Below are 69,887 nucleotides of genomic sequence, written 5' to 3'. Positions count from 1 at the left end.
GATAAACCACACATGCTGTCATATTGTTATTTTTTTTTACATATTTGCACCAACGCACAGTCGGGTGTGGCGCCTCTAATCCGGCCTGTGCTGTCCAGTCCAATAGCCCAGCTTTGTCCGCGTCTAATGAGATTTTGAAGAGCCTGGAGCGCGGAAGACGTCTGTGAGAATCATTGCAACTGGGAACTAAACAGCGTCAGACATGGGCACCGCAGTAATGTAGACGGAGCAGATAACGCCGTAGGACAGAGAGGAAATATTACATCTCAAAGTGAAGGCGCTGCCGCCTCAGGTGACAGTTAATCTCACTTCTTCCAGAGATTAAGAGGTGAGGCGTTCAGCCTCGTTCGTCATGACTCGCCTCTTCTGCAATCTTTATATATAACGAACTGCATCTTGCTAAAATATGTCATTTTTTCGTTTAAGTAATTTCATATAAATCGGATAAAGTCTTTTCGTGCAGCAACAGCTGTTTCAGAACTAGACTTATTACCTTTCTGTATTCTCAACGTTCATTTTTCGTTATTCTTCAGCTGGACTACGTGAAGGACTTGCTGCAGGAACTGTCCTCTACCTCAGACAGCGACTCCTCCGGAGCGGAGTCAGCAGGCGAGGAGGAGGAGGAGAAGAAGAAAGAAGACACCAAAGATGAAGACGATCAGGCCGAGCGGGCGAAGCTAGCGCAGTATGTCAGCAGACTCGAGGTGGGTCTTTTGTTGTGAACAGTCAGCTGTGCTTTTTGTTTTGTAGCTCCTGAATTTACATTCGTTTTCCTGGTCAAGGCGAGCCGGTAAACATGGGATAAACAGTGTTTCCTGTCATGGCTTGTACGTGTATAAATAGCATACTAAGGTTGTTTTTATTTCATTTTTTTTTTATCCTTAATTTGAATGGAAAACCGTAGCTTAACATATAATCAACAGTCATAGTTAAATTACTGTGTGTAATGATAAAACAAAAGGATGATCAGTGGTGTTGACGATGTTCACAGTGCGTCATTGTTGCCTGTTCTTGACATGAGACTTTGCAGCCTAAAGCAATGTTCATACCAGCAACAGCTGGTTGGGCCACCTCCATGTTGTTGATAATAAAACAATGGTTTAGCAGGCAATGAGGTCACCATTTGGTGCTTCTTCAACCTCTTTCTTTCCCTGCCTCTTCAGGAACTGAGCAGCCAGCTGGAGTCTCAGGGCAAAGTGGACTCTGCCTCCTTCCGGGACTCAGTTGCCGCTCTGGCCCAGCAGAACCTGGCCGCTGCGGAGAAAACCGACTTGGAGCGGTACCTGAGCCGGGTGCAGGCCTGGGAGGCCGAGAACAGGCAGCTGATCGGGAGGGAGAAAGAGATGAGGGAGAAGGCCGAGCAGGAGAAGCGGGAGCGGCTGGCCGCCAGGGCTGCAGCCCAGCAGGCGTAGAGGCCAGACGTGGGCGGAGCCCAATCAAGATCTCCGAACTGTCCATCGCGAATGCACATTGAAATTGTTTAATAAGAGTTTTATGTGTATAAAATGGCAAAACATCTCTCTCGCGTCACTTTTGTATATAACTACTACTGTGTGCTCATGTGATAATTATTGCTCTGTTTTTATAGTATTAAATGGGGCAAATATAAATATATTGACAACATCAAATACATTTTCGTTTGAGTCGGTAATTGTGTCTCACGTTGACATCATTATTGGAACGTGTGTGTGTGTGTGTTTTTCTCACAGGGGATTGAAAGTATTGCACTGAAGAATTTGCTGATGGCCAATCTAGAGAGAACCGGATTCTTTGCATGGAAAGGAATGCATCAATGGCCAAAAAATCCTGCAGTCTAGATCCTTGATACCTGTCAGAATCGACACGAAGTGCACATCTGTGAAAATGACACGACGGTGCAGCATCAGCTAGAGCGTGACGATCTGTGCATATTACCCGGGAAAGTAAAGCCTGAGTTGTGTTCAGACTTTGCAGAGAGATAAGATAATAGATCTTTGTTGTGGTCGTGGCTCATAATGCATTCAATTCCACATTACGTTGCAGCTATTCAGTATTCAGGACATGGTCTTGGGAAACAGCCTGGTATGCAGTTGGGGATGAATGAGCAGCACAAAATGCTGAAACAAGAATGCTCCTCACTGACCGCGTTGTTGAGAGCAGCTCTCTCCACCCATTGCCAATGTGTCTTATATGTGATTATGTGAATTTAGCCATTTAATATCATTGCTCATATTTTGTCTCTTTTGGATAACATAATATGGAGGGGTCACTTGTGTCCACCTTTTTATTTTACTTGACCTAATCTCAACTCAGGGTTCACGTAGTTTACTCGCTTGGAGCCAGTTTTCTGTATTTCTGACTGTAAATTACTAAGTGGAGATTTAAACATGACTAGACTGAAGCATAATGTAAGACCTGTTTATATCATAGAGTTACGGAGGTTGTACGGAATACGGTTAAAGCATCTGACCTGTTTAATAACAACGAAACTGACAACTTTATAAATCACATCTCACAAAACAACACATACCTGAATCCCAAAACGCTAATAAATGACTGAATGATCAAATAACGTCAGCTTGCTCATTCTTAACTATATGGACAGCATTACCACTAGCTCTGAAACATATGTCTTGATGCATGTGAAGTCCATTCACATAGGGTCGACAAAAAGTTAAGTTAAATATGTAGTTTGACCTCCTAAAACTGTAATATTTTGGAAGTTATGTTACAGCTTTTGATTCTACAGTGACTTCCTGTTTACATTGTTTACTGCGTTTTGCTATAGATGTTTCTTAGCATCCAATTTACACATTACTAATGTCTTCACGTCTTTACTGCAACCTAAAGTGTAGTTATGAAAAATAAAAAGTGCCGCTATCTTCTCCCATCAGTCTCCTTACATGAAGTCTTTCATCTTTTACCAGCTTCACTCCACAGACCCTTCTTTTTATGTCATGCTTATCTCCCACTGTTAAAGCTTTGACTGTGTAAAATCTGTAGACAGTGAATTAGCTTTAATCCGCAGTGGATAATAAAAAATAAAAAAAGAGTCCTTCGTCATCCTCCTTTGTCCTCAAACTCAACTTAAAATCACTGGTGGGTGATTGCGGGTGTTTGAACAAGAGTCAAACAGGTGTGCTAACACCGCCGATGAAGTCAATCAGGTGGGAGGCCATGAGGGGAAGACAAGTCAGGAAGTTTGACATCCACATCAGTGGTTATCTGATGCCCCAGAGCCTTTTAAGGGTTTTTAAAGACCAGTGTGTGTGTGTGTGTGTGTGTGTGTGTGTGTGTGTGTGTGTGTGTGTGTGTGTGTGTGTGTGTGTGTTTTCATGGAGGGGAGGAGTGGTTCATAAGGGATATGTGTCATGGTTTATTTGACATATGTAAATATTAGAAAATGTGGAAGAGAAGAGGGGGATGCATTAGACATGATCAGTGTTGAGCTTGGATATTGAACATCTGCTACTGTAGATAAAAAAAAAAAAAAGAAAAAGGTGTATCTCTACCGGGGAACCGTATTTGTAGAATAAAGGCACTTCAGCTGGTAAGAGAATTCATAATAAAGCTAAGCACATCCTCTTATCTTTTAGGTTCAGTACGTACTAGCCGCTCTGAATAATACTTTATACTAAATGCCTGATTTTGCACATTTTCTGTCCTATCTTGTGTTTTTTGTTCCCTCTCATTTCCTCTCCCTTAAGTCCACATGATTGGGTTCCTATCTTTGATTCTGTAGGTGTGATTCGTGTCTGAGTTTGCTCTGCCGGTCCGGTTCTGTAAAGCAGATTACGGGACGAGATGCTGCTGCTGCTCGCGTTGCTCTCGGCTCCAGAGAAGCGTGTTTATTAATCTTTCATTATTCATCGACGTCATCTGCTTCATGGTTAACATTTTAAAAGAGATAAGTAAAAACAAATAATGTTTCATTTATCTGTCTGTTTGTTTTGAGGGTATCCGTGGCTTTTATGTGTCCTGACACTGGTGTGTTGCTCACATATTAAACAGTCATAAATTAGGCCGGTGAGCAGCGGTAATTAGAAATTTGATTTATTTGCTGTCTGATTCATTTGTTATTTTGTCATCATCAGCTGCTATATTAAAATACAATAATACACAGTTTTTCAATTGAAAACATTTGCGACAAAATGCCAACTTATTGCCAACAAAACTTAAATAGTATTTTGCACTTTATCTCTAGATTAATTACAGACTTTCTGTAACTTTATAGTTTGTACAACGTTGAAATCCCTTCTCAGTCAGCAATGGTTATGATAAGTTTGTCCGTTTTTTCAGTGTTTGATATACAGTATATATCAAGACTGTCAGAGCCATATTATAGAATTGGTTGGGTTTACTACATAAATACTTGCATTCGTGATTTATAGTATCAGCTGCATGAACTGCTAGTGCATCTGTTGCAAATAGTCAAACGTAGGGTGGCATGGCAAACGTTCTCCTAAATCCTGGCCCCATAAGCCAAAGCTGTTAGTATGCTCGACGTGAACTACTTTGTCAAACAAGTTGATGGCGAACGAGTTTAAATACGTGCTCCTTAATGGCCTCACTTAAGTCATCGGGAAGGGAAAAGATGTAAAGTTGCACTCGGCTACATGAAAAGCGACAGAAGCGATTGTGTGAACATTTTCAACAGCTTGAGAGAGAAGCTCAAACCCTCCACACGCCTAGACAGTCTTTTTGCACAAAATGGGCTTGGATGTCAGACAGAAAGATACTTAAATTGTTGGATGCAGCCATAGAGATAGAATAGGATGCAGCCCTCCATTCTTGGGAAACATATGGAGGGGGGGGGGGGGGGGGTTAGACTGAGCATACTGAGGCAAACAATGGTCTCAAGTAGACCATTAAATGCCAAGTGCAAAACATGTAATGGGATATTTGCTCAATAACTAACACTCATTTGTCATATGGGACATTTCTGACATGATGTAGGCCTACATCTGCACTTAGCAGTTACTGATAATGTAGCATTTGTAGTGTGTAACTGGAACTTTGGTTGTTTTTCCAAAGACATATGGCGCTGCTCCACATTTCCAGCGTCTCTCTCAACCTCTGCCCACTCAATGTCACGACGTGTGAAAGAGTGTTGACCCAACGCTGAGGTCAAAAACACACGTCTGGGTGTTTAGGGGATGTCGCAACCGTCGGGCAAGACACATCACAGCTGTCCCGCTGGAAGCAGCACTGCAGCTGTCTGCATGACACTGACACTGCCGCGATCAAAAAATGTTTTCAGAAAAAGTCAGTCTTGTGGGAAAATACACCCACACGAAAAAAAAAGTAGTCCTCATTTTCTCTGACTTTAAATGATGTGGAACATGTGGGGATTGCTGATGAGAAATTGCCAGCAGGAGTTTCACTGATAAAAGCCGGAGCAACCAAATAAAAGATAAGACGAGGCTGATCGCTTCAAGAGAACAATGTGTGTCCTCAAAGAGAAATGATCTTCTAAGATATTAGCTGCATATGCATGCGCCAGCAGTACTTATGATTACTCAGTTTAATCGGTTCTGCACATTTTATCTTGTGGTTTTAATCGTAGACATTAACAAGAAAACATTTTCATTAGGAGTTTTATATGCATGACTGGAATTAAAAACAAATTAACATTTCAAGACTATACAAATTCAAAAATGATAGACGTAAAATCGGGCATTAATACAATACTATTAAAAGAGATGCATTTTAATTAAGTATAATATTAGGAGAGAACAAATGGGATAAACTACGCCTGGGTTTTGAGAAAGAAAAATGACATTTCTGTCCTCATCATGCATGTAGGTGAGCTTTAAAAATGCCGATTGGGTAGATTGTGTTCCCTTTGGATAGAGCCAGTTCTAGCTGTTTACCTGTGACCAGTAACCAGTCCTCATCTGTTTCTTTCTTTTCTTTTTATTGGTTTATTTGGTAGGGACAGTTCACATTAATAAAACATTCCTGTAAATGTGCCAGAGTCAGCCAAGTGGCTATTTTCCATCTGTAGTCATGAAGATAAGTTTGTTTCCTATTCCTTTAAGTCTTCATAGGAATTACACCACAATAATGGATCTAGTATATACAGTGCAGAGAGGCGGCTCATTCGTTGTTAGACTGAAAGCTGATGGGTTCCGAGATTGCTCAGAATGTTTTATAAGCAACATAGTAGCTTCAAACAGCTAATTGAAGGGCTACACACAGAAAAACAATGGTTCTTAGATGGTTCTTTAAAAGGATTTGTGGTTCCACGAAGAACCATCACCTGAACCATTTTAACTATTGGATGGTTCTACACGTTTCTCATATGGTTCGTTGGGATAACAAAAGGGTTCTTAATGGAATGGTATACATTTGCAAAAAATAAACCTACATTGCCATGATCTGGGGGTGGGGTAGTTAGCTGGCAGCCAATATTGTTTTATAAATTCCAGAAATGGGTTCCTCAAAGAACTATTTATTCCTTGTAAGAACCATTTTTAGCTGAAGAACCATTTGAAAAGGGTTATGGACCCATTAAGTACTTTTTGGAAAAAAGTGCATCAAAGAACCATTTTTTGAAGGTTCTTTTATGCACCTTTGTGGGCTCTTAAAAGAGCAGTTTAAGGAAATGGTTCTTTAAAGAACCTTGGTCCGAAAGGTCCTTTGTGGAACCAGATACAGTTCTTCTATGGCATCCCTCACTTTCGGTTCCAGATGATGAGCAGTGATCTGGCAGAAAAAGTAAATTAGCAAGTTAACAATCACAATTAACAGCTAAACAAACGGTGCGCCTACGGATAATGCCACAACAAGGGTATTTGGGCAGCAGATAAAAGTCGTCTGTCAACATTTGCTTGCTCACAGATCCACCAAAGTCACAGTTAAACTGTAACTGATTTGGACCTTTGCCAGTAGCGGTTGCTACAGCAACAGAACGTTCCACTGAAACCGACTGCTGGCGGCAGAATAGATGTAAAAAGACGTCGTGAAATAAACAACTCACCTCTTTACTGACATGTAATCTATTATCAGTAATCTGGAGCTGGTGGGTTCCTTGCATGTTCAATGAGTTCACAAACAGAACCCAGTGTGTCCAAAACTAATTCACAAACTCAGTCGAATATAAATGAGCTGATTAAACGAGATGACGTCTCGGTCGGGTTCTGCTCGCGTGTTTTGGTTTTTACTCTTTGGACATAGGTTTGCGACATTTACCTCAATTTATTCATCATCAGCATAACATCCTTCCTGCTTTTTTTTTTTCCACTCCCTGTTAATGATTTCCACAATAACGTCTACAACCCAATGGTCCACTGGTACAGCGGTTCGGCCTCACAGCTTGTCCAAGGAACCTGAACAGTTTGGATGGATTAACACGTTCGAAGCAACTTTCCATTATGTTGCTGTTTGACTGTTGCTCTGATACGCATCATACCCTCTTTAGGGATAAACCGTCCTGGTGGAAGGTCGGGAAAATGATTGGGTAAAGTTTCATATTAAATGCAAAGTGCGTGATAGTGCTCTCTGGGTTTGATGACTTTCGATAGCTGTGTGAACAGAGATGTTGACATTAGAGGGATGTTTTATCCTCAGGTCATTCAAGGATGTATTTGCAGCGGTTGTATACGTTGAATCTATATCTTCAAGGAGTTAGAGATTTGAAGACTCAGACTCAGACTCAGCAGCCCAAACTAGTTAATGACAGTTTTAATGAGATGCTTGTCGTGAATAATTACAAAAAAGCAGACAAAGCGTTTCTGTTTTCATGTTGGCATCACATGTCAAACTCTGCGCCAGTTCAAACAGTTTACATCTGATTCTCTTTGTTATGCTGAGTGAGAACGCATACGGATGTTATCTACAAATCTACCAGAGCCCAGAATAAACACGTCCAAGCTCTCTCTAAACTTTCCATTTATAAAAAATAGGCTGCCGGCACAGTGTCAAGGACGACAACCCGTCCACCATGAGGGTTATTCTCAAAAATGTTGGGAATCCCAGACTCAAGACGAGAGGGATGATAGCAAGCTAAGTAACTGTCAACCGCTTCATTGGAAAGTACCAGTTTAACGCTTGAAATAGCAATGTGGACAAAGATGTCATCTGTATTGATGATCAAGGTTCAGGATAACAAGAGCTGTTGACATGCATTTGTACGTCACACACAACGCAACCACCTTAAATAACCGGCCCAATGCTTTTGTATGTTTTAGCCCACATCATTTAGTGCCAACCTGTTTCTGAAGCAAGGTTGCTTTTATTACATTTTAAACGTATATGAGTTTACACATTAGTCAATGAGGTAGCTACTTTGTTTGTTTTGACTACAACATGAAAAACAGATTGATTTCTATTATTTATGGCTTTGGAAGCAACTCAACTCAGCTGGCAAAGCTCAATATTGAAGCCGTACTCAAATATATATATATATATATATATATATATATATATATATATATATATATGTCGCTGGAGCCAGCAGCTTAGCTTAGCATAAACGCTGGACCAGCAACCTCCTGTCCCATGTCTACACCATGTTGCCTGGCAACAGCTCCCTGCCAAGATTTAGAATTTTTTTTAATAATTATTAAAGAAACAAGATGTAACGTGTTTGTTAGTGAGCTTTACAGGTGCTGGTATATGTGACTTATAGTTCCTTTAGAAAAGAGCCAGACTAGCTGTTTCCCCTCAACAATGTGGAAACATTATCAAAGTGAGACTGTTGAAACTAGACCGCTGTTATCATGTCTGCTTTTATTGTGAAAGTTGAAATCATCAGCACGTATACAAGTCAGTTGAAATGTAAATTGTGCTTGTGCAGAGTCAGTTTTGTCCGTTATTGAATATGTGGGTGTGTACAGTAAAGCTGGAATGAAGACAGTTTTCTTGTTTTCTTTTCGAATGTGTCCGTACCCGTCCGCAGACATCGTGTTCGACTCTACAGGTAGCTGCTGTTGTTTTAAACTAAAAGGTCTGTGGCACACCGTGATCTCAGGTGATGAACCACGGGCTCAACCCAGATGTTAAACCGAAAAACACAGACGCATTGTTGCTAAGGGAAATTGTCCAGAGGTGCACCTAAATGTTGTGGCGAATCCAGTACGCCATGCTCCTGTAATTGCATTTCTAGTGTCCCTCCCTTGGTTTTGATTGTCTCCTGGTTGTAAGAAACAAAGTCAAATCCACAACAGCTATCACGAGAGAAACTTGGCACTGCTTTGAGAATATATATGAATCAATAGAGCCGACAAAAAAGCCTTTCCAAGAATGTAGTAATGTTCCACAATGTAGTAATTGTTTGGCACAGGAATAACAGCCATGGAAGAAAAAGTGTGTTTTCTAAGTTGTTTTTTCTTTGCTTTCTTCAAAACTACAAAGTCTTACCAGAAAAGCAAAGGCCCAAACAGGCTGTGCGATTGTCTATCCACAAAACATGGACTTGAATTGTATTTACGATTCTTTCAGCGGTGCTGGGGGTCATTTGCAGTTTGACCACGCTGCAGGTTATCTGACTTCAACAAACAAATCCAGGAAAAGCACATTCATGTGAACCCTAATCTCTCAAATCTACTTACAGAGCATTCTGCGAGGATTGAACCCAAACACACGCGAACAGAAAAACTCAAGAGGAGGCTGAAGTCATGTTTTATTCGTACGCACAGGGTGGTACACACATTACATAACGGCTGTTTTTCAAAGGGTTGACACGTTAAGGCCAATCATGGTATATTCAGTCTACACTCATGGCATGCTTAAGAAAATATTGTTGTCATTATTTTTCCAAGGCTATATACTACGCCCGTAATCACAGGGAGTTTCCTCCTTTTCTATGTTTAAATAAATGCCAGAAAGTGGCAACAAAGAAAACAACAAGTGTGCTTTCCAAAGAGCACAGGGTCAGCCTGGTGGGCTGACGTCACGCAGCGGGGCTCAGGGTCTCGGCTCCTCAGAGTTCAACGGGAAAGCAGTCGCAAGTCTAGCTACGCTGAGGAAACGGTCTGAAGTGGTTTGAGTGTTCTTGCTGATGCAGATCTGAACTTATTGGAGTTATTCAAAGTGTTGGAAATCCTACTGCTTTGAAAACAAAACATGCTGGGGGTTTTTTCTCACAATTGATGCAACCGACAGTTGGCTCAGGGTTAAATACATCAGACTGCTGACATCACCAGCGCAGCTAAACCCCACCCACCTGAGTTTGGTGATGTTGGTGGTTTTGTTTTTTCAAAGCAAGTCTCCTGAAGCAAGAACTGTCATTCTAACAATGGTGGAAATCAATGATAAGGGAAATAAACAACAACAAAAAAACAAGTAGACGAGCTAACAAGCTAATCTGCTTGCACGTTTGCTGCTCGCTAACTACTATTGCGAGATATCTTTACAATGGTATTCAATGAAACGTGTTTGACGATGTTGTCGTAGGATTTATTTGGCACATTTCAGCTATTTTGAATAATCGTACAAAAACATGCTGAATCAAAGACAGCATAGGATTTCTTCCTCGCTCACCGACTGAGGTTCTGCACAGCAGCATTGTGCTGCCAATTGTGGTTCGAGGCTGTATAGCAGCTAATACTAAAGTTGGATCATTGACTATTTTAATACAATAATGCAGCATTTAGGTGTCAAACCCAGTTTTGAAGGCAGGGTTGGTAATCTTGAGAAGCTAAGTTAGATTTTGAAAATGACCCCACTGAAAACACATAGCCCAGTGTTGCGAGAAAGTTGCCAAGTTGGCAAAACAGCCCGTCGCTTCAGGTCTCTCTTCAAATTCACTCCCCCACAGGTAGAGCACACGGGTAGACAGGCTTTTACAGTCCTGTTACAGATACCAGATGCATACTTTCTGTTTTTTTATCAGAGCATTCGATTTATTGATTGCTGTCAGGATGTAATAAGAATTTCTACAAACATAACTAAAAAGGTTTTTGAAGATTACCAACCAGAGCTTTAATCGAGTCTCACAGGACACAAACCAAAGTCCAAATTTCTAATGAGGGATACAGAATAAGAGCTTCTTGGTGTTTATCACTGTTATTAAAAACCAAATTTCATGTATTTTAAACCACAAGTCAAATGTCAGTTTTACAAACCCTATGGTCATCAGAATCAGATGTGATAAAAACATATAGCTCGCTGTTAAGAACATGTTTAAAAAAGCATCAATCTAAATGGTGCTCGTCTTTTGAGGATGAATGTAATACGTTTTCCCCCTAAGACTCTTAAATTAACCTCACAGCTTCTTTCTTATCATTCTTTGGAAAAAAAAACAGGTCCAAATATCTGTTTTTTTTTTGCCACACAGAGTGAATAATCACATTCGTTTTGTTTTTCAGTGAAAGTCACAAGACCTGCCATCGTGTCGGAGACATGGTGTCATCGCCCTCTCAGCAGGACAGCGTGTTTATTGTCCCTCCCATAAATGATGGGCACCAATTTCATTATGTTGTTGTCATTTAAATGAGCTTTTTATTGAGACAGAATGTGTTAGAGGACTGAATTGTAATGGCCTGATACAATGTTCTTTAACAACATGTCCATAGAAACACGCTCTTAATTTTGTTTTTATAAGAAAGAAAAAAAACTGAGCAGAATAGCTGACAAGGTTTATGAATATATTTGCATGACATTTGGTGAACCAATCAGAATAAGGGAATAAATGGGAACAAATGATTGTTGTTTTTTGTCCATAATTATGGAGCAAACAAAGATCCCAAATCAATCCTATTAACCAATGAGTCAGGAAATCATTATTATTATCATTATTCTTCATATATTTTAGTTTTATATTGTTTTTAAGATTACAAGAATGTTTGGTTCTAACAAAGAACACATTTTCGAATTGTGAAATTATCAAACTGTTGACCATTATTGCTCCAAAAACCTAAACTAGTTGCTTAAAATATAATGCAAACATAATATTAATTTGACAATATGGTCATTTTAAAAGCACACATTTCCACATGTAACAGTTTTAATTGTCCTGTATGTGTGTGTGCGTGTTTTTTAAATTCAAAATATTGTGTTGAACAATATTTGTTGTATTTTTTAGGTTAACTTCTGTGTGATGGTGTTACAACATGTTTCCAAGGCCTTCCCTGCACCAGCTTACGAGGGTTGTGGAGAGAAGTGAAGGGGAGGGACTGAACCCTGCAGGAAACTTGAAGGCAGAGCCTAGTTTTAATGAAGCCTGTTGGCCGCCTTTATCTCTCCGACCTGGTGAGTGAAATGTGCTTCTGTCTCGCAAAGCTCAGGATCTGATAGTTGCCGTAGGTAACGACAGCAGCGGTCACGATGCTCTGCAGGGGGGAGCTCTCTTTTTTTTTAGAAGTTGTTGTTTTAAGAAAAGGTCCAATCGTTTCCTTCCCTCCTGATATTTAAAATGTTTCCCCGGTTTGTTCCACGTGCAAATAAGTTTCCCGGTCTGGACTTAACATACCGGCGTTAAGAAGAATAGTTTCACTTGTCTTGAACTGCGCTTGAAGGACGTAACGATGAGTAATCAGTCGATGACAGGGAGGACCATGGTCCCGACCATTCCGTCTATTATGTTCATTTTCGGGGTGGTTGGGAATGTCATCGCCATCGTGGTTCTTTGTAAATCTCGCAAGGAACAGAAGGAAACCACGTTTTACACGCTGGTGTGTGGACTGGCTGTCACGGACCTCCTGGGCACACTGCTGGCCAGTCCGGTCACCATCGCCACCTACGTCAAAGGATCGTGGCCAGGAGAGGACCCGCTGTGCCAGTACTTCGGATTCACCTTGCTCTTCTTCTCCCTGTCGGGGCTCAGTATCATCTGTGCCATGTCGGTGGAGCGATACATCGCTATAAACCATGCCTACTTCTACAATGACTATGTGGACCAGAAACTGGCGGGTTTGACCCTCCTGGCGATCTACATCTCCAACGCGCTTTTCTGCGCCCTGCCGATTGTGGGCTTTGGACAGGTGAAGAAACAATACCCGCAAACTTGGTGTTTTCTAGAGTGGAGGAGCAACAAGACCAGCGATGTCGCGTACTCATACACGTATGCGGGTTTCAGCTCTCTTCTCATTCTCGCCACTGTCGTCTGTAACGTGATGGTGTGCGCGGCTTTGATCCGGATGCACCGGCGCTTCGTGCGCAGGACGTCGCTGGGAACCGATCTGGGGCGCAACGTGGAACCGCCGAGGAGAGGACGCAGCTTTGGACGTCTGGCCGGTGCAGAGATTCAGATGGTCATTCTGCTTATAGGCACTTCGGCAGTGGTGCTTATCTGCTCCATACCACTTGTCGTAAGTTCTCCGCGCTCTGTGGGCTATTTCTGTCCTTTACGCACTGATCTTTTACGCACTTTTGTTTGTGGACAAAACAATGTGGTCATGCATTTTGACCCAAGTTCAAGTGGAGGATTAGAAAGCAAAGTTAGACTATATTAATTGTACTTAATAAGCCTTTTCTTTACCTTTTTTTTTAAGCCACTCTCATACTCTTTTGTTCCTTCTATCCATCATGCACCTTTTACGCAGAAATGTTTTTATTTTTTATTTTTTTTACATGGAGTTTGATCTAAATTCTAGTGGGTAATTAGAGAAAACGTTGAAACATATTCCTATTTGTATTTATTTTTTTACTTCTCCCCACTCTTTCTCTTTTTAGTGCTCCATGTTTTCATTAGTATGCTTTCCACTCTTCCTCTAATCTACTCAATCTGTGTTCTCTCTTCCTCTGCAGGCTCAGGTGTTTCTCAACCAGCTGTATAAGACTCCAGTGGAGCTGAGGCTGGACAAGAACCCTGATCTCCGAGCGATACGTTTCGCCTCATTCAACCCCATTCTTGACCCCTGGATCTACATCCTGCTCCGCAAGGCTGTTCTCCTCAAGCTCATTGAGAAAATCAAGTGCTTATTTTGCAAGATGGGAGCGCAGAGGCAACAGAGGCCGGGGAACTTCCACTGCGTAGACACAGTGGACACTCGGCTCCCCTCGGCCATCTCCAAACAGGACTCGCACTCCCCGGTTTCCCACGACCTGCGAGACTTCACCAGCACCTCCCAGACCTTCCTCTACCTGCCAGAGGGAAGTGAAGTGTTCAAAGGAACCTGCCACAAAGCCGACGGACTCTCTGGTTCACAACCTTCATCCGTCAGAAACTCACAAGCGTCCTATTCGTTTGAGCAGGGCAGCATTGAGGTTCAGAGTAGAGAAGGGACGACTGTAATGAGGGAGTTTTCAGCTCTGCCGTGCCCAAAAGACCCGGCGCTCCAGGTGTCATTGAGCACTGACGCAGAGGAGGAGAAATGCATCTGACTTAATTAACTCTGAACAAGGAGAAAGTTCTCGGTTCGCTCTGAGGCAGATTGTCTTCTGAACGACTCAAAAAAAAAACTCTGAGCACATCAAAATAATAACTGACTCCTCTTGTGAAGTCGGGCACATGAAGCGAGAAAGAAAGAAAAAAAACGTGAAGTGCTGTGACCCCCCGCCTGTTGTTCTCTGTTTCAGCACCCAGCTACCTCAAGTGATGACTAACTCTGACCGTGTGAGCAGACTTTGCCATTTTGCCCAAAACAGATGTTCTAACGGAGATGAGCCACTTCTCCGTGACTCAAGTGTCAGCGATGGAAAAGCTGTCCTTCCTAACTTCAGCTCCTTTGTTCGGTCATGTGTGTAAAATCTTGACTGTAAAGGAGATGGGGGGGGGGGTCAGACATTTTGAATAATCGAGGCACATCGCTTTGTGGTCAATATAGTAAATGAAAACAGTATTGAATGTGATCGTTATGAGTAACACTGGCATGTGTGCTGCCATTGTAAGGATTGGTTTTGTTTGAAAAAAAACTCTGATGTACAGCTCTTTTTGAAGGACATGTTGTGTTAGTTCCATGACTAATGTACAGTGCAGTATTATGATGTGGTGAACGCCAACGTTTTTTGTTCCTGGGCCCTGGAATACACACACACACACACACACACACACACACACACACATGTCATCTCAAATTATTAGAACTTTGTTTCCATAGTCATTAACACTAGACCTTTATTTTTTTCCGCAGCTCCAGAAAATCAGTGGGAGTACTAATATGAAGACATTTCACCTGTCAGCTTGAGACAAACGGTGTTCTAGGTGGTCGATGTTGTGTAAAATGTTAGTAATACAATTCTTCTTCTCTAGGAGAAGGTTGTCATCGATAAATCACAACTCTAAAGGGATTATCTCAACTGTAGCCGTGTTTGTTTGATCAGAACGCATGCTCATGAATCGCAATCTTCCAGCGCTAACATCCAGAAGATCAGGACTTTACAGAATGTTTTGTAGCGGTTAGGCCTGTTATTCTCATGTGCAGCTGTTCTGCTGATTATTCTCACGCACGCAATCGTTTTATTGTCAAGTCAAAATAACAGAAAAGGTCAGAGAGGACCTGTTGGTTTTGTGATCCTATTCTGTGCCACATTTTTTCCAATGGCAGAATTCCCCTTTTCAATGTCTCGTTAGTCGATTGACACCTTGAGCTGCTGACTTAACACTATATATAATAGACTGAACTTTTGAACCACCGTTTGTTTGAGCTTTTCCACTCAAATGAGCTTCACGTCTTAGTTTCAGCAGCTTTGAAGCCCACAGTCCGCCTCCTTTTCCCTGTTATTAACTCGGCTCCTGATTGTTGCTTCATGTCGCGGATCACATTCTTGCCTTTCTTGTTTCTGTTGTTGCTGTTAATTTTAGACAAGCTTGTTCGTGTGGATAACTGCCCCTCCAGATTGTACGGTAAAATGAGATTTGGTTAAAGTGTGACAAACAAGGTCTTTTAATTTATTTTCTAATCCGGTCTTGAAATTTATGCACTTTATTTTGAATTCCTTTTATATTGTGTTGTGGTTTTAAATACGTGGACATATAGTTGTTGTTGTATCACTTTTCATATCTGTAAATATGAAAAGATATGTACGGTGAAGCTGTAAATTCAAGTCCATGCCATTGTTTCACGGCAAACATGACCTTTCGTATGTCATTGTATATTGTCAACATAAAGCGGAAGTTCATAACATGAGCACCAAAGTTTCCCACACTCTCTTTTTCCTGCTACGGTTTGGTGAGATCATCTCATGACCCCCATTAGCGCAGACAAGCGGCCTCGAGAAGAACAGGCTTCTCCACAGTTTCTAGACAAACAAACGCAAGTTTTAACACTCTGGGGTGAAGTTACGTAAAAATTCAGATTTGTTCTAAATGTAAAAGCCTCTGGATCTTGGTTATGTGTCAAATAGCTAATGCCAGACACACACAAAAAATCGGAGTCTTCGTCTGAGAGGGAACAAAATCTGGGTCTCGGGAAGTAGACCTGGCCCGAGAGAGCTTCCCTCCTCAAACAATAAACACGACCTAGGCTCCAATTCATTGCAATTAAGCTTAAACAAGCAATGCAGTGGCTTAGACAAACACATTGTAAGAGTAGTGTCAGAGCATCCTCCAGACTCTGTGAACAACACACATTAATTGAATGAAAATGTGATTGTACAGTAGCGGGACGCAACGATCCGTGGAACAAGCCTTCTACTTGATCCTTTTTTTCTCTCTCACCAGAGTCTGCACTTTACCCAATTAAATGTATGAATGGACAACCAATGAGGCTGCTATTTACCGTGTGTGTGTGAACAGGTGTACATTCACATGCGGTACAAATGAGAATAGCCTCACTGACCTCAGCTCTTAGAAGCAAGTCTTTTTCTTTCAATCAGCGATAAATTAGGATTATTTCTGTTGGAAATGTTGAGGATAGAGGTGGCGATGTTTGGGAGAGAGAATCCTGAATCATAAACAAGTTGACAACGAACGCTGGAGGACACCTGTGAAGCTGCTTGTCCGTCGTCAGGGTCTTTCAGTGTCTCTCACTGACGAACAGCAGAAAACACCTGCCGCTCCTCCACGTCTGCTGTCGCACTCAGTTGAGGAGAACACTAAACCAATCCCAGTCTGAAAATGCGCCAGAGCCAAAGCAGAACTGATGCAGGAGCTGATAAATGGCATGCTAAACGGTGGTAGACGAGCCATGTGCGTCTTCCCTCAGGTGATAAAAAAAAAGGAAATGTGACTACGGGAAAACACGATTCTCTGGTGAGTGTTTGTCTCACATTAGTGCCAAGATCCTCCTTTGTCTGCGCTACGCCCATGGAGCGATATGTTCAGAGTGATCTAATCAGAACAACAAGGCCTTGTTTGGTGAGAGCTTAACTGGTCACTTCACCCTCACATACCAAGTAGATGGTTCTGTTTTAACTTTCCCAGGATCTAACGTTTATACTGTTGGTTTTGATTGGGGAGAGGACACTGGTTCTGAGGTGTAGAAAAAAAAATCACCTATCGACTTTCAGAGTTTGGGCCATTTTGCTTCCATAACACATCTTCTTAGTTAGACTAGTGGAGAGAAAACATCCAAAATACACATTTAGGTGTTTATTTTACTCTCCAATTGCGTCTGTAGATTTCTCCCAATTTCTCCCAATAACAGTTAGCATTAGATAATGCCTCATAACCTCAGAGCAGGTACGGTTGTGTCTTTCCTGTTTGTATAATACTCATTATGATAAACTTTATAGTTTCCATATTTTATTTTAATATCTAACTAACCAGGTCAATCTAATTGTAGCATGGAAACCTGTTCTGCAAGGGAGGCCTTGCCAAGCCGCAGCAACAAATTACAAAATCAGTCAAACGCAACACTTTTAAAATGTTAAAATCTCTGCTTTATAATCCCATTTCAATCTACTCACATCCTTACTTATATCAATATAGCTATCTCTAGCTCAGTGCAGCCTGGCCGTGTGTTCGGTCTGGTACGGGACGGCAATGCGAACAGCTCCAGGCAAGGAATTAGTCACCCTGCTGACATCGTCAAATCCTACACAAATATACACAAATATCCAGTGTGTAGAGCGACTTATTTCAAAAGGTTTTAAAGCAGAATTGTGCACACCAGCAAGTTCCCATGAAATCAGCAGCCAATGTGTGACTTTGATCTCCGCTGTTACATAACACCCAAGCAACTAGGAAAAACTTAACCACACGAGTTGACCTGTCAGACAGCAAGCCAATCAGACACAGATATATGGATTTTTAAACAAACTTATTGTACATGTACAAGCCTAATGTTTGTTTTTTTTGCTTTGAGAAATTGCTGTAGTAGATAAAAGCGTTACACTGATTTCATGAAAGGAATTATGGGATATGGTGGTGGTTGATGACGATATGTGTGTGCGTCATTCAATATGTGTGTGGGTGTATTCACGAGGGTCACATCTATCAAAATGTTCAGTTCACAGTGGGTCAAATAAGTTCACTGAAACAGTAAATTCATATCAGGTACATAACTCTCTCTCTCTCTCTCTCTCTCTCTCTTTTGTATTGTGCGTACAGACTAGTACTTGGGACAAAGGCCGTAGAAGTCCAAATGAAACAGTAACCATTGAAAGAATGAGCAATGCTCTGGGTTCAAATCCATCCTGTGATCTCAGTTATTTATCATCCCGTTATATTTAAATAAAAAAAGTCCAAAAATAAGTCTTTTCTGATGTTTTTCATACGTGACAAACTTTATGAATACATTACACCTTGTCTTGTGCAAAAAGTACAAGGAGTTGTTGGCTCTCAACATGGCAATGCATGTGCAGGTGGCTCATAGCTAACAGCGCTAACGGCGCTAACAATGCAAACTATGGCGAAAGTGCTGACAGAGCTAACAGCGTTTCCCTGAGGGGGAACCGGAAGGGTGGGTTGGTATGCATCCACAACCATATCGTTAGTCAGGACAGTGTTAGCTGCTGTAACCGTCGAATGAGAGCGGTGTAGCCAGCGGGGCACGCTCACACGCACTAGGATACCCTAAAAGCATGCGCCCTGTTTCCTGTCTTTATGCAAAGCTAACTAGCTGCTAGCACTCGCTCCAGACAGAAGAGATTTGTATTGATCCTCTCATCTAACTCACGGCAAGACAGTCACTAAGTGTATGTCCCAAAATGTCAAGCTATTCCTTTAATATTAATTTCATGATGACGCAGCACAAATCGGTGAAAAAACTACTTCGGTAATCATTCAGTGCGGTCATAACAGCCACCTCATCATGTGGTGGAGAGTAGTTTTAAAGGTGTTGGTGTCAGCTTTGAGCAGTATACATGATGAAATAGGGTAACCACATGGTTTCGGGTCCACAAGGAGGTGTTCCGACGGTAAGTCACATGCTCAAAACGTACTGGAATCCAGCAGCGTTTCCCAGCTTGCACCGCTCTCCCTGCCAACTCGGTTCCTCAGTAAGTAATTCTTGAAGCACTTAGCTTTTTTTTCTTTACAGCTGCCTAATATGGGAATGTTTCTCCTTCTTTTTTCTCTAATAATCCTTATCACCTGCGATCACCTAATACACAAAGGGTCAAATTCTCCCGTATCATTTCCCCGCATTGATAATCATTCATTTAAAAACAGGTTCAGAAGCAGAGCTTCTCCAGATGCGGTCATTTGAGCTGCTGCTCTGCCTGGGAATCCGATTACTGCGCCTCAGCCTGAGGTTTTCTAACAAATGGTGCAGTGAAATAATGTTGATTTTGTTAACGCTGCTTATATCCTGATTTGTTTTCATATTTCAGCACCTCATGGCTCAAACCCGGATGCTCTGCCAGCACTAGTTGTGACTAATCTACGGATCAAATTCATTTACTACTCGATGTACAAGCAGGGAAGCAAATACAGTTATTAATCATAGGGTCTTTAAAAGCACATGCTGCGCTAAAATTATATTACACGACACATCACTGGGTCAAAAAATGGACGCAGTGCTGGATTTACTTTACTCACTACTAATCAGTTTGTTTATCCAGGGTTCATGTCATTTTGGTACGACTGCTGGGTTATTCAACCAAAGACGTGTTTGTTTTTTTTGAGCCAACAAACTCAAGTTTTACCTGAAATACTTTCAAATGTAAACAAAATGATGTGCCCATTAAACATAACATTGACATAACATTTAAAAAGAGTGTGGGAATGACCCGAAAGTAACACAAAACGCAACTCTAACACTGGGTCAAAGAGCCCATTGGTTCTGGATGGTTTTCTATGGGAACTGGGTAAAGCTATTGCTTTGCCTTGGTGCTATTGACTCAGAATGGGTCAATTTTTAATTTTGTCCTCATACTGTGACTCATTAACCAAATTTGCCAGAACTTTTAATCCCTTTAAGTTCACTCTTATCCTGTCTGATACTGCTGCAAAGTTGTATCTAAGAAAACAGCCCATATCTTGTCAGCTGGGCCTCTGAGTCAGTTGGGCATGCATGGGAACCTCTGGCGAAAGGTGCAGTCAACTAGAGAAACGTGATTTAGTGGAGGGGTCATTTAGGCTCCCAAGATAAAACTACAGCTACAGGCTGTAAATCAACTATCTATGTCAACCGGAAATGTGTTATGAAGTCATTGACTTTAAAAGGGCAAGGAATTAATGGGAACAGTATGTTTCAAAGCATCAAAATGAACAGACTATTCTGAAGATTAATCGTAATTATTGTGCGTCGCCTGTGTGTGTTTGCTCGTTTCCATCATGAAGAGGCCTTGCCTGCACAACTCTGGTTTCTCCCAACTTGTGACGCTTGAGTTCAGTTCCTTTGCACCTCACCAAAGGCAATGAGAGGCCGTCCTCATTCCCACCAGGACCGGGGGGGGGCACTAATTGTCGGTGGCGTGGATCCACATGAACGTAAGCGCTTTACCAGTGCCTTGCTGGGAACGGAGAACAAGCGCGCCTACATGCACACGCTATATCAGATGTCGCGGCCGAGTGCACTTTCTGCAGTCCAAAAAAAAAGTACCAAAAGACGTCACGACGTGAAGGAGAGCAGATGCGGAGTGAGGACATCTGTTGTGGATCCGTGTCACAAGTGCTGCTCCCCTGCAGCATTTGTGTTCAAAATAGACTGCACCTATTTTTTTTTTGTCACCCGCCCAATGAATTATCGCCCTTCCTTCGTAAGTTGGCACCAGCTCGCCGTAACGTTCTCACACAAGCTGAAACAGGCCTTGCAAACTAAACAGAGGACATGCCCCGGGCTGGGCCACGCCGTACGAAGAGGAACTAATTATCTCCCGGTTTTCAAATGACAGCAAACAGCTCCACTAATAAATCACCCTGAAAGTGTTCCGTCAGATCACTTTCTTCTATTCTATGTTTTGTTCATCGAAGAACAGGAATGTTGTGGAAAGGACAATTGCCAACTTAGATACTGCCCAGTCCAACAGCTTGTGACCTAATATGTTCTTTGAATCAAAAGACAAAATCTTTTGTCTGGTTCATAAATAGAAAAAAAAAATCATCCGACAGAGTGAAAGAATAATGTGAGGTTATCAGTTCTGACCCCGCTTGGATTACAGTGGGACTGCAGGCGTCTCGCTTTGAGAGAGTCGTACCCTTGAAGTGCCCGTATCGTTCTCGGTTTAATTAGAAACTAAAACATAACAGGAAGTTCACACTGAGGGTTGAAAGATGGCGATGAAATAGCAGTTTGAAATAGATACTAAAGCTTATGTAATTCAAAGGCTGTGATATCATTCGTACTGGGGTTGAGCACGGAGGCAGACGTTTACAGGCTTTTATCTTTTCTTTTCGTCGGTCAAACCGTGAACTTTGCGTCGCAACCTTGCTCCGAGCACTGAGTGTGAAAAGCACATTGCGATTGTTTGGATTCAGGGCTGTTTTTAGCAACAATTTTCCATGAAAGTATAGTTGCTATAAGTGGCAAATATGGGAACCAAAATTGTCGGAGAAGATCATCCGCTATCCAAAAAGTGTTATTGACATTGTAAACACAACAGTAATAATTAAAGCACAGAATTGCACTTACTCCATAATTAATAAGCAGGCCTTTTAAATAGATGGACTAGCACCAGACTCACTTGAAGTTATTGTTTTCTGATTGTTAAAAGCTTCTATTGAGATCGGTTGAGAAAAACACGAAACTTTTAAAGGCCCTACACTCCCACACAGGTGTGTTCAGTTCCATTCACAGAATTCATACTTTTTCCATCGATGTTGGAAGGAACAAGATCTGCTGGATGCAAAAACAAGTTGTTGCTCTATATAAACCATAAACTGGGGTCTTATCATGACATCCCATGAAGGTGTGACATCATGTCTTTGCAACGTTTCATCTGCTTTACTGCTGCGCAGAGAGAGAGAGAGAGAGAGAGAGAGAGAGAGAGAGAGAGAGAGAGAGAGAGAGAGAGAGAGAGAGAGAGAGAGAGAGAGAGAGAGAGAGAGATTTGTTTTTAAGTGGGGCTTAACTTCTGCAACTTCTTGTGTTTGAAAATTGTTCAATTTAGCGGTAAGATTTGAGAAAGATGTGTGTAGTTTTGTGGCCTTCAGTGCCCAGGGGACTCCCTTATTTCCAGCATAGCACCTTTAACTTGTGTTCTCACTGAGCATCACACTCACTTCTCACTATATCACCTGTTGAGCAGCAATCATACTGTCACCACTGGAGCTGCGGCCTCTTTTTCTGTGTTGCATAACCACAAAGACGACTTACTGTGAGAAGGGACACATCGCCTTGTTTAAATAAATCAGTGTTTGGGTTTCACCACGATCTCTTGGTCATGACATCACTCGACCACAGTCGTGGACTCGGAGGCAGAGCAACACGACGGAGGCCGTGTTCCTCACGTATCCTGCTGTGTCGATCTATCTCCCCTTCATTTCCTTCTGTGCGTCCTTCGTGAACCCAGCGACCCTTCCAGAGTGTTTGTTTGGAGGGTCTTTGCGGAGTGTCTTCTGTGTCGCCGCGCCGCAGCTATGTTATCACAAAGTTCCTTGTGGACGGGATAGAAAATAAACATTTGCAGCTTTGGGAAATCAATTAGGCTTATGATCTAAAGACTATGAAACGATCTGATGTCAGCGTGGCATGCAGGAGACCGTTTCTCTCTTCTTCTTCTTCTTTTTTTAAAGACTCACAAGTCAAGTGTATCAGAGACTCTGAATTGTTCATTAGGTTTTGCTTTTAGCATCCCTGCAGCCGTCAGAAGTAACACAACTTGGACTTGACCTTAAAAAATGAGAAATAGGCTCAAGGATATCCAACACGCCAACTCAGCAAATTCCTTGATTCCTTCACCTTCAGATAATTTATTTAAAATGGTGCCACTTATTGCAACCTTTATTGGAAAAATGTGACGTGAAGTCAAAACCTTTTTCATGTAATTTCAAGACGCTTTCAGTTGCATTTTATGAGCAGTACCTCACAAATAAAGTGTATCATTGTTATTTTATCTCTCTATATGTGTAAAAGAAATGACTAAACTAAATAATAACTTCAGCACAGATTCATTTAACGTGCACAGGATTATGTATTCTATGAACATTTTTGGTAAATGTTTCCCAGATTTTAACTTGTAAATGATTCTCGTAAACCAAAGAGAAGACGTAGTTTGAGTGGCCTTTAGTCCTCTCCGACGTATATATAATCTACAATGATAATGGGTTGACCAATGACATGAGCTTTGGGATTCAAACCCTTTGAATCTACCTTCAAAGTAACTACAGATAAATGCAGACATCTGAAGTCCAGTATCTGGCCCCGATGGACCTGCACGCCCACGACAGGACTGTCTGTCTGCTCCTCTGTAGTCTAAAATGCTTCCTTCACTCTCCTTGAATCTGAAAGAGATGATTTGCTGCAGTGAGCTTGTTTAGGCTGTCAGGACAAACATCTTAAAAAGACTTGATGGAACTCCTTTTTCCTGCATGCATCACCGATGTGCATCTTGCAAACATCTTATCAAACAGAAAGGGTTACAGACCGGGGCAGTGGGCATCAGCCGTCTTTTTAGAAGAATACTGTTTCTTGAACCGAGTTGGGATTCATCACTTTGCTTAGCGTGACAGTTTTAGTCGTGGTGATTCATTTTAATTTTGGAGTCCGCATACATCTGCAGAAGCAGTTAAAGGGTCGCTTTCTTGCGTTGCGTTGCGATTGCATAACTGAACGGGATTTTAAATGAATAAATGTAACTTGAGCGGAGGAATTTGACACAGGCTATGACCCAAAACTGAGGTGCCGCACTCCTCAACGTGCTGAAATACCGAAACATTTTGAAATCAGATTGGAATCAGAAGTTACAACAGAACTCTAGTAATAAAACACAACGTCTGGCCCTGCTGACCAGCTCACAGGTGCAAACATTAACAGTTAAAGGCGTTCCAAATCGGAGTACATACAGAGTTCAACGTTTGGATGAATATACTGTAGAGGCAGACAGAGGTGCAGAGGGAGTAGAAGGGTTGTTGGAAACAGGAGAAGGAAGATGAGGACAAGGAGGTGGATTGATTGTGGCGGAACACAGCATGCATGGAAAATGTCCACTGTACAGCCAAAGGAAACACTGCAGAAAGTGGAGACAAAAAAGCTTGATCTAGCCACGCTTTTAAATACCTTCAGTATCTTGTTATCTATAAGTTGAATGTAATATTCACTTTCCATGTATGCAACGAGGCTTTACACGATGCTTAGAGCCCATTTAAATACACACAGCATTTTGATTTGTTGAAATCCATGAAAAGGAGGAACCCTTATGTCTTTTGACGACTGTCACAATCTGAATGTGTCTGAATTGTCCATCCTCTGTTCACTGAATGTGATGGTGCAAATAATAATACACTTTGAATCCAAATGCAAATGAAGGTGTCTCCCTCTGCTGGCCGCAATAAAGCCTACACAAAAAGCAAATGGCGCAGCTATGTATCCTGTAGGCACTAACAGTTTGTAAACCTTCCTCTCTAGGAGAGTAAGTGGAAGGTGTATCCATTAATAGAGAGGCTATATGTTTGAATATGTAATTACCTGGTAAACTCTGGACACACACACACAAGCAATATTCTTCCATAATTACAACACAAAGGACTGTGTAAAGTGTCACTAGTTTTAATGAATTAAAAGAATAAATAGCTGAAGACACAGAAAAGAAAATTACAACAATTACACATTACATCTTAAAAAAAAGCTGCAACTTTTAGAGGCAACAACTAAGAGATCAATTTCCAGCAAATAAAAATACCTTCCACTTACAGTGATTGACGTATTTTTTACTGCACTACATTTATCTGACATCTTACTAGTTAATGTGCAGTTTCAAATTGATAATACAAAAAAGGGGATAAGACGTCACTGATGCCTGGGGGGAAATTCACAAGATACCAAGCAGTACTTGGAACTAAAATGAGCTGCATTGCTACTTTTACTTAAGTAAAGCTGTAAATACTATGAACAAAGTACAATCATATTGTGAAGCAGCAGTTCATCTTGTTGTATGTCTACAATGGCTCATTATAATGGCCACGAGGGGGCAGTGTAGTACACCAAATGTTATCAAATCTCTACTCAAATAGTAGAGCCCACATAAAATAACTAACGAATCAAGAGTTTTTATTTATATACCCGTTTTCCAGCAACGGGTAACATATCTGAAGTTATTATTGGGATTCCACACATTTCAAACGTTACCCTGGGTATTGAAGGGAAAAGTAACGTTCGCTAGTTAGCGTTCGAACAACACTAGCGACGCAGTGAAGGAGTAAAAATGTTGCCGGGTGTAAAAGTTGTTTTCCAACCAGGCTAAATAAATAAATAAAAAGTATCATCCCCAGCGGACATTAGACATTTATGAAGTCACACAAATTACTTTGAAGTGTATGAGATGATTTCTGCAACGTGCTGTAGGTCACAAATAGAGCCAGCTGCTAGCTTAAACCAGCTCAGAGCAAACGTAGCTTTGTTAGCTTTATCTGGTGAAGACAGTCAAGAAAAGAGAGCTGAAAAGGTGAAGATGGTGGTTGGAAACATTGACGTTACTTCTGGGTCAAATGCAGCTGGAACAATTAACTAGCTAATCATTGAATATTTTAGTTGATTGACAGAAAATTATTTGGCAACTAGCGTTATTTTGATAGTTGTTTAAATTATTTTTTAAACGCTTAAACATGTCATGCTTCGAGCTTTATAAATGTGAGCTTTTGTTGCTTTTCTATTTAATTTGTTGAATAATTTAAATCAATTTTGTGTCATTTTGGGCTCAAATGAATTCATGATGCTAAAAATAATCATTAGTAAATCAAAACAGTTGAAATGAACGCAACCTCAACCAACTACAACAGGAAAATATTGCTTTACATTAAAGCCTGCTTGTAGTAATAATATAATGATATAATATGTAATAGTATGAGAGTCACGGGACAATTTCTCTGCATGGACTACTTTAACTTTTAATACTTTATATACATTTTTTCTGATTATTCTTACATACTTATACTTAAGTAACATTTTAAATGCAGGACTTGTACTTGTAACCAAGTATTTTATAGAGTTTTATGTTTTCTTTGTTGTTTTTTGCAAAAATATCACTCAATTCACCTTTTCCCTCATACAAAGTGTGATATAGTTCAAAATAGTACAAAAAATATAACATGGAATTGTGAACTATGACAAAAATTGTGTTGAAGGACCTAAAGACATTTATTCTGTTTATTATCACCATACACACAAAAACGTTTCTAATAAAGTCTCACTTTTAGGGAGATAGCTGTAAGCAGTTTAATTGTATAAAAGATGGATTACTGCAGTACTACTTAAGATATTCTAGCAGCTCTCCAGTCCCAGTGAGGGCTTTCTTCCTCTGGTCAGGTGACAACATACCAATTATCATTTTTAATGAGGTCAAAGCATCTGCTGCCGTTGTAGGTCAGGACAACCAGCAGAGAAGGGCTTCCCCAGCAGACTGCCAAGCACTCTGTGGGCTCTCGGACACTCGGACGTGTCCTGCCAGCGGGTCACTCCTCCACAAGCTTGGGTCAGTTTAATCAAGTTTCACGAGAACACACAGGAATCGGTTACTGTTACAAGGTAGTAAATAAATTAAAGATGCCCACAAAAAAGAAAAAAGCAAGACAGAGCGCAGAGGAGGGAACCAAAGATGTAGATGACGAGGACTCAGAGGATCAGGAACCAAAGCCCAAGAAGAAAAGTAAGCAAGTGCGTGAGTCAGAGGACGCTGGAAGATTAAAGAAGAAGAAGTTTAAGTACAGCGATGAAGACGGATACAATTCTGACACATCAGGGCCAGATGTGAGGAGCACCGAAAAAAAGGGGAGAGAGAAAGAAAAGGTCAAGAAGAAAAAGAAAGCCAAAGAGGAGAGCGGGGATGAGTTGAGCAGTGACTCACAGAATTTGGATAATGAGGATAACAACAATGACTCCAAAAGTAAAAAGAGAGGAGATAAACTACCTGATGTGATTGAGACTACTAAGAAAGGCTCAAGGAGGAAGTCCTCGGTCAAAGAGAAGATGGGGGCAAAGGATAAAAAAGCCAAGAAGAAAGAGGAGAAAGAGGAAGAACATGCAGCTGGGGAGGAGGAGGAAGGGAAAAAGAAAAAGAAAGAGAAGAAGAAGAAAGGGTCCGTTAAGGGAGACAGTGATGAAGACGCCAAGAAGACAAAAGGGAAGAAGAAGAAGATTGAAAATTATGTTGAGATCTATGAGAATGAGCTTCGCAACTATGAGCCAGAAAAAGTAGAAAACTACGAGGATGAGTACCACAAAAAGAAAGGTAACTGAACAGTGTTTTATCTAAACCTGTGAATTGTACAAAAGGTTACTTGTTGAATCATTGAATGCAATTACGTGATTGTGATTTGCCGTAGCAGCAATGGACCCGTGCTTTTGGGTTGATGTCCGTAGTAACTTTACACTGAGTGAAGTGCATCGCCACTACGTTTTCTTCGACCTACAGCTATATGACACCTGCCACTTATCTTTACACGTGGTGGCTTCACACACCGATGAGGGGTTTCACAGTCCTCTAAAGTTTCTTTGTTAAATGTAAAAAGCTTCATGTCAGGCCGCACTGAACGCTTGTCTGATTTCACCATAGAGCCACGTTCTCTCACTAACACACAGAAACACACTGGCCACATCCTCCTAAATTAACCTTTAAATGTCAAATCCTTCATCACAGTGGAATCATAAACCTTTTGTACAGTAATTGTTATGTAATTAAACTATAACCTTCCAAGAGCCCTCTATGATTAGTTATATTTTCAATGTGAGTTGCCTCTATTATAGTTAATTTGAGTCAGAAATAATTGTTGAATTTGATGGTCAATTTGAGTCAAATTTAAAGTATTTATTTTGAGTTTGTTTAAATTAAAGGAACTTTTCACACTAACTGTCCATTTAATAATCTGCACAAAAAGACAAAAACGTTTCCCTCCAAACCATAAATACATTTCTATAATACTAGCTCTTACTGTACTTTATATTGTGCAGGGCCTTCACTAGACAAAGTCACAACAAAATCCTTTTTTTTCTGAGGAGTTTTAAAACATATAATTCATTCATAATTCATGGTAATTCTCATATGACTAGAAGTATTAATACTTACAAACACATGACAGATTGTAGCTGTTCACTGTATATCACCCTGGATCTTCCTATCCTGCTGCACACCACTTTCTCCTGCTTTATATATGTGCATCTGCTTTTGTAAAACACACCTCCATGTGTCACTAAACCCTCCAGTGTATGAGGTGGTGACCATCACTGGAGATGAGCGAGGAGCCGGCACTGACGCCAACGTGTTTGTCACTCTGTTCGGAGACTATGGCATCACTCCCAAAGTCCACCTGGCAAGCAAGTGAGTCCTCTTCAAAGATGATAAACAAAGATTTCATTTGTATTCATCACGTTCGCCTCAGACTCCATATTTCATTGAGTTAGTTTTTGTGCCTGAACTAAAAACTGTCTTTTGTTTTTTTCTCCCTCAACAGCACAGAGAAGAAGTATGTATTTCTAAATGCAGTGGTGGTTGTGAACGAATGGCTGCCGACTGTGTGCTGTGATTTTTAATTTGCATTCGGTTTGTATGACATGATTAGCTGCATGATTTCCCCCAAATGTTTGCCAGGCTTTTGTGTTTTTTTGACTTTTTCCTGTTTTATTTTCTTTTTTATGCGTTTGATGAGTGAAAAAATGTTGAAATTCAGGTGGGGTCTCACATTTTTTTTTTACTGTTTTGTGATTTCAGGAGTCGCACAGCATTTGAAAGGGGCAAAACTGATGTTTTCAGAATCAGAACTCACAATGTTGGACCTTTGAAAAAGATAAGGTATGTCAGACTCGAGACGTTTCATCCACGATCGAGTCTGTTGTTTCAGGATAGCACATGATCAGGTATGGACAGCTTTCAGTTCGACCTAGACTAAACACCGCTGGCCTTGGATCAGATTCTATTTGCTTATTTCTTCCCCTGAATGTGTTTAACAGCAGAATGAGACTTATTTATCAAGCTTCTTCTGTTGCTTCAGGATCGAGCACGACAACACGGGCATGAGCCCCAACTGGTTCCTGGACAGAGTGGTGGTGACGGATGTGATCAGGCCTCACATGAGGTTCTACTTTGCTTGTAACAACTGGTTCAGTAAGGTGGAGGGAGACTGCCTTTATATCAGAGACCTGCTGGGTAGTCTGGACCCCATGGACATTCCCAAATGTATGTATCCACAGATATGCGCATAAGTATATGTGTAACACATGTTACAAAAAATATTCCCTTTTTTTTTGGAAGGTTAGTTATTTGTAGCATTTCTAAATCCTCCAGTGATTCATTGTGTGAAACTTTAGTTTTTTGGATTTCTTACAGATAATAAGTATATAGTGAGTGTTTTCACTGCTGATGTAAAAGGCAGTGGAACGGATGCAGACGTCTTCATCAACATCTTTGGGGAGTTTGGAAACACAGGTAAACTACAACGCAACAGGTGACATGTGTGCTCACTTAATGAATTCACTTCCCAAGTGCAGTTGACTCTCTTCCAGTTTGACATTTATCTCATAGAATTTATAAAGTTGTTTTTGTTGTTTAAGGCGAAAGGCGACTTGACAACGACAAAAACAACTTTGAAAAGGGCACGGAGGACAAGTTCACCATCGAGGCACCAAACTTGGGTAAAGTGAGAAAGATCACCATTGGCCATAATAACAAAGGCTCTTCTGCAGGGTGGTTTCTGGACAAGGTGAGAACTTTAAAGTGCACCGATCAATTGTTAAAACAGACAACTTAAAAAATAACTCGCTTTCACTGGTTACATCATGTGTAACTGAAGGGATTTACAGAACATCTTGGAACAATACTCTTACTGTACCTCATTCTGCTCAGCTCTGCAGAGGTACTTAAGAAATGTGATCCGCTTATTTCCTCTCGGTTTTCTCATCTGAGTCTGGTGTCCATGCTCCTCCAACACATACAATGTGCTCAACTGAGAGATGAGTTAAATCCAACAGACACACACACACACACACACACACTCACACACACACACACACACACACACACACACGGGACACACATGTCGTCACTCTACCCTCTGTGTAAAGGGAGACCATGACCCATTAAGGGATTGCCTTACAGCGAGCAGACAGATGAGTCACTAGATTTGTTGGTGACTGCGGCGCAGACTGACACCAAAGATCAGCGGTAATGACAACAGTAGTTAATCATATCCTCTTTGCATTTTGCACATGTGCTGCCATTGAAGTTCACATGGATTTGGGAGTAAATATTGTCTTAAATAATTATCATTGCTGCTAAAACATGCTTCAGCCTATATACAATACGGTATGTAAAGCGAGCAAAAGCATTTTTAATTAGTTTATACGGTTCATAAATTCATTAGCTGCCAATATACATTTAATTTCAGAAGAAAAAGCATCAATCAAATTATGTCAGTAACAAAGTATAATAATTATAAACTCAATTTTACAGTAGTAAAATGTAGATAAATATGCACGCAGATTTTAACCTTTGAATTTACTTATTATTACTATTATTATTATTTAGAAGGATTTATAAATTATAATTTGAACAAAGCAACCTGTTCTGTCGCTCAAAATGTTTTCTCCAAAAGAAGATTGTCTCGCTTTACGGTAACATTTCATAACATTGTGTGATTACATCCTGATCTACTTTCTATACAGGTAGTCGTGGATGATATGGGAAACAAATTAGTGTATGAATTTCCAGTCAGTCGTTGGTTTGCGTTCGATGAGGATGATGGGAAGATCCAGAGAGACATTTTGGTGGGCGGGAGCCAGCCCACAGGTGAGAAATGTGTTCATGAGCCTGTAATAATACACTTGTCCTCATGCCAGTTAATGCAAACATGGCAAAGATGAAAATTAACTCAACACTTGGCTATTACCTCCAAATGGTTTGCCTCATTTTGGAATAATGATCCTGGTCTGAAACATATTGCATAAAGGTTTGTGAGAGAACAACATTACTGCTGGAACAGATCATATGCTGTTTGTCTTCTTCAGTCCAAAAAGAACAAAGTGTTTTCTGTGTGATCATAATTCTTGCTTCAGACTATCAATGTTTAGGTGTAGTTGATCTGGTTCCTGCTCAGCCCCCGTAAGGAGTACGGTTGCCGTGAACCATGGCGACCCGCTGGCAGATCGTCTGATAGCCTGACACGTAACTCTACCCACCAGGTATTGTGTACAACGTCCAGATTGTGACAGGAAACATCCGAGGTGCTGGGACCAACTCCAAAATCCACATTGTGATGCACGGCTCCAAAGGCATGAAGAACAGTGGCAAGGTGATGAGAAGATAACGTAGACAACTTGTTCTTCGTTTAAAAAAGAGAATGGCTGCGGCGGTTATTTTCCATTAGACAAAGACCTTGAACTTAACGTTCTCATGCTTGTTTCAGACTGCATTACCCCCCAGACTGTTGAATTCAGACCTCTGAGTATGAATGTGTATGGTACATATGTCGTACAGTGGCTGAATCGCTGTTTCCCTTCAACCTATTTGCATCCAGGTGTTTTTGGAGGGAGGAAATTTTGAGCGTGGCCTGACGGACATCTTCAACGTTGAGATATCTGCGCTCCTCAGTCCCCTCAGCAGAGTCACCATTGGACACGACAATGAAGGAGTCAGTGCCGGGTGGTACTGCGAGAAGGTAAATTGGAACATGCACACACACACACACACACACACACACACGCAAATATTACAATCTGGCAATCCACTGAGAGATGATTCAGTTGAATCCGTGTTTCCCCCCCCCGTAGGTGGTGGTGTACTGTCCGTTCACAGGGATAGAGCAGACCTTCCCATGCAGCAAATGGCTGGATGATAAGGAAGGAGATGGGCTGATAGAGAGAGAGCTCTATGAGATGGTCTCACTCAGGCAGAAGAGACAGAAGAGTAAGTTGAATGTCAATAATTAAGGCTAGTCTGCAGCAGTAAATGCTGTCATTTTCACCTTTATTTCCTGAAACGCTGAGCGGACATTTTCAAAACTCCATTCAAAGCTCCACCATATGTATCAGACATTTGTCAATTTAAATAGTTTTTACTATTGCTTGTGAAATGAGCGTGTCTTTTAAAGAAATGTAAATGTTCAGTGCAATTTCTATGTACTGTACTTGTTTTCTTCCGGTCCACAAAGATATACAGCAGAATTTGCTGATATTGCATTAGTTTAATTATGTCCTGTCCACACAAATGTGTTTCTCTACTGCCTTATATTTATATTCATTCACAATTCACAAGCAACAATGACATTTCAGGGCCTCCGCTGAAATGTTGGAAGAGTAGAAGTAGCCAAACTAGCAAGACTCTTGGCCCAAACTACTTCCATAGACTCAAAGTTACTGCTGGCCCCAATATGTGTCAATCAAACGCTTCTTAAACTGATTCCATGTGATTGTCCTCAGAGCACCCCTGGTCCTTGTGGATCTGGACATCAGACATGTCCGGCGCCGGATCCGATGCAGATATCTCGTTCCAGGTGTACGGAGAAAAGGGCAAGAGCGATGAGATCAGACTGGGCAACAAAACGGACAATTTTGAACAGGGACAAGTGGACAGGTTCATGGTATGTTCATACCACACACACATTATTCTCAGCAATTAGATAATGAAGCATCGTAGGAAACGTTTTATCCTGATGTGTGATCTTACAGGTTGAGCTGCCTGATTTGGGGAAATTGACCAAACTCCGCATCTGGCACGAGAAGAGAAATCCTTTTGCGGGATGGCATCTCAGTAAGGTGAAAATAGAAAACTTCTCCAGTAATCTACCGTTAGTAATTCATTCACATGCATTCTAACTAATATTGGTATTCTGTATTAACTATACAATGCATAAATATGCACAGTTGTAGGCATGCTAGTGAAGATGAAAGCGATGATAAAACGATTTATTATCCTCTGTTTATAACAGTTATGGAAAGGCTTTAACAGAGTATCTCAGTTTTATATATTTTATTCAATCACGAGGCAGAAATAGATAATGTGCATAAAAAAATGCTTTCTTTTCCGTCTCTTATAAATGAAGAAGAGACTTCAGAGGATTGTTCAGCTTTGAGACTTCAGTCATTCAAACGCTTGAATGAACTGATAATTCAGACACATTCCCTAACATATATTGAAGCTTTGCCTCATTTTTTAAAATTAGGCAACTTTGATGAAGACACTAACAAAGGACAAATATAAGTTTCCTTGTGAGCGCTGGCTGGACACAAATGAAGACGATAACGAGGTTGTGAGGGAGCTACCTGCTACAGGAGACTCCGTTGCTGAGCCGCTGCCCGGTATGTAGAAATGCTCCAGTATTCACCGCGAGCACCAGAAATCTGCTTTGCCAAGAGAAGAATGTGAAACCTGATTGAATCATGTTGTCCTGTTCCGCAGTGATTAAATACCGAGTGACAGTTTGCACGGGGACAGTCGGCGGCAGCGGCACGGACGCATCTGTTTTTCTAAATTTGATTGGAGACCAGGGGGACACCGGAAATCGACAGCTGGTCAACTGCAAAAACAACGTCAACAAGTTTGAGAAAGGAAGCGTGGGTACATTCAGTACTTTGTTAGACAGGAAACCTATCTCTTTGTCCTCTCCTTCTTCATATGCTTCTTAGTTTTTATCCTCTTTCTATTTAAGAACCACATGACAAAACGTCCACCCAATACTGATTCTTTTCCCTTACACTAACTGTGTGCTCTTAATGAATCAAATGTGCTGCACCTGTAGCATGCTGCTTCCTGTTTCTGGTGTGACAAATGTGTGTGGGGGGGGGGTAAGTTTCTGACTGATAGTGGAATTCACCCCAATAATTGTTTTAAAAACTAGACTCTCCTGATGGGAATACAGTTACGTAAACTCAATATAACCTCTACAGCACAAACACTGGTAACATATATAGAATAAATACAATGTGTTTTATCTGCTGAATGTGATGTTACTCTTATTCTTATTTATTTTTTTGTCCCTGCAGTTGGATGAGTTTATAGTGGAGGCAGTAGCCATTGGGCAGATTCGCAGGGTCAGGATTGGACACGATGGCAAAGGTGGAGGCTGCGGATGGTTCCTTGATAAAGTGATCGTACGAGATGAGGGACAGGCTGAGGCCAATGCTGTGGAGTTCCCTTGCAACAGGTGCATTAGCCTCAGTGTGAACACACTGTGCTGAACAGTTGTTACAAACCACAGGTGTGTGTATGTAATAGATGAGAGTTTGTTCATTGCAGGTGGCTGGACCGCAACGAGGATGACGGACAGATTGTCAGAGAGCTGGTGCCGTTCTCAGATGGACAGCGTCTGTACAGTAAGTTAGAGGAATCTAGAGTTTTATTTCAAACATTTAAACTCGCGCTCCCCTTGATGACTCTGTTCGTGTCTCCGCGCGTGTGTCAGACGTTGACTACCACATCGCGGTGAAGACGGGCAGCATCCCCGGGAGCAGCTCTGACTCCAACGTGTTCGTCAAGCTCTATGGAGAGAAAGGCGACACCAGTACGATGATGCTGTTGGTCTCCGCCAACAACCTGGGGAACTACTTTGAGACGGGTCGCGTTGACATCTTCACAGTGGAAACTTTTGATATTGGACAGGTGACCCAGTGGAGGCAAAAACATGTGATGTTGATAGTATGAGGAGCTTTAGAAATGCTTTATTGAAGGCACACGGTCATATATTTTGGGGTTCTTTCCATCACTCACGTTGACAATATATGCTGTCAAATAATCCCGTCGCAATCCTTTATTTCTTATTGTCATCCATTTAATCTTATTGAAGATCAACCGTCTGATGATTGGCCACACCAACGAAGGCATGCGTGCCGGCTGGTTCTTGGACAGCGTTCAGCTTATGGTTCCGGTCCATGGAAAGCAATACATGTTCCCCAGTCACCGCTGGCTGTCCAAGGATGAGGCTGATGGCAAGACAGAGGTGGAGATCTATCCAAGCGAGATCGTGGACATAGAACAGCGTAGGCAACATTCACACAATCTCACACCATAAGAAGAAACTACACACACAGCAGATTTATCCTGACATGGTGACATTCTTTGTAATTTGTCCTTTATTTTAAGACTTTTAGACTTAAAATCCAGGTGTCATTTTAATAAAAATATAAAACTGTATAATATTATATAATATTACTAATATATATATACTGCTCTGCTTCAGTCAGTCACATTTTCTCAAGGAAAATTGCCAACATTTGTGCCCTCATTCTTATGTTGATTTACCAATTTCCTCTCATTACTACTTCCTTTGACTATTTTGAATATGTTCTTTCCAGTGATTAATTATGAGGTAACAGTAGTGACTGGAGACGTGACTTTTGCTGGTACCAACGCCAGAGTGTACATCCAGATTTTCGGGGACAAGGGGAAGACAGAGGTCATCATACTCGAAAGCAGATCTAACAACTACGAACGGAACACCACAGAGATATTCAAGGTATCAGAGCTTAGACGTCGCTCTTTCTGCGGCTCCAAAATGCATCTCGGTAGTTAAATCTGAGAGCCAAAGAAATTCTCTTCCCCAGATCGAGGCCAAAGATGTGGGGAAGGTCTTCAAGATCCGCATCGGCCACGACGACTCGGGGATCGGATCCGGCTGGTTCCTGGAGACCGTGGACGTCAAACATCTAATCATGGCCTTGGTGCCCAAGGAGAAGAAAAAGGAGGACAAGAAAAAGAAGAAGAAAAAGAAAAAAGACGAGGAAGATGTTGACGAGGAGGGCGGAGAGGAGATGCGGGAAGTGGTGCTGACTTACCGTTTCCCCTGTTCGCGCTGGCTGGCCGGGGGGGAGCAGGACGGCGAGCTGGTGGTGGAGCTGCTGCCTGAGGATGCAGAGGAGCTGGAAGGTATGAAATAAACACAACAGCTTGGTGGAGCTGCTATTTATTACACAGAGTAATTCAGGAGGGATGACAAACTATTATAACTGAAGTCACTGTTGCATTTCTTTCACACATGCTTATATCTTATATGTATTCAGTGTCAGTGTTGTGGACACAGTTTCCTGGCCCACATATGCGACAGGTTAAAGAAGTGTTAGTAATTCATCCCCTTGTATTGTCGGACAGTCAACACCTATGAAGTGTGCGTCTTCACTGGCGACATGCTTGGCGCTGGGACCGACGCCAACGTCTTCATTAACATTTATGGTGAAAACGGAGACACCGGAGAGCGCTATCTGAAGAACTCTGACAACCTCAACAAATTTGAGCGGCGGCAGGTATGATGCGTGAAACGAAGAGCTAGCCACTACTTTTTTAAATCAGCTCAAGATAAAAGTACTTATATACATGAATCAGCAGCATAAACATATTCTCATCTGATAAGGGCAGAACTATATGTTTGGGCTTGGATGTCAAATACAAAAATGTATATTTAATTAATTGTACAGTTTATTTTCCTGCTGACAATTAACCAGCAGCTAGTCAAATTCCCTTCCACTCAGCACTTATTGTATTCATACTAGCTTGTTGCATTTATTGTGTTCGTATTACTTATAGCACTAACTGTTTCTCTTGTTTCTGTACTGTACCTTGGCTCTGAGTTATGCTCTGCTTCATGCTCTTAGATGCTTGTTTGGAAAAGGAAATGTACTTATGACTTCTGGTGACTAGTAGTTCTTTTGATTACCAATGTTGAATGCACTTATTGAAAGTCGCTTTGGATAAAAGTGTCTGCTAAATGACTGTAATGTAATGTAATGTAATGTCAAATACTCAAGCACTTGCACCCAACATGAGCCTTGCACCAAGGTGTGGGTGGGAGTGTATTCAGGTAGGAATACAAGCTCTCATGCAGCTGAGCCAGCTGTGACTGAGAGGAGCTGTGAGGAGTCCTCTGTGTCATTGAACCTGTCCTACTCATTACTTAATCCCAACCTGTGAATTATTAATCTCTACATTACGCCTGGCTCTGTGGGAACACAATCCTTGCAGATCAAAAGCAACAATAGCAATAGGAGGTAATGTTTGTTTACAGCCAGATACTGTATTTATTTCATTATGATGCCTGTACTGTTTCGTTTTTTGTTTTTTTTGTTGTTGACACTGTCATAGAGGTGTTCATTCATTGATGCATGTTTTAACATTAAGTCCAAAGTCAGTGGTGGTGTTGAACTGCATCATATTCAGAGGTCTTTCTAATATTCTGCCCCCTAACAAACGACAATAAAGACACAGACACCCGGCGTCCAATAGGATCAAAGAAATATCTATCAGAATTAAAACAGATAGATCCACACACCAAGTAGCTTCTGTTAAAAGGGTTTTTATTGCAGTGTAACGTTTTGAGAACCAGGCTCTAAAGTCCTTCTGACAGGAGCTACATGGTCTGCATATTTCCTTTTTAATTCTTATATCCTGCCACCCTCATGTGTTGTAATTAGAAACACAACCAGTGTAACAATGACCTCAGTAATTCACTTTTTTTTTAAAGCAAAGACACCCCCAAAAAAAATGTTTGAAAAGTATTGTCTGTAACAGAACAGTGTGCTGTATTTTGCAGGAGGATGTTTTCATCGTGACAGCCGTTGATCTGGGTCCGTTGAAGAAGCTACGAATCCGTCACGACAACACTGGTCCTTATTCGTCTTGGTACCTGGATCGTGTTGAGATAGTGGACACAAAAGATGACACAACGTAGGTGTTAACCAACATGCAGTTTGCGTGGGTTTTGTTCAAGAGGAAATATCTAACTCTACTGTGAGAGTACTATTTTTGCATGTAATTATTGAAACGGATAGCGATGTAATAATTAGTTGTCAGTGCTGATCAGAGGTTGTTTTTTTTCTTCTACAGGTACTATTTCCCTTGTACCCGCTGGCTGGCAGTGGATGAGGACGATGGACAGATAGCAAGAGAGTTGGTTCCTGTGGACGAGGCCTTCATGAGGAAGGATGAGGATGAGGAGGGAACAGGCGCAACTCTGGGGCTCGAGCAGAAATGTAACATGCTTTTAAAACTGGCTCATGTCTTAGCGGAGGGACAAGATAAAAAAAAAAAGGAGGCCTGCTCCAGTATTTATCGAAGCGCTGGTGACACATGCAGGTGTAGACAAGCGCAAAGAGGGACTGTTGCATTAGTGTGAAGATGAAAAGGATTACTGACTTGTTGATTTTGATCTTACAGCCATGTCCACAACATATACTATCAAAATAAAAACCGGAGAGAAGGAGTACGCTGGAACTGATTCCAACATCTCTGTCATCCTGTTTGGTGAAAATGACGACACAGGTACAATAACTCAGCAGCATTCTGGCATTCTTGTGGTCGCCTCGTTGCTGGTATGTTATGGGCTAAATGATACCAATCTGAATTAAGAAAACGTTTTAATGTCACTCACAGGGGTCATCAACCTAAAGGCTTGTAAGTACTATAAGAATAAGACTGAACAGGGGATGATCAATGAGTTCACGGTGGAGGCGGTGGATTTGGGCGACCTGGAAAAGCTTCGAATTGGCCACGACAACTCAGGTGGGGAGAGGAAAGGCTTTACGGACCAAAATCAAGCAGCACACCAAATGAAACTGAATAATTTAATACTGTTTTTTTTTTTTTCACAATCAGGGGGCGCATCTGGTTGGTTCTTGGACTGGGTCGAGGTTGACGCAGTCTCTCAGGGTCAGAGACTACGCTTCCCATGCGGCCGCTGGTTGGATAAAGGGGAGGACGACGGGGCGATTGTGAGGGATCTTTATCCCGCCGAGCTGCAGACTGAACTCTACATGCCATGTGAGTGAACAGCTGTGGAAGAAGTACTCGAATCCATTAGTGAAAGTAGAGCAATGTGCTGATTGAAAAAAAATCTTCCTCCAAAAGTGCTTTATGCAAAGTTTTACTGAGATAAAAGTGTGGAAGCATCAGCAGTAAAACGTATTTGAAGCACTGTATCTGAAGAAGGGTGCTCGTCGGATCGTTGACTCTTTAAACAAGTGTGATAATTTCACCGGTAGGCCCGTCCTTTTAACTTTCACCACGCAACAGTACTCAGCTTCTTGATTTACACGGGAAACAGTCCAAATCACAACACTGCTGTTGTAGATCATGTTTTATTCTCACTTTTAACAAAAACTACATTGCAGATTATAATATAGAGGTCAAAGAGTGTACTAAAGTAATGCTCAAGTTAACTCTTAAACTCTTCCTTCTACAGCAGGTTATCATCTAATGAACTGTAATGCATTTAAAAAAAATACATTATTATGGCACATACACTTTGCAATTAACAAAAGAAAATTACTCTAACCCCTAATTGCATATTACATAGCAATTACCAATTATCTTATTATGTTAGGTTATAATGTATTTTGCAAATAAGACCTTATTAAAGCAACTACTAACCACAGGAAATGGTGTGAACAGTATGTGAAATATTTCTCTCTTTTATGGTGGAATGACATAAAGTCTAAAGTCTTCCAAAATGTAAATGACCAACGCGCCAAAAGGCCCCTTTTCACAGCAGCCATTTGGACATGTTATAGCAGGGTCGACACAGGTGTGATTGATTGGTCCCATGCTGTGTCACAACCATTCCAGTGAGCCAGCAGGCACGGTAGCACAGGCCTGGCCCACCTTAATGGAACAGGGCCATAATTAATGTTAATTACACCTGTGCTCTGCAGTGAGACGTCAAATGGCTGCTGTGAAAAGGGGCCTATATATATATATATAGTGCCACAGAGCTTCTATATAATATGCAAGGATTTTATGTTGCATTAACACAAATTATAACTTTGGGGCTGCAAATTGTGCAGTCCCATTAAGTGACAAAACTGCACTTAAGTGCACCAAATAACTGCAACTCTCATACTCTAAGCACATGAAACATATTGTTAAATTGTAAATGTGCATCCTCCGCCTTACTGGTGTAACAAAGCTGTCATCTTCCCCTCAGTTGTGCCTTACGAGATAAAGATATTCACCAGCGATGTGTTCGCTGCGGGAACAGACGCCGACGTGTTCATCGTCTTGTACGGACAGAAGGCGGCGTGCACGCAGCAGAAACACCTGTGCGTCAACAAGAGAGAGAGACGTCTTTACTTTGAGAGGGGAGCTGAGGACATGTTCATCGTGGAGGTGAGCGTGTGGATCTGCGACCACACATCCTTTAAGATGGCGGCTTCAGCTCTAAACGCCGCGTTGTCTCTTTCCCAGCTGGAGGATGTCGGCGAGGTTCTCGAAAAAATCAGGATAGGACACGACAACAGGGGCACCAACCCGGGATGGCACCTCGACAGAGTGGAGATCAGACGACAGCTCAGGAAAGGAAAGGTATGTAAAAAATCCACTTGACCCTGTGCCCTCATTAAATTATTAACAATTAATAATGTGACACCTTTTGGCTCACACATCTCTGAGTCGGATATACTTTCCTTCAGTGTCAGGCAGACACTGCTGGGCTCGGTTCACAAGAATTTAGTTGGTTTTTTTTTTAATTGTAGGGTTCAGAGACGACCATATTCCCATGCGAGTGCTGGCTGGCCAAGTCTGAAGATGATGGGGAGACGTTGAGGGAGCTGGTCCCCTCGGACATCATCACAGAGAAACTCCTCAGGGATGGGAAGCTGAAAAGGACTGAAGTTGAGGTGGAGGATGCTTTGGAAAGTAGGTTAACCCTGATTTCAGTGGTGGAATATAACTAAGTACATTTACTAGAAGTGCTGCACTTAAGTATACGTTTCAGCTTTAGTCCCTAGTTACATGAGAGATTAAGATAAAACATAAAATAACCTTATTGGATATGATGCACTGTTGTATATTAATCCAACTAACAGTAATTTTAATTTGGCTGCAAACGTGCCCTCATTGTGTACGTTAACCTGATTCATATTTCTGTTTTTCTTCCATCACAGTTCACATGTACAGCGTGTCTGTGCGGACAGGTGACATGTACGGAGCAGGAACTGATGCCAACGTGTTTCTCACCATCTACGGAGACCAGGGAGACACAGGAGAGCGCAAACTCGTCAAATCCGAGAACAAGAACAAGTTTGAGAGAGGAGAGGTACGAGAGAAAAGGTGTGAGGAGTGTCGCGTCGTCTGCCGGTGTTTAAAGTTATCAAAATGTGTCGTAATCTCGTTGCCTCTTAGGTGGACAAGTTCTCTATTGAGGCTGTGGACTTGGGCCAGGTGTTTAAGATTCGTATTCGTCATGACAACTCCATGATGGGGGCCGACTGGTACCTTGACCAGGTTGAGGTGCTGGATTTGGAAACAGAGGAGGTGTACATGTTCCTGTGTGAGCGCTGGCTGTCGAAGAAGAAAGAGGACAAACGCATCGAGAGGACGTTCTTCGTCAAGGTTTGTCAAACTTGGGTTATGGTTACTACTTTTTTTCTTTGTATTTGATTTCCTTTTATCACAAAATCAGCCTACTATCACCTGAAGAACATATCAAGGATTGGAGGACTTATGTCTCAACAGGATTTGGAAAAACTTGTCCATGCATTTATCTTCAGTAGACTGGACTACTGTAACGGTGTGTTTACAGGTCTCTGTAAAAAGTCAACCAGAAAGCTGCAGCTGATTCAGAACGCTGCAGCTCGAGTCCTCATTAAGACCAAGAAAGTGGATCACATCACTCCAGTTCTGAGGTCTTTGCACTGACTTCCTGTCCAACAAAGAGTTGACTTTAAAATCCTGCTGTTGGTTTATAAAGCACTGAATGGTTTAGAAATACATCTCTGATCTGCTGCTACCCTATGAACCATCCCGACCCCTCAGGTGGTCTGGGACCGGTCTACTTTCTGTTCCCAGAGTCAGAACCAAACATGGAGAAGCAGCGTTCGGTTCTTCTGCTCCACATTTCTGGAACAAAGTCCCAGAAAGCTGCAGGTCTGCTGAGACCCTCAGCTCCTTTAGATCCAGACTGAAGACGTTTCTGTTTGCTGCTGCCTTTGATTGAACCACATTCAAGGATATTAATCAATTTCTGCATTTTACTACAGTATTTTATTACTTAAACTGCACTGCAACTATTATTCTGTTTTTAGCTTTTTAGTGTTTTAATGACTGTTTTGAATGTTTCAATTAATGTTCTTAATTGTTTTTAAATCTCCTTTTTTTTTGCATTATGTTTTGATGCTTTTAATGGTTTTATGTGAAGCACTTTGAATTGCCTTGTTGTTGAAATGTGCTACACAAATAAACTTGCCTTGCCTTGCCTTGCCTTTATCTGCTGCTGCAGTAAAATGAGTTATGCGAAGGAAGTGAGTAGATTATTTGTCTCTTATTTGGTCTGGTTCAGGGGTATGAAGGTGAAAGAAACACTGATCCAAATTCCAAGAAGATGCTTCAAGCCAAACTGGGACTGGACAGAAATGCCAACAAGAAGAAAAAGAAGAAAAAGGTGGCAGCGGTGGAAGAGGGTCCAAGTAAGGCCAGTAATTAACTCTTGGAAAGAAACCAAATGAGCGCATTTTCCAAAATGTCAAATCATTCATTTAACTATTCCTATTCTTCTCTTCCAACCCAGTCATCCCCTATCACTTCACCTTGTCCACTGGGATGGAGCGGGATGCCAGCACCACAGCCAGGGTCTATGTCATCATCATCGGACCCAACGACGTGGAGACAGACCGACTGTGGCTCGACCTCCCCGAGGGAAAGAAATCCTTCACAGCTGGCACCATGGAGCACTTTGTGTGTTACGGAACTGACGTAGGAGAGATCAAGAGGGTGGAAGTGAGAATCTAGGACTGTGTCTGTTGCTGAATCTGTGAAGCTGTCTTCTCTCTGCTGCCTCCCTCAGATGCACTGTGTTAAACATTTAAATAAAGCCATTCTAGCTCAGCAATAATTAATTCTAGCTGTGCCTTCTGGTACCTACATCAAACAAAATCAAAACGATATATAAATTCCCAGTTCTACCTTCCCCCTCTCTCCTCTTCCTCCGTCTCTTCCTCAGCTCGGCCATAACGGTGTCACGCCAGAGAACTGCTGGTTGGTGGATGAGCTGTCGGTTGCCGTGCCAACCAAAGGTATCAAGTACAGCTTTCCATGTAAGTGCTGGCTGGCTAAAGACAGAGGAGACGGTCTGACTGCCAGACTGTTCAACGTGCTGGACTCCAGCACGATCAACATTAACCGCAAAGTGAGTCATAGCACCTAAAACATGGAACCTGGGAGAAAATAAAAACGTTAATATGGTGTATAAAAACAGAGTTAGCCTCTTCCTTATCTGCATCATCTATTACTGTGTGTTTTAGGTCATTTATTCGGTAACAGTTGTCACAGGTGACACTCAGTACGCAGGGACAGACACCAGCATTTTCCTGACGGTGTTCGGAGCCAATGGGAGCACGGAGGAAATGCTGCTGGCCAAAAATGAGGACAGGTCAGTCCCCCCGACTACCCCCCCGATTGTATCGATCACTTCTTCATTCAAGATATAATAGATATAATAGACCCTTTTTTCAATATTGATATAATAACAGTGTATCAAATGACAACGTGATGAAGTGTAGTGATTAAACAACAGAGATTTAACACTGGGATCTGCAGCTCACCTCAGCTTTACTGAGCTTTTTGGTTAGTTTTAGTTCATTGCTTGGCTCTCATAGCGTACTTTTCGACCGCAGCCCTAGCAGCAAAAAAAATAAAAATAAAAATCCAGCATCCGCTACCTGCTAATCACCAAACAACAGTTTAGGTGATTAGCTAAAAGAGAGTGAATATAACATTCATCTGGTGGACAGAAACACAAGTCCAAATGAATGATAATGTTGGTCCACAAAGGCTGGATGTGCAAACATTTGTTGGAAGGTTTAAACATGAAACCGAAAAAAGGCATTGTCAGCATATTTCTAAAACAATACCTTTTAAGTTAACCTTCTTAAATCCAGATGTTTCAAAATGCAACATTGTATGCTGTCTATTATTTCCATTTAGGTTTGAAAGGGACCAAGAAGACACGTTCAGTTTGGAGATCGACGACATCGCTCCTCTGAAGAAGATCAGAGTTCGGATCGATGGCTCTGGAAGTCGACCTGACTGGTTTCTTGACAGGGTAATGTAAATACTACTAGTACTACTATCTATAGTAGCCCCATATTTGTTCACACCTATCAAAATAAAGTATGTAATAGAGATTTTAAGGTATTTGTATAGGTCTTGAGGAGGACTATGTGAATACAAGTTATATAAAGCCTTTTGTGGCTATAGAAGGAAGCTGTGCAAAGTCTTAGAAATGTCCTCGTGATAAATGACTAGTCAACGTCAGCTTGGTCTGAAGACTACAAGTTTGAAGATGAAAGAAATCTGTTGGTGTGGAGATAAAAAAAGATGCCCGAAAGACTCCTAATGTTGGACTGTTTCTGTGATATCTGCTGCTGCAACCTAACAGTGACATTCACCAAGAAAGCATGCAACTTCGATGGTCAAGGAACGTCTGAATAAAACATTTTTTAGATCCTGATGCGGAACCTGAACACAGAGGAGGTGTATCTGTTTACCTATGAGAACTGGCTGTCAAAGACAAAAGGGCCGAAGAGGACGAAGGTGTGCGAGCTGGCAGCTGTGGTGGACGAGGAGGAGATGGTGGAGAGAACAACCTACGTCATCCAAGTCCAGACTAGTGATGTCGTAGGTGGGTCTCACAAGTTGCTCGTTTCGTTTCTTTAAACAAAAATGGATGAAGAAGAAAATGTGGTCTTTGGCCTTATGAAGCATTTTACATTTACAAAAATACTCGTGTTCACTAAATGCCTGTGATTTTTAGGTGCCGGCACTGATGCCAATGTGTCTGTGATTGTGTTCGGGGAGTACGGAGACACCGGGTCGCTGCCTCTGAAGGAGAGCGCCAACAGGAACAAGTTTGAGCGTAAAATGAAAGACGTGTTCAGATTCTCCGACATGCTGAGTCTGGGCGAACTGTCAAAGGTCCGAGTGTGGCACGATAACAAAGGTGAGGAGGACAGGGGCGTCGGGTGTCACGGCAACTCAACAGACAACAACTAGAAGCATCTTTGTTCTCTAAAACAGCATCGGTGAAAATGGTTTTTGATGATGATTTTTCATGGTGATTTGTTTGTTTTTTTTAAGTTTTGTTTGATTAAAATCCCAGTATGGTCATTAATCAACTATTGGAATTTGGATGAAGTGCCGGAATCTACCCCATTCTGCATCATGTGTTTTAACATTAATAGAATATAGTTTTATGGGAAATTCGCTTTTTGTTGCTGAGACTTAGCTGAGAAGTTCAATATCCCCTTTCAGACATCAGTGGTATCGATCCTCTCCTCTTGCTCTCTGCAAGAAAGCAAACAAAGTGTCAAACTACTCCTTCAGGAGTTCCTCAGCCAATTTGATGGACTGTATGTACCATCAAAACAAACAGTTAGCAAAAAGATGAAACGTAAAAATACACATCATTGCTTTTTAAAAAAAACATGTATGTATTGAACTGATAGGACTATATTTCTCTTGCTGGGAACAGGCCCTGCTTCTGGTTGGCACCTGGAGTACATCGACGTGAAAGATGAGGCCATGGACCAGACCTTTAGGTTCCCCTGCGACCGCTGGTTGGCTAAAAATGAAGACGACAAGCAGATCATGAGGGAGCTGGCCTGTGCCAACAACGACGCTATAGACCTCAGTGACAAAACCAGTTAGTGAAAATGGACGTCTGTGGGCATGATTACCAGAATGTCGGGGACGAGCGGCTTGCAGCTCATTACAAGCATTCGCCCGATGTGAAATGGTCATAGTGCGACGATGTTTGTCTCTCTGCGTTGCCACAGAATATGAAATTGCCACGACAACCGCGAACGCAGACGACGCCTCGACCGCAGAAAACGCCTGGATTGTGTTGGAGGGAAGGAAAGCTCGTTCCAAGGAGTTTGTTCTGGAGAATAAGAAGAAGAAGTTCTTATGGTAGGTCTTCAAAATGGAGTCCAGGTGCCTCGGCTCACGTTGAAACCCTATTACGTGGCCTTACATACTCTCCGTTCTCTCACACGTTTTGTTTCTCTACTCTCTTTTATCTTGTAGCTTCACTTTCTGTTCTCCAAGCCTCTGCTCTCAGGAGAGCTAATCCCACGAGACGCCCCGAAAGAAAAGCTCTCTTGACAGACCACCGAATTTAACCGTTCACTGCTCAGAATTAAACCCTCCACGAGCCAGTCGTAACTTTTGTGTGCCCTTTCCCTTTCGCAGCGGCGCCACCGACACGTTCGAGTTTTCGTCAAAGCACGTGGGGGAGATCGCCGGCATCTGCGTCGGCCACGTAACGAAAGACGGGAAGAAGGTGAAGAAGGAAGCCGTCTGGCATGTCATGGAGGTGGTGGTGACAGAAAGGGAGCTGGGGAACAAGTAAGCTGAACCTCATACATCCTGCTATATATACATTGTTATATAAAATGTCACGGTGAGTGACTTCCCTTCTGTTTAGGTATTTCTTCCACTGCGATGCACGAATCCCCCTGGCAGCCAAAAAGGACCAATTCCTGACATTTGAGTGCTTCAAGTCCATCGAGAGCTTCGCGAGCAAAGTCCGCAACCTGGTCCCCGTCAAGTACGAACTCATCGTCATCACGGGGGACGTGAAAGGAGCGGGCACGGACGCCAACGTTTTCATCAGTATCTACGGGGTCAACGGTGACTCGGGCAAGCGTCACCTGCGGCAGAAGTTCCGCAACCTTTTCGAGCGAGGGCGAACGGACCGCTTTGTGCTCGAGATGCTGGACCTCGGGGAGCTGCTGAGGGTCAAAGTGGAGCACGACGGCAGCAGCTCCAACTGCGGCTGGTATTTGGAGTGTGTGGAGGTGACCAACACGGCCAACTCGGTGACGACCATCTTCCAGTGTGGAAAGTGGCTGGACGCTCGGAAGGCCGACGGGCAGCTTCAGCGAGTTCTCTACCCCAGATATTAGGAGGGGGATGCATGAGAGAGAGAGAGAGAGAGAGAGAGAGAGAGAGAGAGAGAGAGAGAGAGAGAGAGAGAGAGAGAGAGAGAGAGAGAGAGAGAGAGAGAGAGAGAGAGAGAGAGAGATCCCGTAGAGACGATTTGTTCTGTGAGGAAAAAGATGGAAATGAACAGACCTCAATGTACTTTTAAAGGAAACACCATTGCTCTCTTTATTTAGTTCGTGCCAACTGGGTTGCCCCTCTTCTAACTTTAGAGAAAGTTAAAATTGGTCAGCCTATTAAGGATTGATTTAATAAAATGTACCACAGATAACAGATCTTTTTTTTTTTAAGCTGTACAATCTGATAAATTGGCAACACAAATTTTTGATACGGATCCCTTTAGTTCATTTTTCTTTTAAAGAATTGTGAGATATGTAAGATATGCACAGAGCAGGACAAAGGATACAGTTTCTAAATGATCGTGAGCGTTTCATTAGCTTTTCTTTACTGTAATAAAAGCAGACATGTCCACCGATACAGCTTAATATATGTCATTCAAACGGTTGAGTATTTCTAAAGGCGTGATTATCAGAAATGATAATAAAACGGCGACCAATAACACCACAGATTGGATTAGCTCTTAGCATTTTAGGCAGTTTATTTGAAAAACACATACAAAAAGATCATATACAAGACAATAAATAAAAAAGAGACAGAACAGTTTGGGTTAAGCTATGCAACTTTTTGCATCATCATTAGTAATAAATACAGTACAAAATCCACCCAGAGTGAATCTAAAGATTTTCCACAATATTCACTGATCATGTTATTCTTCATTATGATTTAGCTATTGCTTTCATATTATTGATACATACTTCTACTTTTCTATAAAATACTCAAGATCATAAAACATTGCGCGGTTACAGCAAAACAGCAGTGTGTTGTACAAAGATGGCCACTTCCCTTTTTCACTGGCAGGTTAATAATCAACATTTTTTTTTTTTTCAGCAGCAAAGAAACATCAGAAATATTCAAGAAGGTACAGCATCATAATAAACACATCTACAGAGCTACTCCCACATACACATAGGAAAACCTGAGAAGGACATGCATTAAAAAGCTTGTGCTTTAAGTTCTACTGTTCATTCCGGTTCATCAGCTTGAGTTAATACTATGGCTACTGTCCAGTTCGCTCTGGAGTAATGGGGTACACTGTGGAGGACATGGGGTAAGGCCAGTGAGAGCACGAAATGAAATTAGAATAAGACCAGCCAGCTTTGTTTCCAATCCAATACATGTTATAATATTTTTGCAGGATTAGTAGAGTATTAATAAGAAATGCACACCGAAAAAACGTAGTTAGCTTATTATACCCAGGTGTGAAACACGCTATCTATATTGTATAACCACAGTACACCAGAAATTTGCTCAATAAGACCAATGGCTCAAGTTAGCACGTTAGATACTTCCCGAAAATCCCACACAAAGCATTTGCCAGCGATACATAAGGACAAATAATAGAGCTCAATATGTGGTTCCTAAAATAATACACGCAAAAAATTGAGATCCAAGATATGATGGCGTATCACGAACACGATCAAAATGAAACGAATATCAAAAAATGAAATCAAACGGGACCGATTTACGGGAAAGGAAGCAGTGTCGTATAACAAAAGCAAGCTAATTGTGGAGCCATACTAAGACAGAGAAACGGGCTGCACCACAGTCACGGGCTTCAGGTCAAAGCAGGGCGCGATGTCAAAGAAATGAACGGGTTTAATAGTAAAATCAAGAGGTGACATGAATGGAATGTAATCCAGATCAACAGCACCATGCTGGCTAGAAAATGTGTTGGGTAAACACCCCCAAGTCAATTTTTCAACAGGTTTCTTTCTTCTTCTTTTTTTTCCCCCCTTTGAAAAATAAAACACAGACGGCATGCAAAAGCATCCCCACCGACCAATGCATAATGAGGTATTCTTTTTTTTTTATATATTTTGTGTTATTTTAAATAAATATATTGATTAAATTGCAAAGTTATGAGATAGACACATTAAATATTCCACCACGATAGCTAGCTAGCTACAGTTAGTAATAAATAATGATTGTTAAATACTTAAGGCATCTTTAAATCACAGCATTCTATGTGAACTAGCAAAAAACCTCCATTTTCATCCATCTGTAGTTTTTTGGATGGAGGTTTCATACGAAAAGAAAAAAAAACAAAAAAAACAAACGCAACACAAACAGTCAAGTTACCCTCCAATAATACACAAGGAAGCATGAAAATACTTTGAACTGAATAGAAACACAAAATCTAGGACAAGAACCCACACCACCAAACCAAAAAGAAAATCAGGCAACTCCATATTATAGTGCATTTACAAAACACAAGCTACATTATAACAACAATAAATATGTTTTTGCAGCATTGCAGCTTTTTCTTCACTATGGTTAAAATGGACAAGGACTCGGCATATTAGTACCATGTCCAAATTGGCATGTGAGCAAAAAAAAAAAAAACAAAGAAGAAGAAAAAGAAAAAAAAATGGCAGAAAAAGACGATTGAAAATAAGAATTTATGTTAAGAACAATTGTTTGGTATTTTTCAAATGGATGGCTTTTTCTCCCTTTCACCCTCCTTCAAGTGAACTACGCCGACATGCATGATATAGAGAAGAAAAGAAAAAAAAACGGCTTCTATCACTGAACGTATCACAGTTGTTCTAGCAATACCATACACCACGACCATGGGGGGAGGCGGGTGTGGGGGGGGGGGGGGGGGGGGGGGGGGGGGGATGACGACAATCATACACATTCTAGCACATATCACAGGCAAACTAGTTTGTATTTTCCCCTGTAACACCAGACACAGTCTCGTAACCAGAACAGTTGGGAGCAACTTATGTTGAAATGAAAAAGGAAGCCGATAAACAACAGAGGCGATTCACTGTATGTAGCAATCACATGTGCTTGTTTGATAGGCAATAAGGTTCTGGTAATAGGTAATACAAATGTCAGATTTGATTTCACTCCGATTGGCAAGACCTCAGGCACCGCATCCTCGAGCTCCGTCGCCGGCCTCTCGTGTCACACATACGGTCATGCCATGAGCGAGGCGACGGAGAGAGGAGTTGCAGTTAGACACGGATCTGCTGGCAGCTCTCTGAGTCCTAACCTCCAAAACATCAGGAGAGAGAAGCGCTACATTGGTCTGAGATCGGTGTCTAAGGGCAACTTGGTCTACTCGGGATGAGTGTAGGGGGGAGGGGGGGGGGGGGGGGGGGGTGTATTAGGTGCATTCTTGTCCTCCTCTATGAATGAGTGGGATCGTCAGAGTCATAGTATACGGTTCACATGCACAGACACACAGTCCCTGGTTCTACTGCTCCACAATATTAACGACACAGCCCAAGCCTGCCATACAGCATGCACATCTGAGGCCTCTGCTCTAGATAATAGAGGCTCGACTACGACACTACACAGATCACTGGAAGCCATGCCTGCAGTTAGTGGGTTTTTGCATCAACTCTGATGGCATCTAACTGTAAATCCAAAACCATGTTAGACAAGAAAGAGGGATTTTTGGCCTTTTTTTCTTTTTTTTCTTTTTTTTTTTTTAAAACACAACTAGCTCTTTCCTCATTGTCTATGATTAATTAACACGCTGAATGTTGTCTTATTTGAGCCGTATTTGAACCTCTCTCTAGGTTTATTTTTCACAAAAGGCTTTTGCTTGCTACACAACACTGTTACTCTGTAAATACTTATTCAGTACTATACTCCATTACACCACAAGCGTTCAGCTACGAGAGTTCACACACCAAACAACCTCATGCTAATCATTTGATTATGTTCTGTACAGATGTGCTGAGGGCTTGGGCAGAGTGCAGCTTAAAGGATTTTTTTTTTTTTTTCACAGGCCGGAGGGAGGGTGGGTGGGTGGGTGTGTGTGTGTGTGTGTGTGTGTGTGTGTGTGTGTGTGTGTGTGTGTGTGTGTGTGTGTGTGTGTGTGTGTGTGTGTGTGTGTGTGTGTGTTTGGATGTAGTGGCAGGGAAAATGGCCTTAATACGCCACACTGAGCTGGGGAGGTTGGTAGTCACGAGTGCCCTCTCGTGATGGCTGTATGGAGAAATGCACACAGTGTACACAATCTGACAGAATCTGTGTGTGTGAAGAAGCCTCAGCACATCTGTCCACACTTGTCCGCTCCTACCTTTTACATCCAGCAAGTCCATTCAAACCGACCTTCAGTCCAGCCACCTATCTATGCATCAAATCCCCTCCCCCCCGGCTCCATTCGCTCGCTGTGTTGTAGGTGAGTGTGCTTTGTTGATCCCTCTGTCACAGCTGTCTCAGAAGGCAGGCTCGTTTGGGGGGCGATGCAGAGGAGAAGAGAGGGGCGTTTGGCAGAGCTTCCCCCGGAGGGACGCGATGAAGAATTAACAAGACCAGATCGAAAGCTGCGGAGAGTCGACAGGAGCTATCAACTGTCGGGGGTCAGTTGGGTCTCAATGTCCACTCTGCAGATGGGGCACTTCCTGCTGGTGGCCAGCCACTGGTCCACACACCCCTGGTGGAAGAGGTGCATGCAGGGTAATCTCCTACGGACACAGATGAGTCGCGGTCAGTGCAGGAATTCACTTCAAGGAAATGTTCTGCAACATTCAAATAACTTCCTCTGTAACTTCACCACACTGGACACTCATCCAGTGTGTTGTGTGAAATGCTAATGTTGCCTTCAGGCGGTATTTTCAAGATGAAGTACTGCAGGAAGTCCTGTGATCGGATTTTGAAACCCGATGCTTTGAAGTCGCGTGGCAGAACCGATTTAGGATAACAAACTGTGTGTCCATTCAGAAGGAAGGCACACAAATAGATAGGAATAAGCAAACGTCTGTCTCCAGGATTCTCAAGCCGTTGAGCAAGAAACATATTTAAGGAAGATCTACTAATCACCATCAAACTGACCAAAGTATTCCTCCTTTGAACAAGACTAATGCACAGGGTTCTGCTGCTATTTTGTGAATGCCATTAGTTCTGCTGCTATTTACCCATGAAGCAAAATTATTTGAAAATTGAATATTTCGAACTGTTGGTGGTGCTATGGAAAAAGTTGAGGGGGGGGGGGGGTGATCACCTAAGTGATTAGGATTCATCCTCTTGGGACCATGATTGCCTGTACAAAATAGTTCTTTGGACATTTTACTCAAAACCAAAAATATCAACCTGCAGGTGGCGTTAGGGGAAAAATGAGAGGAATCACTAAAGTCATTAAGATTCATCCTATCCTAGAAATTAAGAAATTTCAAGGCAATCAATTTGATAGTTATTAAGATAGTTCAATCTTTATTGAAGTGCTGGACTGTCTGTCATTGCCATACCGGTACTTTAGATTTGCTATCAGCTGTATGTAACTGAGGACATCTGAACAACTGCATAACCAGCATCTCCTCCTTGCTGAAGTTGATGGTATGGCTGTACCTGACATCCTCGCCATCCTCCAGCATCGACAAACAGATGGTGCACTTCTCATCGGTGTCCAGCTCCTCATCATCCAGACACATCTTCAGGTCCTGGGGTATTCTCTGCAGAGAGAGAGAGAGAGAGAGAGAGAGAGAGAGAGAGAGACAGAGACAGAGAGAGAGAGAGAGAGAGAGAGAGAGAGGGAGACAGAGAGAGAAAGAAAGAGACAGAGACAGAGAGAGACAGAGAGAGAGAGCAAAAGAAAGAGACAGAGAGAGACAGAAAGAGCGAGAGAGAGAGAGAGACAGAGAGAGAGAGAGACACAGAGAGAGACAGAGAGAGACAGAGAGAGACAGAGACAGAGAGAGAGACAGAGAGACAGAGAGAGAGACAGAGAGAGGCAGACAGACTTTAATTATTAAAGTGCTTCGTGCAGCTGTGTGTTAGGAGCTGATATGTTTATGCCAATGGTGTTTCTCAGTCAGCCCAGACGAAGAAGGAGAAAAGAGTCACCTAATCATGCATCCCAGAAAAAAAAAAAAAAAAAATAGACATCGGATGGAAAAGACTCAATTACTTCTTCTCACTCACAATGTACCAAATAATCTGACAGAGTATTTGGGTCACAGTCAGTGTAGACGGTTTTTAAAATTCATTCCACGCTCCTATCTGCAGACAGCTGGATGACTCATCCCTCAGCCTTGAATTGTGCACACTGCAGACCTGTCTTCCTAATCCGCTAACTGAAATTAGTTTGACCTTTGAACTATTGAGAGAGTCACGACCCCTCCTCCCCCCCTCTCGTCTTCGCTCTTTGATCCTTTCGGCCCAGCGCTTCCATCCCCGTCCTTTCGGTCCAATGCCGTGGTCCGTCCGTACCAGACCACATCAAAAAGATTCCTCACTCAGCCAGCAGGTTTTTTACCTTCTTGTACTTATGGGGGAAGGTGAATCTCTCTATGGTGGTTTGGACCGCTCCCCGGTTAACACTGCCCAGCCTGTCCTCCAGCTGCAGAAGCTCCTAGAGAGGAAACAACATGTGCACACGTCTTTTAATTATTTCAGGTTCAAGTTTAAAATCTGAACAAAAGGCATTTCTGTATTTTGCTGCCGAGATAAACAAAAGTAACATTTGTAAAAAAAAAAATAAAAAAAAAAAACACATTCAAATGCAAAAGACATTTAAGTGTGGAATGATGAAATTAAATTGGTGCTTCAAGGAACAGGAAAGAGGCTCTCAGAAAACAATTGCATCTTGTTTGATATGGAAAAAAAACGTCATGCGATTAAAGGCAGTTGGACCAATTCGAGGCATCTGGAAGTCGGAGTAAATCGGTTACACACTCCAGCCTGTCCAGAGCATTGGTCACAGACACAACAATGATAAATGAGCATAGACCGGTACGCGTCTGCAGAGCAGGAAGCTGTGGATACGAACCTCGTAGCTCTCTCGAACGGCGGACGCGTGGCGGGAGGGGTTGAGACTCTGCAGAGCCAGCAAGTGCAGCTGGGGATATGGGTAGTTTCTGATCTCATGGACAACCTGGAAGATGACAAGTTAAAAGAAGCCAGCGTCAGCTCTGCAGCATGCAGCAGGGAGGAAAAAAAAAAAAAAAAAGTGGAGCATCCCCGGGTTGCTGGGTTTTGGAGATTATTCTCAGACACCCGGAGGAGAGTCGCTGGGAGTTCATCGAGACTAACGTGATTGATCGTACCGAGGCAGAAGGGGCTCACCACTTGTGTTGAGGCATTGTTTCTAGGGAAATGGTGCATCCTAGGAGAGGTCAAGTAGTGCTGATAGTGCTGCGGCAGGGGGTGGATGTGATACTGGTGGGGGGGCAACCCAGCATCGACACTTAGATCCCTGAACAGAAACCAAAAAAAAAAAAAACAAGTCAGTGGAACTCAAGGCATCATTTCACCGCGTTTGTGGCTAATTATCCTTTGATAAAAGTAGATTTCCACAGGATTATTTTAGGATTTAGCTCAGTTCCAGTTACTTGAAAAGATTCTGTAATAAGCTCAACCTCTTTGAAAAATAGAATAAAGAAATAAAGCAGTGCACTGAACAGTTAGGTAAAGCAATGGAATGAAACTGGACATAGCTAACAGTAATGGATAACTGGTTGACATGAATGGCTGCGTCGCTGAAGGGGTTCTACCTACTGGAGTTAATCTGTCAGAGCTGTCGGTGCTAAAGACAAAGAAAAGACTTTTGAAGTTACGGCTGAACTGGAGCTGCAGTACTTGAGCCCAGCCTCGACTCTTCCCTCACGTTTGGACCGGTCTTGTGATCGTGTTAAAGCATTCCCTCACATTTCTCCTCTACGTGTTTTATTTATTTTCGCCTTGGTTTCTCTCCTGCATTACTACGCTTTTGCTCTAAAGCTGCTGTGGGTAACTCTACGGCTCTTCTGTAGCTCCTTGTAGAGACAGGTACAGTGTTTATTGCCAATGTTAGTGTCTTTTAATAAACTCGGTCTGAAAGCCCTTTCATGTGGTCTTGACCCAGATATGAGGGTGGTCAAGTGCAGTCAAACTAAGAAAAGGATGTCTCAAGTATCATCGGCCCAGAAATAAGTTGTATATAATTCAGTGTCATTTCTGTTAGTATGAAATCTAAAACCTACATCATGAGAACGGCTTTTTTTCGCTGATATTGTTTGCCTCTGTAGTGCTGCATACTGTGCATAAGAAACCATTAATGTTACATTTGGTGAAATGTATACAGTGATTATTGCCAATTTCAATTTCAATGACTTACTTTGGGTTCGTTTTTCCAACACCAAATTGAAAAATCTGTGTTTTGTACAAGACTGTTGGTTTGAAATCTAAACTTTTTTCTAACAAAGACAAAAAGAACAGACTGTTTGCCTCTGTGGTGCTGCATACTGTATTAAATATATATATATATTAGAGGTATTGCTCACCAGTCTGTGCCCTCAGCCAGGTAGCGGGGCTGCTGCACCACAGGCTGAGGAGGGACATGAAGAGGGGGAGCAAACTCATAGCTGGGCCGCAGTCTGTGGGGCTGGTGAGGAACTCTCTCTGGGGTGCGTCTACTAAGACACATAACCAAGCATTTGTTTGTTTTTATATATAAATCCTAGGATCTTACTGTAAAACATAATTCTTTTCATTTTTTCCTGTACTTCTAAATCCCCCAGAAAGCCTGTGTGGATACCTGGAGGGTGGCAGGATGTGTCGGTGCTGGGCCTCGAGGATCTGCTGCTGGAGGAGGTATTGCTGGTGTAATGCCTGAGGTAGGAAGGGAGGGGCGGGGATGTCCTGGAACTGGGGGGCTGGCAGGGGGTTGAGGGGCGCGTGGAGCGGAGGGCCATGCTGGTGGCCGGGAGGGGCCAGGTGGGGGTTAATGCCTGACTGCGGCTGCCCTGGGTGGGGCATGGGGAAGTCCATGGGCAGCGGGGCCTGAGGACCTAACTGGAAGTGCCGGCAAGAGGTAGCATGGCTGTGCTGCTGCTGCTGCTGCTGTTGCCGGTTGAAATGGGATCCTGTGGACGATAAGGAGAAGTTTTAAAGGCACCTGAAGGGAGAGATTAGATGGAATTAATTGTGGGTGAAATGTGGTGTCACTGTATGTGTGTGTTTGTGTGTGTGTGTGTGATATAGCATGTTAATGAAGCCCTACCTCTTACCTAGGGTGAAAAATACTTCTGTGGGGGTGGGGAAATGACGGTTACCACAAGTACCATGAACATGACAACCATTTGTGGTCCTGCAAACAATACGCGAGCTTTTTCGTTTCTTTAAATCGCATTTCCGACCGCTGGATCGACTCCTGGTCTTCCGATTCACAGACAAGCGAACTGGATCAGAACAGATGAAATCTACCAGTGTGCGGTCTTCGACGTGGCTCGGTTCTTGTAAATTCTGCAGCCGACAGTGGGTCAGAGCAGTCCGAGTGAAACCTTTGGTACCCAGCCTGTCTATAAGATAAACTGTTTACGGAGCCACGTCTCTTATCTATTTAGCACTAAAGAGCAATACCTTCCTTCTTATGAATAAAACCAAAACACATCATTTTACAGCCGTGCTTCCCTGAAACCTACTGTATCCTTACACATACAGCGTCGCCCTACTTATTCTCTCATATGAACATTCGGGAGTTGAGAGGAAATAGCTTAAATGCTTTTTCAACCCTCTCCAACCACAGCTATTTGGCAACCGCAGCGAGAGTGTGAGACTCAACGGGGAGAAAAATACAGACAAACTTGTGCTGTGGTGCAATGTGGTTTTAATAATGTGCTTACGCTAAAAAAAAAAAAAAAAAATACTTTTTTGATTATGCACGGGCTGAGAAATAGCAATAAGAAATTTCGCTTTTTTTTTTTTTTTTAGAACTTTTGAGGAAATCCTGAATAAAGAGAGCCATGATTATGGTCTGCAGTGGAGCAGGACTCAAGGTGCTCCATTGTGTCCATCTGGCAGAAAGTGAAGCGGTGAATTTAAAGAGTTTAGACATTGAAATTGTGTAGTTAAAAATTCCAGCACAGGTTTGAATTGAATCTGCTTCGAACAGTGTAGAAAAAGACATGACGAATTCTAAAGTAAACAGTGAAAATATTTTTGAAAAAAATCATGAGGAAATAGGCAAAGTCTACATTGCATTTACTAAAAGAGAACGCTTGAAAAACGCAGTAGTTTAAAAACGCACCCAGCGAAAGAGAAGCAGTATGACCTTCCAGCAATATTTTCAGGTCGTCAGTGTTGCCGGGCAGACAAGCGGTGACCTTGCTGCCGCGGGGGTCAAAGGCTCAAGTCTAGACTGTAACACTGCGTTTTCAAGCGCCTCAGTGAAAACGATCACCATGAATGACAGCAGATAGACTCATTCAGGCCCTGTGATGGAGGAAGCGTGGAAATTGTCTATCTTTGTCACAGCGGGCGAGGAGGTGGGTGGAGGGTGGAGGAAGGGGGAGGAGGGGGAGGAGGAGGGGGGGGGGGGGGGGGGCAGGTAGGGACAAGGGAGAGGGAGGACAATAAATGGAAATCAGCAAGAAGCACACTGAAGGTTAGGAAAAACACTATATTCTTTATTGAAAAATATTAGTATATGTGGAATTTGTGTTTTTTTTTTTCTTTCTTTTTTTTGTAATAATAGTATAAATCCATGCAACAAAAATAAACAACATAGACTGAAGGCAAGGCCCACCATGCTCCATATAGGGTTAAAAAGAACAAAAGCGGCATCCAATGAGCAGACGTGTTGGCTACAGCACATGATTTCAGTACAGCAGGGTACATCTTTACTACAGAAAGATTACATTGGATTTTCACTAGTCAATGTAGAAAAACAAAAACAAAAAAATTATGAATCATAAATGTGACCATGCATTGAAAAGTACTATTACCAGAACAAAAGGTAAAGAGAGACCACAACCAAACAATAAAAGACGTTATTACTAATAGAGGATCTCTTTAGCAGTGCAGGAAAATAGGCATCCCTGTGAAATGGATAGCATTTTGGCCTTATGTTAGTGGGGGGGAAAATTGGGAAGTGATGAACCACCAGTGAGCATGTTTTTGCCTCCGTAAATGTTTAGAGTTTCATTTGCCCGTAAGGGGCAAGCAGCCCTGACAATTCAGTGTGATTCGAAGCTCGGAATTTTTGCAAAAGGGGAACAAAAAGGATTACACAAAAATGGAGACAGTTATGGCAGGTTGTTGTGTGCAGGTGCAGTGTACCTTCAATCAATTTGAAGTGATCACATGACAGCATTGGATGGAATGCTGTTGTTTTCAACAATACAAAAATGCCATGCATATGGTTCCAATTTGCATGCTATTTTTTTTTTTTTTTTTAATCATAGGTCACTTTCATCATGTACATTGCACCTTGTGTGAAGAGAAGGAAGATGAGCCAAATTCTGGTGTTCAACAATGCAGTGCAGTATTTAAGATCATGCAAAATGTATCCACTTTACAGGAATTTACAGCATGTTGTCTATCAAGACTGGATGGGAAGTACACAATGACATTCAACTGATTTCTAAAAAAAAAAAATAAATAAATAAATAAAAAGGAGCTAAAATGTTCACTCAGTGCTACAGCAATTTGACAGAAAAAAAGACAAAAATAAAGGTGCTCTGATCTAGGTGTTAGCAATTGTTTTAGTCTGCTTAACATGGAAAGTCTATGACTGAATACATCTTGGGAAGGGGGGGGGGCGGGGGGGAGGGGGTGCTTTTTAATACCAATGTCGTCTTCTGATGGAAAGAGGAAATGAAGAAGGGATTCACAATACAGCTAAATGCAGAGAACAGGCAGAGGCCACGCCACACCACACAGCAGCAGATGATCATTAGCTACACAATGGGGGGGACGACAAAGATCTGATAAATGCAGAATGTAGAGCCAGCCTCCATACTATGAAACAGGGAAATAAGAACAGAAATAAAAGCACAATGAAATCATTGATGCCACTGTTATGAAATTAATGTTACACTGTAGCTTTACCATTGTTTAACTGGGACCACATCACGTTACTTTGGGTCTTTTTTTCTTTTTCTTTTTTATGCAATTCGGCAGCTTTAAACAAACAGCTGCTGAATTGCTAATTAGCAAATATTAATAAAAAAAAGGGCGACTGATACTTTAATGGCTCAGAAGTCCACGCTCCTCGGGCCATCGGCCATGTATCGATTAGTACATTGGCCAACTGACACGGATAATAATTACTGAAAAATCACGCTGGAAAAACGAGCGAGCGCGAGCAAAAGCAGATGATCTTCAAATGACATCATCCAGGCACAGATAAGCTGACTGGCTGGAAAGGCTACGTCTATTTTGCGGTATTTTTACGGTGCAAACACACGGTAGCGCCTTGAGGGGAAATTACAATGCATCGTAATGTTACCGAAATGACAAATCGCACCAGTTAAATATGTGTCAGAGTAACATTGTCTATCACGATTGTCTATGCGGTTGTCCGTTTTGACATATCTGCTGTTTTGGACAGCACGCCCCGTGGATGTGAAATCCTTTGTGAGGAATGTTTCCGTTCCAGTACATAGTCGGTGCCAACGAGACAGTTAGCTTATCTTTAGCGGCGGTATTTTTCATGATTTACACGAAATGTCGCCGGAAAAACAACATCATTCGGTGGTTTGCAATAATGTGCTGTGAATACAAATCACGTTACCGGCGTTTTTTCGCGAATAATTTGACGTTAGTTTTAAGCTAGCTACAGCGAGCTAACCCGACGGCTAAACTCGAAGCTAGCTAGCCAACAGCTGCAGTGCATATTAAGATAAACAGGGCACATGTTTTGGATCGATATGAATATTAATACCGTACCTCTGTTTCTTACTGAGCCGAATACAGGAAGAACCAGATATCCGACATGCACTAAGACCATCCTGGGATCCTTATCTTATGATTCCGCTGGGTTATTTGGAGAGAAAGAGTAGTAGTAGCCCATGCGGATCTACATTCATGCGGCTGGTTGTTGCTGACTAGCACCACAGGCAAAACCCAACGACTGTCTGACTCGCTCGGTTGTCGTTGACAAAAGCAGACATGTCGTTAGATGTCCCGGGCTAAAGAGGGCGATGTTGCGGCGCTTCGCACCAAAAGCTGGAGGTTTCTCTCGGTTAACCTATCAAGCCTTGTCAACTGATCTTGATACAAAAACAAATATTAATCAGCTGTTGTTTAATGTTTTTGGCGAAAACCAAACACAGAGCATTTAAAATATGTATCCGTGTTATCTAATAATGTACAATGAGGGCAAAATAACCCGAGTAAAATGTCCTGGTGTGTGTACTCAAACCTGGCCAATTAGGCTGATTCAGACTTTATCCTGATCAAACCACAGACTGTATATAAGAGCTCAAGGTCAGGCTCCAATAACGCTTGGCTCCTACATTTCCCAGGGTGCAACGTAACAGCGTGTCATTAGACCCCCCCCCCCCCCCCCCCCCCTCTCAGCTCCTAAATGACCTTTTTTTTTTCAAACTCCACATGAAGGACTGCAACTATGATCTACTTTATGTGTGTTTGTGAGGTCATAGTGGGTGATTGCGTGGAACTGCACTGCATCATACTGACAGTAGTCCTTAATGTTTTGTCCAAGCCATTTACATACACACAGTGTAGGAAAGTAATTAAGAACATTTACTCAAGTATTGTACTAATGACCAATATTGAGTAACCATTCAAATGTTATGCTACTTTACACTTCAACTTCTGTACATTTAAGAGGGAGTATTATATTCTTACTCCGTTACATTTATCTGACACATAACACGTGATATTTTAGTTATTGGTTTATTTCATAAGGGACAATGCACATTAATAGAAACATTGCTGTAAATGCACCAGAGTTATTAGGCAAGAGGCTATTTTTCATCTGTAGTAAAAACAGATTATAAGATTAAATGTACAATGCGTGCAGAAACAATGAAAGAAGTGAGAATATTAATATAAGTAGTAGTAGTAGTATCATCATTCAGGAGACACAGAGTGCTCTATATTAAACTATGTTAAAGTATAGAAGTTTAAATGTGCTCCACCAGCTGTAACATTAGTCTAATTATAACTCATGGCATTCTGAAAGGACCACTCTGCCCAAAAAGTACTTTTACTTTAAGAACACTTTGCTGTTAATACTTGTGTACCTTTACTTAAGTGAACTCTTGCATGTACGACTTTTACTTGTAACATATTGTTTTTAAAGAGCGGTATAGGATACTAATTGTACTTAAGTAAACCATATGCGCAAATCTTCCGCCACTGAACATACATATTGTAACTCGAGTCGAACAGCTTTGTCCAAAGTGAAGTTGTGGGGGGGACGGGGACGTGTTGCGTCCACTACCATCCCCGTGACGCCAGGGGGCAGACTCGAGCAGGAAAGCAAAAGAATGTAACGTCAGTGTCACATAAATAGAAGAAGAGTCCATTCAGCCATTACATTCTAACTCACAGCCAGGTCGAAGCCGCTAGTGGTGGAGGACAGGTCAACCCAACAAAATGTTAACCGTGAGAGTTGCAGCTGCTTTGGCCAGGAGCCTGCCCAGAAGGGCCGGATTTGTAAGTATTTTAATCAAAATATCGACATCTGATGGGACTGTTGCAGCAAGTTAATCTAATATCTGCGTGGACCTTGTGGGCGTGAAGGGTAACGTTAAGGCCGCTAGCTGACTTATCGACTTATTAATGCGGCCTTAAACACAACTACGTTCTCGTGTGCAACGACTCGCTTCTGTTGCCTCGAAATTATTGCAATACGTGTGTTTGTCGAAGTTGCCCTTGTGAGACGACATTCTCCCGTCCTGCAAGCTAGCGGCGCTAAAGTTAGCACGCGATGCTAACGCTAGCCACCAGCTAACGGCTCATTCAGCCACGCTTTGAAGGTCAGGAAGCCTGACAGCGCACGTCGTCTCCGCTGCGCAGCGCTACTCCAGCTCAGCTTTTAAAGTGCACATTGTAACTGTCGCTGCAATATGTGTGGATGTACCATTTTTGTATTTGCAATTAATTCAATACGTCTGCTCAGGTGTCCAAGGCTCTACCGGCCGCCTGCATTGGGGTCAACCACCTCCACACACACAGACCATGGCTGCAGAAGACAGGTGAGACAAAAACAACACGACAGAGACTTTATCCTCCGTGCTTCAGGTCGTCTCCCAAAGGCGATTAATGAAGGTCATTGATCATACTGTGTGTCACGAGCTCGTCTTTGTAGTTACTGGGTCAAATGAAGAGAATAGCGTTCTACAGGTTTACAAGTTTGTCTGAAATTATTGGACAAACGTGCTCATCAGTATTCATGTGTGCCCTCATGAAGATTTAGAAAAATATATATAAATGCATATGTGTTGAAGAAATGGACAAAATCACAGCAACAACAGCATCTGTGACTTGTAATCTATATTGTTACATTTGCATAATCTAGTGGATTAGTTTGTCTGTAATAAAACATATTAATACTAGTCAAGAAAACTGTATGTTTTCAGTTGTAATCAAGATATATCACAATATTATAACCAAATTCCAAAATGTCATCTAGTTTAGATTCATTTCCTTTAAATTTCTATATATATATATTTTGTTTTTTTTTAATTAATCTGGGATAATCCAACACATTGTTGTATAATTTAAAAATGAACACGACTGTCTAATCAGAAAGTGTTTTTCGTTGTTGCTAAGCGAGATCCTATAATGTCTCGTCTCACACAGGCACCGCCGAGGTGTCTTCAATCCTGGAGGAGAAGATCTTGGGAGCTGACACCTCCGCCGACCTGGAGGAGACCGGTCGCGTGTTGTCCATCGGTGACGGTATTGCCAGAGTGTACGGCCTGAGAAATGTCCAGGCAGAAGAGATGGTGGAGTTCTCCTCCGGACTGAAGGTATTTAGAAATAGACATTATAAAACAGATGTTTTGTTTCCAGGTTGAGTTCTAAACACGCTAATTTTAAAGCTACACTTATCCAACAGTGTTATAGATGTGTTTTTTTTCCCCACAATGCAGTCATCTTGAATTAACAAAAGCAAAAGAACATTGTGTACCTTTTTCCTAAACTGAAAACCTTGAATATCCAACACCTTCAGTTTAGCTTCATTCAAACATATTTTTTTTTATATACATTTGACAAAGCCACCAGTGTAAAACAATATTTTTTCCTCCAGGGAATGTCTCTGAACTTGGAGCCCGACAACGTTGGTGTTGTGGTGTTCGGTAACGACAAACTGATCAAGGAGGGCGACATCGTGAAGAGGACCGGCGCCATCGTGGACGTCCCCGTTGGTTTGGAGCTGCTCGGCCGTGTGGTGGACGCTCTGGGAAATGCCATCGATGGAAAGGTGACATGAGCCACTCTAACTTAGTGGAAAATCAAATCGCTGTAGATTGAACTTTTAAGTTTTGATCGTTTGGCCCAGTTTAACCCAACTGGCATCTGTTAAAGCGAGATCAAATTTTGCTGGGGGTTTTTTTTTTTTTACCGTCTAATTGGATGACAAATGATATTTAAAACTCCAGTTATTGATTTTTGATCAAAGTTAAAGTAACACATTAGAATTGTTGCTTGTTTACCTTTTTTTTTTTTTTTTTTTATTTACCTTGATATGTGGGTTCAGCTTTTTAAAATGCGTATTTCTTTCTTCCTCAGGGTCCTCTGGGTAACAGCACCCGTAGGCGTGTGGGTCTGAAGGCTCCTGGTATCATCCCTCGTATCTCTGTGAGGGAGCCCATGCAGACTGGAATCAAGGCTGTGGACAGCCTGGTGCCCATTGGCAGAGGCCAGCGTGAGCTGATCATTGGTGACAGGCAGACCGGGTAAATACTTTTATGTCTTTGGACATACGAGCATTCCGTGGATTAAAGGGAGCTAAAGCTCATGTGCCGTTTTTTTTAAAAAGTTGGTAAGTATGCTTTTTAAATTGATTTTTCATTCTCCAGCAAAACTGCCATTGCCATCGACACAATCATCAACCAGAAGCGCTTCAACGAAGGAACCGACGAGAAGAAGAAGCTGTACTGCATCTACGTCGCCATTGGACAGAAGAGGTCCACCGTCGCCCAGCTGGTGAAGAGGCTCACTGATGCCGATGCCATGAAGTACACCATTGTGGTCTCTGCCACCGCCTCCGACGCCGCCCCTCTGCAGTACCTGGCCCCGTACTCTGGCTGCTCCATGGGAGAGTACTTCAGAGACAACGGCAAGCACGCCCTGATCATCTATGACGATCTGTCCAAGCAGGTGAGGACGCAGATTGTAAAAATGAAAAATGCGAGATCCTGTAAAACTGTCATAGCTTGAAATCACATTTTGGGAAAATATCTCCTGGATGAGTATTAGAAATTGAATCGGTATTCCCAAGTGCAGCTGTGGTGAATCTTCTTTTTCTTTTTTTCTCTCAGGCTGTTGCCTATCGTCAGATGTCTCTGCTGCTGCGTCGTCCTCCCGGTCGCGAGGCTTACCCCGGTGATGTGTTCTACCTGCATTCCCGTCTGCTGGAGAGAGCCGCCAAGATGAACGACAACTTCGGCGGCGGCTCCCTCACTGCGCTGCCCGTCATCGAGACCCAGGCCGGTGACGTGTCTGCCTACATCCCCACCAATGTCATCTCCATCACAGACGGACAGGTTTGTCCAAAAGATGTCATGCGTATTGGTGGTTGGGCTTTTGACCCGTACGTGAAACGGTCTACGTCACGGTGCTCTTCTGTTGCGATGTGTTCGCTGTAGATCTTCTTGGAGACTGAGCTGTTCTACAAGGGTATCCGCCCGGCTATCAACGTGGGTCTGTCTGTGTCCAGAGTGGGCTCTGCTGCCCAGACCAAAGCCATGAAGCAGGTGGGTTTTTAAATTCAGACCCGTCACAGTAACTAAGTTATTTTTTATAAAAACAAATCCTGCATTTCATCAAATAGATGTTGCGATCTCCAGCATTATTAAGTAGTCTTTATTTCTACCCTGTAGGTGGCCGGTACCATGAAGCTGGAGCTGGCTCAGTACCGTGAGGTGGCTGCCTTCGCCCAGTTCGGCTCTGACCTCGACGCTGCCACCCAGCAGCTCCTCAGCAGGGGCGTCAGGCTCACTGAATTGCTCAAGCAGGGACAGTACTGTGAGTGTCAACGGTCCAAACGTTCCTGTTTCTGTTTTCCAGGTATTGTATGTCTTTTTTGAATGCCAAACAAAACTGGTTTCCCCGCCTCCAGGTCCAATGGCCATTGAGGAGCAGGTAACGGTCATCTACGCCGGTGTCAGAGGTCACTTGGACAAGATGGAGCCCAGCAAGATCACACGGTTCGAGAAGGCTTTCCTGCAGCACGTCCTCAGCCAGCACCAGGAGCTGCTTAACGCTATCAGGTGAGAAATAGTCCTCTGTTACAATATGTTTGATCAATGAAAGTGGGTATTTACAGTTTTCTAACAAATGCTAATATGACCCATTTTCTGTTTCAGGGTTGACGGCATGATCTCCGAGGCATCAGATACTAAACTGAAGCAGATTGTACTGAACTTCCTGTCCAGTTTTGAGTAATGGATAGCGCCTCCATTGATCTTCAGTGAGCTACCTGTCTGTGTCCCCAATATGCTTCTATATGTGAACACACTGAAGGCCAAAACCTCCATGTACAGATTTCTCCAAATAAAATTTTACAACCCTACCGTGGTGTAAAATCCTTCTGATTTGCGAGCTTAACTACAGCAAGTTTAGTGTTATTAGGTTGGTTCCCTGTGAGCAGATTCCACCAGTGGCAGAGGAGTAATAACTTGTGTGGGAAGAACAAACGCACAATACGTTTCTTTAAACGTGATTTATGGATTTATGTTTGCCTAATATTTCAGTGTACCAAAACAAAAAAAAAACGTAACGTGCATAACAGTCCACACACCGCAGTCTTGATTTCTGTTTACTGTTACGAGTTGTTCACGAGAGCATTGTATTTAAGAGGGCAAATGTTAAGACGTCACTGTTTTTGCTCCTCACTGTTTCAGAGGACGGAAGGACTGTAAGCCCCACATGTTTAATACCATGGAAATAAATTGAGTGACGCTGTCACACATCAAATCCGTCTTGTATTGTCCTGTGTTATATCTCAAGTCTGGCCGATCAAAACTTTCTGGAACTCGCAAAGCACATTTGTTTTACTTTGTGCTTTTGAAATGGAGTGAGGACTCTCGGCGTCTTTTCTGTTTTAAGGTGATGGAAAGTTGTATGTTTTGCAACTTAAACTTTAAAATCATTCACATTTGACCTGCATTTTACCCATCCTTAGCCTATTGGGAGCAGTGGGCAACCGATAACCTTATCAACTGATCATCACAGTACTTTATTGCAGCATGTTTTTAGTGCTTCAAATTGCTTGTTTTTGTCTGACCTAAAGATAAAAGTTCACCCTCCTGTAAAACAGAAGCTGCAAATCATCTCATCTGCAAAGCTTTGACCAGAGAAGGTTTTCTATTTCACTGAGAAGATGTGTATATTTAATTAATTGCTCTATTTCTAAGCATTTAACTGGACTGAAACAGAAGCTCCTTTTGTACCAGTCATGTCCAGTAGGTGGCCATAGATGCCACTAGGTAGACGGAGCCTCTCAACAGACTCGATGGTTCTCAACTGTTTCTCCACCCAAAGCTTATTTCAACATCTCTCACTGATGGACTGCATTCAAACCTATAGTTGCTAAAGGGCCCCACAGTTTGGTGGGTTTTTTTTAGAATGTTTATATCAATTTTACCAACATGCAAACCTGTCATTCTCCATCGCATATCACAATATGTATTCCGTATAAGCATGATGATGCAGCAAAGCCGTTCGCTCCCATTTCGCTCACTTGCTCCTCACTTTGATCTCCTGTCATATACAAGTATACTACCAGCGATTGTTACGGATGAAATGGGGAAACTTGAAGGTTAATTAAAGAAAACAAACAGGCCGACAGTGGTGAGCGTGACTTTATTGCCACCATGCACATTTGCCGTGAGGGATCAGGTGCAGGGCTCTTGTGTAACAGCCTGTATGTTCATACCTGTATTTCCACAACAATTTAAAGTGAACCAGTATCACGCTGTCCAACCTGCTATTCACACTTCCTTCCCCAATGTTAAACTTCCTCTGATGAGTGAACCAGTCGAGTGGTTTGTTCTCTCTGGGTTACTCCATCTGAAACTCTTTTAAAGGTGGAGTTCAAGACCGCTTACGGATCCATTTGCGTCCATTATTATCCCAAAACTGTTAATAGACTCCTGTTATGTGAGGATATTTGAATAGTCAAAAGAGTGCTGGGAAAGTAAGTGTATAGTGTGAGGGGAATTCAATTCATGATGTTTCAGTGCCAATTCTTCAAAACAGAGGTCTTCAACAGGGGGTCCGCGACCCCTAGGAGGTCCGCGGAGGTACTGCAGGGGGTCCGCGAAATATTTGTTTGATTAGACAATTTTTTTTTTTCCCAAACATGAATCTGTCCATTATTTTAATAGTTCAGTATTGTATGCAAGATAACAGGTATGTTTATGCACGGCAGTGGCGCTAATAGACCATCACTCATTTTTCGTTTCCACATTTATGTTTAAAATAAAAACGTCAATTTTAACAGCTTGTATGCATGATTATCATACAAGGTGTGTTTATAAATGGCAGTGGCACGGCCACCCTACTCACTGTACCTTTAAAATAAAAACATGAATATATGAACCTGTGTATTATTTGAATAGCTTAGTATTGAATGCACAATAACAAGGTATGTTTATACATGGCACTAGGCTCAGTTTAATATAAAACACAATTTTATACAATATACTGTATATAGGAGGGGGTCCCTGCTCCATCTCTCCATCAGTTTGGGGGTCCTTGGCCTGAAAAACATTGAAGACCCCTGCTCTAAAATCAACCACTGCATTCTCAGTCGCTTGTTTCTCCAGTGGCATCGCTGCCTGGCAAGATGAAGTGAGACATGTGACATGTGAGAGTGAATGGAGCTGCTTTTCAAAACAGACTATTGTCGAGGTCAGCGTGACAACCAGAGAGAGCTCTGTGGAGCGACGCACAACATGAGCGGTCAGATTTCAGACGTGGGGGGAGGTAGAGCAGTTTCACAATGGACAGAACAGACTTGGAGTCATGATCCATTAGCCGTGAAGTATTCATGTAACGATTAAGCAATAGTCTTCAAATTCCCTTTGTTAGTGATATAGCAGACTATTCCCTAATGCTTTTTCAGTGTGGCTTTGTGGCACAAGGTGTAATCTTGCGGGCTTATTGTTGGAATGCTGATTCAGCGTTCCAAGTATTGTTCTTCGAATCTTTATTCAACTATTTCTTCCGTACGTATTTTGGCACTTAATAACTTCCACATTTTTTAAGCTACAGAAACCGTTCAACTATGTAAATGTTCAGCTTTTTAAGGACACCCCTACTATGCCTCATGATATTTCTAATCTTTAAACTTTTTGAATTATTAAGCTTTTTGCAATTTATTTTTTGAATGGGATGTCTATGGAGAATATTTTTAAATCCTCTTAAACTTGTTCAACTTTCAAACCATTTGAACTTTCGAATGTTGAGAAAACCCTGACCAATGATTGTATGTTATAATCATTTTGATATCTTTTACACTTTTTGAATAGTAGCATTTTTGCTTTCATGTGTTTTTCAGTCCTTTTCTGCTTTTATAATGGGTGTGTATTGCACAGCTTAGAGTGCGTGATGTCACCGTTAGAGTGAAGAGGAGCTTGAGATTCCTGTGAAAAAAAAATTTGTCTTTTGCAACTGACTCCTCAATTTTCACTCTACATGCATAATTTTTGGATGGAAACGTAGCTAATCTTGTCCTTGTCGTAGACATATGACTGTGGAATCCCACAGGTTTACACATTTGGCACAAAAGCCTTTACTTGAGAGGAAAACCAACTTTCTCCTCCATAGACCCCAATGTTAAAACGTACTTCAAAAAAAGTCTTGCACAGACAACCGTACCCCATTTCTAAATCACCATTGAAGCCACTTTTTTTTACACTACAGACACAATTTTCGCATGATCTGTTCTTCAAGTCATCCTTCCTCTCCAGTATTAATATTGGAGCAATAGGGGCTATGGTTATGGGGTTTTGGGGGTTTTGTTTGGCAGGTGTTTCCCAGTCTTTTCTCATGAAAAGGCGGCCAGGCTCACAGGTGTTCGTGCTTGAGCTAATTACTGATGTTTATAAACACACAGACTCACAGACACAAGCCTCACTCTATCTCTCTGTGTGTCTCTCTCTCTCTCTGTGTGTGTCTCTCTTATACAGTCATTCAGGTATAAGAGACTTTTAGAGGACCCAGAGGAATTAACACAGAGCAGCTCGACCCAGGCAGGAAGTCAGACACCGATAAGGGATAGAGCATCCGGTAAGTTTTCAAAATAAAAGCGTCAGCTTTAACTTGGTTTAACTTTTTCAAGAGTATGAATCTAAAATGCAGAAAAGAGAGAAGCATTATCTCAATCGAACCTCAACGATACTACCGGTAACGTCGGCGTGTATATATATATATATATATATATATATATATATATATATATATATATATATATATATATATATATATTGCGATGTCTTCGGGCAGTAGAAGCCACACTGTCAAAACTTCTTGCGAAATTTTCTAGTTTTCTTTTGCAGTTTCCCCAGGAAATCTCACCTAGCATTTTCTGGGGGACATTGTAGTTCTGCTTGCATGCATACTTACAAATTAAAATGCTTGGGAAGGAATTGTATACA

General features: G+C 42.0%; 5 protein-coding genes across 8 annotated transcripts in view; 4 read left to right on the top strand and 1 right to left on the bottom strand.

The window, feature by feature from the left end:
• Positions 1–1,628, top strand: part of mrps27 (mitochondrial ribosomal protein S27) — a 6,754-nt gene extending 5,126 nt beyond the window's left edge. The window contains exons 10-11 of the mRNA XM_068704041.1: positions 534–704; positions 1,164–1,628. Coding sequence (XP_068560142.1) covers positions 534–704; positions 1,164–1,412 — 420 coding nt within the window. The 3' untranslated portion in view covers positions 1,413–1,628. The remainder of the gene's footprint in view (positions 1–533; positions 705–1,163) is intronic.
• Positions 1,629–12,191: 10,563 nt separating this feature from the next.
• ptger4a (prostaglandin E receptor 4 (subtype EP4) a) lies at positions 12,192–15,992 on the top strand. Its single transcript, XM_068704148.1, has 2 exons — positions 12,192–13,232; positions 13,672–15,992. Exons 1-2 carry the CDS (start codon positions 12,450–12,452, stop codon positions 14,245–14,247), a joined length of 1,359 nt encoding a protein of 452 aa, XP_068560249.1. The 5' UTR covers positions 12,192–12,449; the 3' UTR covers positions 14,248–15,992.
• Positions 15,993–29,336: 13,344 nt separating this feature from the next.
• On the top strand, positions 29,337–47,213 carry loxhd1b (lipoxygenase homology PLAT domains 1b). The gene is made up of 39 exons (XM_068703697.1): positions 29,337–29,514; positions 29,665–29,763; positions 29,889–30,037; positions 30,999–31,122; positions 31,515–31,624; positions 31,850–31,990; positions 32,103–32,238; positions 32,751–32,911; positions 33,000–33,086; positions 33,494–33,629; positions 33,730–33,884; positions 34,314–34,474; positions 34,567–34,643; positions 34,733–34,929; positions 35,114–35,306; positions 35,622–35,782; positions 35,871–36,192; positions 36,415–36,566; positions 37,850–37,983; positions 38,143–38,288; positions 38,473–38,577; positions 38,689–38,817; positions 38,911–39,075; positions 40,238–40,419; positions 40,498–40,614; positions 40,785–40,947; positions 41,196–41,347; positions 41,434–41,643; positions 42,590–42,716; positions 42,818–43,026; positions 43,250–43,435; positions 43,551–43,678; positions 44,233–44,350; positions 44,752–44,929; positions 45,062–45,247; positions 45,779–45,949; positions 46,083–46,215; positions 46,498–46,653; positions 46,733–47,213. The coding sequence occupies exons 1-39, from the start codon at positions 29,352–29,354 to the stop codon at positions 47,211–47,213; spliced, it is 6,300 nt and encodes a 2,099-aa protein (XP_068559798.1). The 5' UTR covers positions 29,337–29,351.
• A 2,775-nt stretch (positions 47,214–49,988) lies between these two features.
• On the bottom strand, positions 49,989–60,189 carry ark2cb (arkadia (RNF111) C-terminal like ring finger ubiquitin ligase 2Cb). Of its 4 annotated transcripts, XM_068703203.1 has the most exons (9): positions 59,974–60,189; positions 58,872–59,043; positions 55,841–56,168; positions 55,587–55,718; positions 54,391–54,520; positions 54,095–54,199; positions 53,582–53,677; positions 52,675–52,778; positions 49,989–51,794 (listed from the first exon to the last, which is right to left on the bottom strand). In XM_068703203.1, the coding sequence occupies exons 3-9, from the start codon at positions 56,071–56,073 to the stop codon at positions 51,677–51,679; spliced, it is 918 nt and encodes a 305-aa protein (XP_068559304.1). In that variant the 5' UTR covers positions 56,074–56,168; positions 58,872–59,043; positions 59,974–60,189; the 3' UTR covers positions 49,989–51,676. The 4 variants fall into 4 exon arrangements, with proteins under 4 accessions (XP_068559304.1, XP_068559302.1, XP_068559303.1 ...); XM_068703201.1 differs by lacking the exon at positions 58,872–59,043; XM_068703202.1 differs by lacking the exon at positions 58,872–59,043 and having other exon boundaries at positions 55,587–55,715.
• A 1,387-nt stretch (positions 60,190–61,576) lies between these two features.
• Positions 61,577–66,201, top strand: LOC137867565 (ATP synthase subunit alpha, mitochondrial). The gene is made up of 11 exons (XM_068704221.1): positions 61,577–61,710; positions 62,177–62,252; positions 62,860–63,029; positions 63,311–63,484; positions 63,793–63,959; positions 64,083–64,383; positions 64,545–64,769; positions 64,872–64,979; positions 65,106–65,250; positions 65,345–65,495; positions 65,592–66,201. The coding sequence occupies exons 1-11, from the start codon at positions 61,651–61,653 to the stop codon at positions 65,668–65,670; spliced, it is 1,656 nt and encodes a 551-aa protein (XP_068560322.1). The 5' UTR covers positions 61,577–61,650; the 3' UTR covers positions 65,671–66,201.
• Positions 66,202–69,887: the final 3,686 nt, after the last annotated feature.

The sequence above is a fragment of the Cebidichthys violaceus genome, unplaced genomic scaffold (genome assembly GCF_023349555.1).
Source record: "Cebidichthys violaceus isolate CVI_PGR_0920_01 unplaced genomic scaffold, fCebVio1.0.p SCAF_9, whole genome shotgun sequence".
Taxonomy (NCBI): Eukaryota; Metazoa; Chordata; class Actinopteri; order Perciformes; family Stichaeidae; genus Cebidichthys; species Cebidichthys violaceus.
This window is presented reverse-complemented; position numbering and strand designations above follow the sequence as displayed.

What these genes read in the sequence shown, in the direction of transcription:
- ptger4a (XM_068704148.1), top strand. Translation starts at nt 12,450, where the DNA reads ATGAGTAATCAGTCGATGACAGGGAGGACCATGGTCCCGACCATTCCG. An exon ending in TCTGCTCCATACCACTTGTC is followed by an intron (nt 13,233 to 13,671) that starts GTAAGTTCTCCG and finishes CTTCCTCTGCAG; the next exon opens with GCTCAGGTGTTTCTCAACCA.
- loxhd1b (XM_068703697.1), top strand. Translation starts at nt 29,352, where the DNA reads ATGAGCCCCAACTGGTTCCTGGACAGAGTGGTGGTGACGGATGTGATC. An exon ending in CAGGCAGAAGAGACAGAAGA is followed by an intron (nt 32,239 to 32,750) that starts GTAAGTTGAATG and finishes GATTGTCCTCAG; the next exon opens with AGCACCCCTGGTCCTTGTGG. An exon ending in ACACCACAGAGATATTCAAG is followed by an intron (nt 35,783 to 35,870) that starts GTATCAGAGCTT and finishes TCTCTTCCCCAG; the next exon opens with ATCGAGGCCAAAGATGTGGG.
- LOC137867565 (XM_068704221.1), top strand. Translation starts at nt 61,651, where the DNA reads ATGTTAACCGTGAGAGTTGCAGCTGCTTTGGCCAGGAGCCTGCCCAGA. An exon ending in ACCATGGCTGCAGAAGACAG is followed by an intron (nt 62,253 to 62,859) that starts GTGAGACAAAAA and finishes CGTCTCACACAG; the next exon opens with GCACCGCCGAGGTGTCTTCA. An exon ending in GAAATGCCATCGATGGAAAG is followed by an intron (nt 63,485 to 63,792) that starts GTGACATGAGCC and finishes TTTCTTCCTCAG; the next exon opens with GGTCCTCTGGGTAACAGCAC.
- ark2cb (XM_068703201.1), bottom strand. Translation starts at nt 60,034, where the DNA reads ATGGTCTTAGTGCATGTCGGATATCTGGTTCTTCCTGTATTCGGCTCA. An exon ending in CGGCTCAGTAAGAAACAGAG is followed by an intron (nt 56,169 to 59,973) that starts GTACGGTATTAA and finishes TATCGTCCACAG; the next exon opens with GATCCCATTTCAACCGGCAA. An exon ending in TCCCCCATAAGTACAAGAAG is followed by an intron (nt 52,779 to 53,581) that starts GTAAAAAACCTG and finishes CTCTCTCTGCAG; the next exon opens with AGAATACCCCAGGACCTGAA.